General features: G+C 33.9%; 1 protein-coding gene and 2 long non-coding RNA genes across 31 annotated transcripts; 1 reads left to right on the top strand and 2 right to left on the bottom strand.

Moving 5' to 3' along the window:
* Nucleotides 1–13,223: 13,223 nt before the first annotated feature.
* On the top strand, nucleotides 13,224–18,761 carry LOC136225967 (uncharacterized). 2 transcript variants are annotated; one of them, XM_066014197.1, is made up of 2 exons: nucleotides 13,224–14,698; nucleotides 18,625–18,761. In XM_066014197.1, exons 1-2 carry the CDS (start codon nucleotides 13,588–13,590, stop codon nucleotides 18,636–18,638), a joined length of 1,125 nt encoding a protein of 374 aa, XP_065870269.1. In that variant the 5' UTR covers nucleotides 13,224–13,587; the 3' UTR covers nucleotides 18,639–18,761. The 2 variants fall into 2 exon arrangements, with proteins under 2 accessions (XP_065870269.1, XP_065870267.1); XM_066014195.1 differs by lacking the exon at nucleotides 18,625–18,761 and adding an exon at nucleotides 15,013–15,282 and having other exon boundaries at nucleotides 13,225–14,698.
* Nucleotides 18,667–22,270, bottom strand: LOC136225968 (uncharacterized). Of its 3 annotated transcripts, none has more exons than XR_010687404.1 (6): nucleotides 22,063–22,270; nucleotides 19,771–21,592; nucleotides 19,603–19,668; nucleotides 19,450–19,509; nucleotides 19,271–19,328; nucleotides 18,667–18,804 (listed from the first exon to the last, which is right to left on the bottom strand). It is a non-coding gene; the product is annotated as an uncharacterized lncRNA (long non-coding RNA). The 3 variants fall into 3 exon arrangements; XR_010687403.1 differs by having other exon boundaries at nucleotides 19,603–19,831; nucleotides 19,992–21,592; XR_010687402.1 differs by having other exon boundaries at nucleotides 19,603–21,592.
* A 9,551-nt stretch (nucleotides 22,271–31,821) lies between these two features.
* On the bottom strand, nucleotides 31,822–38,034 carry LOC136227845 (uncharacterized). Of its 26 annotated transcripts, none has more exons than XR_010688272.1 (12): nucleotides 36,124–38,034; nucleotides 35,968–36,044; nucleotides 35,783–35,885; nucleotides 35,620–35,662; nucleotides 35,450–35,526; nucleotides 34,640–34,714; nucleotides 33,669–33,745; nucleotides 33,421–33,507; nucleotides 33,219–33,307; nucleotides 32,829–32,961; nucleotides 32,212–32,726; nucleotides 31,822–32,050 (listed from the first exon to the last, which is right to left on the bottom strand). It is a non-coding gene; the product is annotated as an uncharacterized lncRNA (long non-coding RNA). The 26 variants fall into 26 exon arrangements; XR_010688282.1 differs by having other exon boundaries at nucleotides 33,669–34,714; nucleotides 35,476–35,526; nucleotides 35,620–35,885; ... (1 more) ...; nucleotides 37,532–37,572; nucleotides 37,689–38,034; XR_010688289.1 differs by having other exon boundaries at nucleotides 33,669–34,714; nucleotides 35,476–35,526; nucleotides 35,620–35,885; ... (1 more) ...; nucleotides 37,532–37,572; nucleotides 37,689–38,034.
* Nucleotides 38,035–72,089: the final 34,055 nt, after the last annotated feature.

The following is a 72,089-nucleotide window of genomic DNA, read 5'->3' as shown; positions in this document are numbered from 1 at the left end:
AGGAACTAATATAACTTTTTCGCGTTTTAATTAAGCTGACTGGAAGTTATTTTGAGAGTTTATTAACTCAGCTTTTGGTCAGCTTGGTGAGATATGTTTCAAGACAGCTTTAGTCAGATGTTGACTAAAGTTGTTTTCTTGTGAGTTAAGAATTGACACTCTTGGAGGTCGCTTCTAACTCAGCACTACTTATTTACTCAAGGTCAGCTTAGACAATTTATATGCTGAGTAAATATAGCAAACAATACATACAATATAAGAGAGAGTTCAGAGATTACTCAGTATCACTTATCCTGGTTCGGCCTCTCTGCCTATGCCCAGTCCCCAGAGTCCTCCAGGCTTTTTGAATCCAATACTGAGCTCTTTAACGGTAGAGCACAAACCAATTACAAGGCAGTTGAATATGCAAGAGTACCTTCCTCTATTCGTCTACTCAACTCCTACTAAGTGCTACAACCCAGCACCTAGATTTCTCTACCACTGAATGCTTACAACCAAGCACTCAGCTTGACACTCTCAATATTCCTATTGATCACAGACTTGTTCTTTTTATGCTAAAGAACACTTTAGATGATTACACAACAATCAATCTAGCATTTACACAGAGAATAGAAAAATTGGTGTAAGATCTTTTTGTATTTGAGTGCTTTCAAGATTTTCTCTCTTTGTATTTTTCTCTTGATGCTTCAGTAATGATCCAAGGTTCTTCATTGTCCTTTTATAGAAGGAAATTGCAGATTTGGATCTTGAATTGTTGTTACCGTTAACACCAAAACGGCTCTTTTGGGGAACAATTTCTGGTCAGCTTCAGACTGCTCTGCCATTCCCTTTCTCTGTTTTCTTCAGGCGTCAGGTTTGTCTTCTTGCGTCTGGCTTGTCTTTTTATGCCAGTTGTCTTTTACCAATAATCCAACGTCCCATGTTTCTTGGAATTAGTCTTTTGTGTGTCTTCGAGGTTCCAATTATTGGTGCAGAAGTTTGGCAGACTTTGTCCTTTAGTGAACGGATCCTTCATGCTGTCCTGACTGTCACTCAGCTTTCTTCGTTATCTTCGGATGTTCAACTTCTAAGCTGAGTTCATTCTTGGTCAGCTCCGTTCTGTTTATACGCTGCTGAAGAGGTCTTTTGTTTTAGTCAGCTTCGTTCTGGAATCTTGGACTAAAACTTCTGATACGGAGTTCTACTCCATTCGGCTTCCATTCTTTCATACTGAGTTCCGTTCCACTCAGCTTTGCTTTCGTTCTACTCAGCTTTGCTTATGCTGACTTCTGTCCTGTCTTACTTTATATATATTTTTTTGCACTCAATATTGAACAAACACATTAGTACAATTAAATCAAAGCATTTAAATTTAATTGCCTCTTAATCATGGATGATTTTGTCAAATCAAAATCTTGTGGAAAGGTGTTTCAACAAACGCCACTGTTATTATGGAATATACTGCCACAACCTGCTGAGCCGTTCATCACCGAGGCGTCGGTGTTCACCTTTACCCAACCAGTAGGCGGAGGCAGCCAACGGACAGGTAAAATTCTCGGGCATTTGGAAAGGCGAGGGTTAAGGCCCAAGTTGGCAAGGATTTCCAGTTCCGTGGTCGAGTTCCAGGTGTTGCCTGTTTGAAAATGATCCGCCCACCTGGTGTGAAGCCATATGAGATGGACAGCACGGTGTATGTTCAGTGGTTTATCATTGAAAATGCAATCATTCCGAATGAGCCAGATAGACCAAATTGCATGTAGGACTGCGCTATTCCACAGAGCGTAAATTTGCGAACTGAAACGTTGAGAGGCTGCCCAGCAGAGCCGATTTTTAATAGTGTCACTATCCGGTAACCGTCTTCCGAATAGAGAGGAAATACTCGACCAAATCGCTTTAGCAAAACTACAGTGAATCATCAAATGATCTAAGCATTCCGCTTCTTTTTGACACAGGCAGCACCAAGAGACGATGTAGAGGCCACGCTTTCTCAGATTCCAATGAGTTGGAAGTGCATCGCAATAGGTTCTCCAACACACAAAAGAGTGAGCCGGGGGAATGTATTTCTGCCATAAGAACTTATAAATTCTCTCCGGGGGAGCCTTGGATCCCATCCCATGATAAAAGAGGTTAGAGGAGAATTTACCATTGACCGCTGGCATCCATATGCACATGTCCGTAGCATCTTCATCAAATCTGGTCTCAAGAATTGCCTGTAAGATGTCATCCGACAGTGGCGGCAGATTCCACTCGCCCTCCAATCTGAAAGCATTCACCTTCTCAAAACACTGTCTCTGGTCCATCATCGACAAAACCAGCCGATCCGCAACCGTTGGCCTAATCCAATTCGCAGACTAGAAATTCAAGTTAGAAGAGCCACCTAGAAACCAATGACAGTTCCGCCGCAGCAGTAGGTAAGCTGGACGAATCGAGTTCCAGACAGACGAGTTGGAAAGATGCACTCGCGGGAGGCTGGCAGGATCAAGAAAACGAGTTTGCAGCAAGGAGAGCCATATTGATTCCCCGGTCAGAATCCCCTAAGCTAATTTACCACACAGCGCCATATTGAACCTGTTCAAATCTTTAATGCCAAGGCCCCCTCTAGAAACCGGCTTTACACAAATAGTCCAAGCAACCGTTACCAACTTCTTTTCAAACACATTCCCATTCCAAATGAAATTCCGGATATGAGATATCAGGCGATTTAACAAGCTTTGAGGCCATTTATAAACAGAGAGAGAGTGCGTAAGAGAGCTCGTAATTACTGAGTTCACCAGAGCTAGCCAACCCGCCATTAACAAGGACGAACCTTTCCACCTAGCAAATTTTTCTGAAATTCTATCACAAACAGCACACAGATATTGCTTTTTAGGCATACCTTTGAAAAGTGGGACCCCCAGGTAATTAAACGGAATACTTCCAAAACGAACCCCAGTGATGCTAGTGAGGCGAGCTCTTCTGACAATAGAAACCGAGTCCCCAAAGTAAGATTCTGATTTATCCCAATTTATAAACTGTCCCGAGATCAACCCGTATTGAGTGAAGATATTCTTAATAGTTTCTGCATTAGAGATTGAAGCTTTACAAAAGACTATAACATCATCCGCATAAAGAAGGTGTGTCAGAAAATCACTAATACGAGTGTACCCCATAGGTGAGAGCGAACCATTGGAAACCGCTTGAGAGATGAGTCTGCTTAGGAAGTCCTTGGCAATTCCAAACAGAATCGGGGAAAGGGGGTCACCCTATCTAACCCCTCTAGAGTAGGAGAAATAACCAGTAACACCCTGAGGTGTCAAAATAGAAAGTCGAGCCGAGTAGAACATATTCAAAAGGTAGTCCCTAAATTTTAGAGAGAAACCAAACGAATCCAGCACCTGAAACAGAAAGTTCCAATCTAGCGTATCAAAAGCTTTCTTTATATCGATTTTTAGAGGCATGTTTCCCTCAAAACACTTCTTATTAATACAGTTAACCCCCCACCGAGGCAAGTGCAATACAGTGGTGAATATTCTGACCCTTAACAAAACCAAATTGATTCTGCGTAACAATACGGCTGGCCACTGGAGCAAGTCTGTCTGCAATAATCTTGGCAATCAGCTTGTAACAGAAATTACTCATTATAATGGGTTTATACTGATCAATTCGGAGTGCCCCCTCAACCTTTGGAATCAGCGTCATAATGCTAGAATTTAACCCAGTTGTAATCAAGCCATTATCAAAGAACCACCAAATCATGTTACAAATATCTGAACCAACAATCTCCCAACAACATTGAAAAAACTGACCTGTGAATCCATCCGAACCAAGCGCGCTTGAGGGGTCCATTCCCATGACAGTCTGATAAATCTTGATAGTCTCCGGCTTGCGCAGCAACATATCATTCTCCTCTTCCATAATGGTAGGGGGAACAAGGTCAGAGATCCCAGATAGATCCACCGGGCCCAAAGGATTAGTAAAGATGTTTTCAAAATAAGAAGTGACATGAGAAGCAATTATCTCAAGATCAGAAGTCAAGACTCCATCCACATCCATAGTAGAAATCCCCCGCATACTTTTCCTGACGGTAGTCGCACAATGAAAGAAGGAGATGTTTCTATCTCCAACCTCAAGCCAGCGGATCCAGCACTTCTCTTTTAGGTAAACCTCTTTTTGCACTAAATGGTGTTTAAGCTCCGCCCATGCTTGAATCTCCCTATCTCGTAGCTCGTCCGTGTATGTGGATGCAATGGTAACTTGAATTTGATGAAGAGTATGCTCACTCTCCTCAACGTTACGATCCAAATTGCTGAAAACAGATCTGTTCCATTCTCTAAGAATTGGTCTTAGACCTTTCAACTTATGACTTACTAGGTGCATGGGGCTTAGATTAGGATGAGGGCCCGTCCAGAAGTCCCGAATCAGCGATTGAAACTCAGTGTAGAGCGTCCACATTTTCTGAAAGCGAAAACGCGAGGCCCTTGAAGAAAACTGACCAAAAGAGAAAAAAACAGGATGATGATCAAAATGCATCCTGGATAAAATAGTGCTATGACAGTTCCAATTTTCCCCTAAGGATTCTGAAACCAACACCCTGTCAAGCCTAATGCAAACTCTGGCTGCTCCCTGACGGTCGTTGCACCAAGTGAACATCGGGCCGGTGACCTCAACATCGACCCAAAGATCCCTTTCAAGAAAGGAGCAGAACTCCCTACACGGTCTAGTAGCTGGGGGTCTACCTATTTTCTCATGAGCACCAATAATGGCGTTAAAGTCACCAATTGCAACCCAGTGTCCCAACGAAATTTCATCAAACATACTAACCCTTCTGTTCGCCCAGACACTAGCATAAAGGAAGCAGAGGTACTAACTGGTGTCCCGAAGCGAGCTTTGAATCAAGACGAACTGATCATGAGTAATAATAACAGAAGAGGTAATGTTTGAGGATTTAAAAACCCACAAAGTTTCCCGATCCCTTAGATTAGTTGCCACAAAGGTCATTCCAAGACTCCCCCAAAAGGAGCTAAATATTGTATCCCGATCCACCATTGGCTCAGCAATGCATAAAAAATCCGACTTATGTTTCTGACACAAGCTGTATAGGTATCTCTGGGTCTCCAAGTTATGGATTCCCCTATAATTCCAGAAGAGCACGCTCATTTAAAACGGGAGTAAATTACACCAATGGTACCTGAACTTTACCCTAATTCACACTTTGGTACCTAAATTACATTTTGTCTCAAAAATATATCCGAAGTAACGATGACCGGTTAATTAAGTATATTTTACCGGTTAATGGCCGGTCAATGCGATTTTGACAAGTAAATTACACTGATGGTACCTGAACTTTACCTGAATTCACATTTTGGTACCTAGATTTTATTTTGTCCAAAAAATACACTTCAAGTAAAGATGACTCAATATTTTAGTATATTTAACCGATCAGTGATTGATCAACTCGAGTTTGACCATTTTAAATTAAAAATTGAGACCAATCATACACTCAATTAACATAAAATTATAATACTGTCATCTAGTTCATAAATGATAATATTATAATTTTATGTTAATTGAGTGTATGGCGAGTCTCAATGTTTAGTTCATGTTACCTGGCCACTAACCGATCAAATGAACTAAACCTTTCAGTCACCTTTACTTGTGTTATGTTTTTAGGATAAAATAAAATCTAGGTACCGAAGTGTGAATTATGGTAAAGTTCGGGTACCATTAATATAATTAACTCATAAAACTCACGTTGACCGGTCATAACCGGTAAAAATATACTAAATTGTCCGGTCATTGTTACTTCTAGTATATTTTTGGGACAAAATGTAATCTAGGTACCAAAGTGTAAACTATGTAAAGTTCAGGTACCATTGGTGTAGTTTACCCTTTAAAACGGTTAGGGGGTTTGCTTACCCGCTTAGATCGAGTTGTTGGAATCCCTGGGGTGCCATTAGCCGATTTGGTCTTCCTCGGTTGTCGAGTTACCGTTTGCCAAGAATTCTCCTCAAGTTCAGCCTGATCAGCCCATGACAGCTGCTGACCACTTCGACCAGGAGAGGAGGAAGCACTAATAGGTGAAATAATGTTTGCATTACCCGGGGAGTCAGCCCGCGGAACTTCCTCTACATTCAATCCTTCCACTAAAGGCTCATCTGCAGGGGCAGGCCGTTGAACGCCCTCCACATTCAAATCCTCAATGTCGACTGTTACCATAGCTTGATTATCAATCGGTGCAAAGACAGAACCCTCAGAAATATGCGAAACAACCTATGCAGGTTTCTCAGGATCCACTTTCCTCTTAGCAGTTTGTTCCTTAGGACGGTCTGTACCCGGCGGGTTCCTATTTCTTTTACAGTCATATGCCATATGTCCGATACACGAACATACCTTGTAGAAACTTAGAAGTTTCTCACACTGAACATCAATCCATAGCTGTTTTCCATCCCTCTCGATACCTAACTGAACCGGAAGATCTGTAGCTAGGTCCACATCTATTAACATACGTGCAAAGTGTCCAAATTCCCCTTCCAGAGTAGCATTATCAAACCGCATCAGATGTCCAATGCCTTGTGCAATGTCAGACAGTATCTGTGTATCCCACTACTCCCAAGGGAGGGAATACAGACGCACCCAAACCTGTGCTGTTGTTGCTCTCTCCGCATAAGGGTCGAAGTCCGGGACCCAAGCCTGAAGACGGAAAGAACCCGGCCTCACCGCAATAATACCCTTGCTTAAGACCAAATCTTTGGCAGCTTGGGATGTTAAGAACACATGAAAATAGCCTTTACCAATTGAGATCAATCGCCACGGGGTTGTAATACCCCATACCGTAGTGAGTTTCTGTTTCAATTCGTTAACTTTCCAAGGCGAATCGCCCTTTGCTAAAACCAATCTACCAATTAATGAGAACTTGCATAATTCAATTCTTCTATTATAGGCTTCCTGAGATATGTTAATAGAGCGAATACCTCCGAGATTACTAACCTTGGCCGAAGACGGAACCACATCCGGGATCGTTCTTTTCAGAGTCGACGAGTACGACTGCGGGACAGGCGGGGGCGGAGGCGGAGGCGGTGGCTGCGCTACATCTGCAAACCTCAGTTTTGGATTGAAGAGAACTCCAATTCCAATGAAATCCTCCTGAGGAATCGAGGAACCCATCGCAAAGCCGGAGAGAAGGGGGCGGCGCCGGCAGAAAGAGCAGGCGGAGTTTGCGGATTCAGGGGCGGCAGTGCTTATCGCAGCTCATGAGAGCCTTTTATTTCATAGAAATTGACATGCCAATAAATTCTTAAAAATTAAGATCTCAAAACATATATAATCTTAAGCTTACAAAAAAAAAATAAGCACTAAAATTATGCTAAAAAATTATTTGGCATAATATTTTGTAAATTATGATGACAAATGTATTGTACATCATGTAATATTTTTAGATAGTAAGTAGTACTATATTATATTAAGAATAGAATAATACGTGAATCATCAACGAAATCTGATAGTTATTTTCAAATATTACAAACATAATTCAGTGACATCGGAATAGATAACAACCCAAATATTTGAAAATGAAAGCACCAAACCAATCAAGTCTAGCATCTTTTAATTGAGAAGGCTGCAAATCCTCTAATACAGGGGTGAGCAGAACCGAACCGAAAAAACGAATCAAATCGGATCAAATTATATTTTAATTTGGTTCGGTCCTAATTTTTAAGCTAGTTTGGTTTTCGGTTCGGTTTAGTCCAGTCCAAAATCGAACAAAACCAAACCGAAATATAATATGTACTACTCTTAATTTTTAAAGTTTTAAATTAATTAACTAATTATATATAGAAAAGAAAAAACAATTAAACTTCTATTTAATACTTTAAAGTTGAATGTTCTCAATAGTGAAATTGGAACCTTTTTGTCAATTTTTTCCAATTGAACCCTTACAATCCTCACCCTGCTTTCTATTTAGCTGGTTTTATTGTCTTTTGGACATCTTTTTCTAAATTTCCCAATTGAGCCCTTATAATTTTCTCCATCATCAGCTGGTTTTATTGTCTTTTCAGCAAGTTTTCTAATTGATTCCCTATGATGCCCCTGGAGTTTCTGAAAAACTGCTCCTCATCTATCTAAAACGACATCGTTTTTAAAGTCTCTTTCAGTAAATTAGGCCTTGGTAGGGTTGCATTCTCTTTACGCCACTCCTTCCCTATCATTTTCCAGTTGCTTCTCTTATCTTCTTCCCTCCCTAAACTGTCGGTTCTCTCATATCGCTTTTCCCCTTTTTGCAGCGGATACATCATTTTCGGATCGCCCCTTTCCTCTCAACAGTAAGTTTTCTCCTCCGATTACAGTTGCTGTTATTTTTTCCAGTGGTTTCTAGGTTCAAGAGTTATCTTTCCCTCTCTATGTCGGGCTTCGTATATGATTTTAGATGAACCCTTTTATTTAGACCGTTGCTATCATTTAAATCCATATCATTACACTCTTAATCCTTCAAATGCTTATGTATTATGATCCTTCGATTTTCAGATTAGCCCGCCTTCAATCCTTTTCTTCGACTCCAAGAACCTGCGACTCCAAGAATGGGTATCTAAGTACGGTTCAGGTATGGTTTTATGTAGCTCTAATTTTCATTGCTTTTCACTTTTCTTTTTTTTTTCCAGATATGTTTATTTAGTTTTTTGTTTAATGATATTTAGCATGTATTTTCTTATAAATAGTGAAAATAGAACCATTTCAAAGGTTGAAATACACAAATCTATGAGCTCTTTGTTTCTTTTCTTAGAGTCAAATTGAAGCCTTTATGTGTTACATGCTAAATTTGTATTAAAATATGCTTAAATTACAGGGAGGCTACTGGAAAATATGATGAAAGTTTTATTTATATTTGTAAAATCATGTCATGGATAATAGGAGCAACATGTGTTCATGCTTTTGGATTTGGGTGAGATATTTGGGGAATTTAGTCAATCAGGTTATGAATTATGGAAATTTCTCATTTTAGTTAGTAGGGAAGAGAATTGAAGGTTTTGATTTTTTCTTGCAACTTTCAAATCTGGTGCTTTCGTTTTTTATTGTTTTGCACTTTTTGAAGTTCATATGCATCTTAATTTATTTGTTTCAGTATCGATTAACCCTCATGTTTAAGCTATAATGCTGATTCGATGTTAAATAAGTCTAGCTTTCAGATTACTTTCCCATGTCATTTCATAAGATTTTATAAATAAAGAGGTCAAAAAAGCCGCTCTAAATCGATGTTAAATTCGTTGTTGTATCAGGCATCATTTTCGGATCGCCTCTTTCCTCTCAACAGTAAGTTTTTTCCTCAGATTACAGTTGCTGTTATAGGTAAATTTCATAATTTTTCCTGAAGTAAAGCATTCATGGGGGTCATATAATGTTGAATATGCAATTTTTACTCTAAAAGGTTTTAGGATTGTCAATTTGATTGATGAATAAGGTTATAGAGTTATTTAAGACAGTTATGTGTTTTATTAAATCACATGTTTTTTCTGAAATTAAAGAGATTGTTCTTTAATTCTATTATCAAATCATAACATTTATTATTTTTTAGGATAAGGTACCAAAATAGGTCTACGTTTTTTAGTGAGGTATCAATTTAGGCTCCACGTACAAAATAGCACCAATATAGGCTTAACGTTAAAAAAAGGTCCAACTTAGGCCTCCATAATATCCCTTATTTCAAGATAAGAATAAAGAATAAAGAATAAAGAATATTTCAAGCTAGGATCAAGTTAGAAACAATGATTGAAAGTTTTGGAATTTTCGTTTCTTCTCTATTTTCGTTTTTCTGTTTTGTATGAAAAAATATTATTACCAGATTTGCATATGTGCCCCAATTCATTACCTAGGCGTTAGACAACCCAACATTTATTTAGACAACATTCATTTTCAATGAACCTTCTGTTTAGGCAGTTACTAAATTTAGAGGTTTTTATTACTGTCATCGGTTGCTAATCTTCAGATTGCTCATATTCGAAGAACTGGTATTTGTGGTTCATGTATGGTTTTTTTTCCTAATTTCATTTTCGTCTGTTGCAGCTTACTTTCCTGATTTCATTTTCTTCTGTTTAGGCAGTTGCTAAATTTAGAGGTTTTTATTACTGTCATGGGTTGTATGGTTTTTTTTCCTGATTTCATTTTTGTCTGTTGCAGCTTACTTTCCAATAGCTTTCAATCGAAATCTATAAATGAAGAAGAATATGCAGCAGTAACTCTGATTTGATGTTTGTTTTGATTTACTGGGTATCGTTTTCCGATGGCTTCCTTCCTTGCAGCAGGAAATTCTCTTAATTATGAACATCAAATAGAAGTATGGATGTAACCTCTTAATCTTCATTTACAGTCTTAAATATAGTTCACATTATTGTATAGTTTATAAACCTGATGCCTTTTTCTTTTCTTTTCTTTTTATTACAGGATGTTAACCCGATGAATGAAAAAATTCAGCGGGAAATGTATGAGCTGAGAAAAACAATGCAAGCCTGCTTGGAAATGCAGACATAAATGCGCAGCTTCGTTGAGGAAGTAGCTGTACAACCAGAACAATGTGAGCTAGAAAATGAAATTCTGTTAAAAAAGATGCGTTTTTTAGTGAAGTATCAATTTAGCTCCACGTACAAAATAGCATCAATATAGGCTTAACGTAAAAAAAAAGGTCCAATTTAGGCCTCGATAATATCCCTTATTTCCAGATAAGAATAAAGAATAAACAATAAAGAATATTTCACGCTAGGATCAGGTTAGAAACAATGATTGAAAGTTTTGGAATTTTCGTTCCTTCTCTATTTTGGTTTTTCTATTTTATATGAAAAAATATTATTACGAGATTTGCATATGTGCCCCAATTCACTGTACCATTCTTTTTTATAAAATTATTGCCTTTTCATGTTTATATTGCGAAAACCAAATGGTTGGGATTTCTGTTCTAACGTTGATGATGTACTTGGTTTCGTTTGATATTTTACCATTCGCGTTTTAATGGAATTGTTTCATGAAATAATGTAGTTCCTTTCATCAGGCTGTATCACTACTAAGGAACTGGAGACTGTGATGCGATCATTGGGTCAGAACCCAACTGAAGTAGAGTTACGAGACATGATAAATGAGGTTGATGCTAATGGAGATGGTACCATCGATTTCCCCGAGCTCCAAGGAGGTCTTAATATTCTTCCTCAAAAACATTGGAACGTATATAACTTTGATAACCAAGAAGACGATGAAGAAGACGGAGATGATGATGAGGAAGAGTGTGTACAAGATGAACAATATCTGAATGAAGATGAACAAGCAGTAGAAGAATGATTGGAAAATCCCCAAACTGCATACAGTTCATGGTATCAACAAGTTAGTGGTTATGATTTTGAACAAGTTTCACAGCCATCTCTGCGATCTAAGACCTCCATTCTTCATCAGGAGGTGCAAGTGTTTCTCTATCCATCAATCGTGAGTTTGGCTAATTCTTTTCACAAATACTTGAGAAGTTTTCAATCATGTTTTGATAAGTAATTGATAACACACAGTTACAATCTCAGGAAACGGATTTGAGAGGGCAGATGGAGAAACTTCAACGGGAAATGTATGAGCTGGGAAAAAGAAATGCAAGCCTGCTTGGAAATGCAGACACAAATGCGCAGCTCCGTCGAGGAAGTAGTAGTTCAACCTGAACCAGGTGGGCCAGATAATGACATTCTGTTAAAAAAGATAAATTTTTTTACTGCTTTTGGCTGAAATTGTTATTATTTACTGAATGAGCAGCAAACTATTTGATAAAAAAGGAACTTCGATGCTGCATCTACTATGATTAGCAAGTCAACACATTTTTGTATAGGTAAATTTGATAATTTTTTCTGAAGTAAAGCATTCATGGGAGGTCATATAATGTTGAACATGCAATTTCTACTCTAAAAGGTTTTAAGATTGTCAATTTGTTTGATGAATAAGGTTATAGAGTTATTTAGGACAGTTATGTGTTTTATTAAATCACATGTTTTTTTTTTTTGAAATTAAAGATATTGTTCTTCAATTCTATTATCAAATCATAAAAGTTATTATTTTTTAGGATAAGGTATCAAATAGGCCTACGTTTTTTAGTGAAATATCAATTTAGGCTCAATGTACAAAATAGAACCAATATAGGCTTAACGTTAAAAAAATGTCCAATTTAGGCCTCGATAATGGAATGATTCACGGCGTTTATATTATTCCATTAAGTTCTTCCAATTGTACGTGGATGGAGAAATCAAAACTTAACGGAGTAATAGGAATGACGCGTCCACTCTGTTCTCGACGTTAGCCCCATATTAGTGCTATTTTGTACGTGAAGCCTAAATTAATATTTTTCCAAAAGCATAGTCCTATTTTGATATCTTATCCCTTATTTTTTTTTTTGTATAAACAATGTTTATATAAATGGTGCAGAATAGAGAAAAAAACATTTCTTTGTTCCAAATAAGTTTTATTTTGTGCCAATATTATCTTTCTTATTTCAAATTGAATCTCATTTGAACAATCGATCAATTTTTTTTATTAGTTTACAATTATTACATTTGTTTGAGAACTTTTTCTTAAAAGTCTGGATAATGCAATCAAGAGATTGAAGTGCATTTTATCCTTTGCCTTGCTTGCTTACCCAAATAAGTTTTATTTTGTGCCAATATTATCTTTCTTATTTCAAATTGAATCTCATTTGAACAATCAATCAATTTTTTTATTAGTTTACAATTATTACATTTGTTTGAGAACTTTTTCATAAAAGTCTGGATAATGCAATCAAGAGATTGAAGTGCATTTTATCCTTTGCCTTGCTTGCTTACCCTTTGTATTTGGTAAAGCTTTGCCTTTTACGGTTTTTAACGTTAGCCCCATACTGGTGCTCTTTTGTACGTGAAGCCTAAATTAATACTTCCCCAAAACCATAGTCCTATTTTGGTATCTAACCCCCCCTTTTTTTTATAAACAATGTTTTATGTAATTGGTGCAGAATAGGAAAAAAAAACATTTGTTTGTTATAATTGTTAACTTATGTTATTAATTTACTGTTTATGGTTATTACTTTACTATTTTAATTTACTGTTTATGGTTATTACTTTACTGTTTGTAACTATTATTGCCAATTATAATTGTTTATAATATGTTGTAAATACTTTATCTTTAGTTAATTAATGTTGTGACATTTTTGTAATTATGTACACAGTCCAGTTATGTTGTAAGGGCTGCTATTATAAATATAGGTAATTAGGAGTATAGACTATGTAATTTTTCCCCTTTCTTTCCTTTCTTTGTATTGGGATATCAGATGAAGCATCGATGATCTTCATCTTCTCTTTTAAGCACTCTGTAATCTTTGTTCAAGTTTACTAATGATACATGATCTCTTTCTTCAATCATGAGTGTTAAGATGGTATCAGAGCAATCTCTCTTTACTTCCGCACCAATTCTATGGAAATCGGTCACTGATCGGTTCAAGAATCTCATCTTTTTAAGTCCTTTCGATTTCTTCTTCTTTCTCTTCCCCAATCTTTGGGTCTTTTAATCTCTTTCCTTTTCCAGCTTCTAATTCCTTAATTCTTGTTCAATTTCCTCCGATCTTTCGTTTATACTCTTCAAATCTCAACTATGGTGAACAGAATTGACGAATCCAGCCCCTACTTCATTCATTCTAGTGAAAATCCGTCTCTCGTTCTTATTACCCCTCCGCTGTCCGGAACAAACGACTACCATTCATGGAGTCAGAACATGAAGATGGCCTTATTGTCAAAGAACAAATTAGATTTCGTCGACGGCACAATTGAAGCTCCGGCGAGCAGTTTGGCACAATTTGTCACCTGGAAAAGGTGCAATAACCTTGTTCTATCATGGATAGTGAGATCATTGTCGCCCTCAATCGCTCAAAGCGTTTTGTGGATGGGAGATGCAAGAAGAGTTTGGGTCAATCTTAAGGAAAGATTCGCGCAGTCTGATGTTTTCCGTATAGCAGCGCTTCAGGGAGAAATCTATACTCTAAAACAAGGTAACAAATCGGTATCAGATTATTTCACTCGGCTGCAGATGCTTTGGGACGAATATACCTCCATTAGGGATATTCCTGAATGTGTATGTGAAGGTTGCGTTTGTAACGCGTTGAATACTGTCAGGAAAAACAGGGATGCAGATCAAGTGGTTTGTTTCCTAAAAGGGCTGAACGATGCCTTTGCTACTGTTAGATCTCAAATTATGGTCACCGATCCCATTCCAAACATCAACAAGGTTTTCTCATTGATTGTTCAACACGAATGCCAGAGTCAAGCCTCAGATGCTACTAATCTTGGTCAAGACCTGTTAGCATTAGTTCAGAACCCCAAGAACCAGAATAATGATCTTCAAGATCTTATTGCTTTTGTACAAAACACAAGGGGCAACATGAAGTTCGGGTCAAATGGTCAGAAGTGTACTCATTGTGGAATCAAGAACCATACAGTGGATAGTTGCTACAAGAAGCATGGATACCCACCGGGTTACAAATTCAAGAGCAAGGTCAATAGAGCAAATCTTGTTAGTGCTGAAGATGATACGGAGAACAACTCAAGCGGGATTTTGGGAGCAGCTCCAGCCAGCCTCAATCCAGCAATGAATCAACTCTCAAATGATCAGATTCAACAACTGTTGAAGCTTCTTCCATCATCCAGTAATACCTCGCACATCAATTGTGCAACTGCATCCATCTGCCCTGTGACAAATGTCACTGAAGGTATGTCAAACATATCTCTTCTTGCTAAAACTCAGAAAATCTCTTGGATAGTTGATACAGGGGCTAGTTGCCACATATCAAGTATAAAAGAGATGTTTTCAGACTTGAGACCTGTGAACAACTGGAAGGTCCTCTTGCCTAATAAAACTGAAATATATGCGTCTCACATAGGAACCATTAAATTCACAGAGGATTTTATTCTTCATGACACACTCTTAGTTCCTAATTTTGTTTACAATCTCATTTCAGTTTCTAGGCTAACCAATACCTTGAATTGTGAAGTTAAATTCACTAATAGCAACTGCATTATACAGCATATACAGACGAAGAAGATGATTGGTTTAGCTAAATCCAACGATGGACTTTATCAATTGTACAGACCCTGCTTGAATGCTGATGTTTCTTTTAATAAACATGTCGTTAATAATGTGGATGTTGTGAATCATGATGTTGTTAATCAATTTTTTTATGTTTCTTTAAACAATGTTGACAATCATAATGGATATGATGTTGGTTTGATGTGGCATAATCGCCTTGGACATATAGGGCAGTCTAGCTTTGGACATGTGAATAAATATATTGGTAATTTAGACATTGGTAACATTGTGTGTGATATATGTCATCTAGCTAGGCAGAAGAAGCCTACCTTTCCTATTAGCAGGTCCAAGACTAGTAGTTGCTTTAATATTATTCACATGGATATCTGGGGCCCCACTCATACTGGTATTAATGGAAATAGATATTTCCTCACTGTGGTAGATGATTATTCTAGGTACACGTGGATTTTCTTTGTTCAAGTTAAATCTGTTGTGTCTGTTTTGGTTCAACGTTTCATTTCCATGGTTGAAACTCAGTTTAATAAAAACCGTTAAGATCATTAGAACTGATAATGGCCTAGAGTTCAAGTTAGATACCTTTTTTGCTGACAAAGGCATCATTCACCAAACTAGTTGCGTTGAGACTCCTCAATAAAACGGCCTTGTTGAGAGAAAGCATCAACACATTCTGAACATAGCCAAAGCTTCACAATTCTAGAGTAAATTACCTATCACTTATTGGACTTACTTCATATCTCACGCAGTATTTCTAATTAATAGGTTACCTTCCAAAGTAATTAATTTTGCTTCGCCTTATGAGCTTCTTAATGGTAAAGTCCCCAATTATGATGATTTAAGATCATTTGGTTGCCTTTGCTTTTCCTCCACGTTACATAGAGATAGGAAGAAGTTTGATGCCAGGGCTGAAAGGTGCATATTCCTTGGATATCACCCTGGAACTAAAGGCTATAGGGTGCTTAACCTGGACTCTTACAAGGTCTCTGTCACTAGAAATGTCATCTTTTATGAAGCCATTTTTCCTTATCAAGAACTGGTTAGTAAAGATAATGGTGAATATAATGCCCCTATATTGCATGAAACTCTTAACAGGGATATTGATGCCGATACCCCTAATGGGGACATCGCGGTCCTTTCCACTAGCGCCTTGTCTGACCATAGTGTTAGGAGGTCGAACAGAATGACTAAACAACCCGAGTACTTGAAGGACTACCATTGTGCTATCGCTCAAGGTCTTTCTACCACATCTATAGAGAGTACCACCTACCATCCTTTGTCCAAGGTTATTTCATACAATAAACTTTATAATTCCCAAAAGCACTACTCTTTAGCTCTTATGGCCAATCAGGAACCCAGAACTTACAGACAAGCTGTTGTTCACCCTGAATGGCGGCAAGCTATGCAGGAAGAACTGAATGATTTAAATAATAACAAAACCTGGGAAATATGTACCAAACCTGAGGGGAAAGAGGAAGTGGATTGTAAATGGACATTTAGGATAAAGAGGAAAAGTGATGGGACTATAGATAGGTATAAGGCTAGGTTAGTTGCTAAGGGTTTTACCCAACAAGAGAGGGTTGATTTCCTCGATACTTTCTCCCCTGTTGCTAAGTTAACTACTGTGAGAGTTCTTGTTGCCTGTGCCGCAATCAAGGGGTGGCACTTAGAGCAGCTCGACGTTAACAATGCTTTTTTACATGGAGACCTTGAGGAGGAAATTTACATGAAGTTACCTCCTGGCATTAGCAGTGATATCTCTAATCCTAGTTGTAGACTGACCAGGTCTTTATACGGGCTTAAACAGGCCAGCAGACAGTGGAACATAAAACTTGCCACTGATTTGCAATCTATAGGTTTCATCAAATCTTTGGCAGACCCTTCACTCTTTATCAGGAAGAAAAATCATAGTTTTATTGCCATTACTGTGTACGTTGATGATTTAATTCTTGCTAGTGATAACCGTGATGACATAAGAGAGGTTAAAGCTTTCCTAGATAGAGAATTCACCATCAAAGACCTAGGAAAACTTAAATATATTTTAGGTATTGAGGTATCTAGGACTTCTAAAGGTATACATTTATGTCAAAGGAAGTATGTTCTTGACATGCTTGCTGACTTTGGGTTTTTAGAATGTAAGCCCTGCTCTACACCTACATCCATGACTAAAGTAGACTTTTCTGGATCGCCTTTACTAGAAGATACTACTCTATACAGGAGACTTGTAGGGAAGCTTCTCTATTTAACCAATACCTGACCTGACCTTAGTTATGCTGTACAACAGCTTTCACAATATCTGGATAAACCTACTGAATTGCATCTGGTTGCTGCTCACAGGGTACTTAGGTACTTAAAAGGCAATCCTGCCCAAGGTATTATGCTATATGCCGACTCTGATATTCATATAAAGGCTTATACTGACTCTGACTGGGCTAACTGCACGGAATCCAGGAAATCTATTACTGGTTTTTGCACCTTTATAGGAAAGTCCCTCATATCCTGGAAATCTAAAAAAACAACAAACCATTAGCAAGTCATCTTCGGAAGCCGAATATAGAGCCATGTCACTCACTTGTGGTGAGGTTCAATGGCTTCAGTACTTACTTAAAGACTTACATATGATTGAGTTACATTCCCCCACGTTATATTGTGATAACATATCAGCCATTCACATCGCTAAAAATAGTGTTTTTCATGAGAGAACGAAACACATTGAATTGGATTGTCACTATGTTAGACAACACACTACAAGAAATATGACATTTTATGACGCACAATATTTGTCATGAAAACATATTTTTTCGTCACAATAGACAATTGGTGACAAATATTTGTTGTCACATCGATCGTCATGGTAGGAGCGTGGTATTTTGTATATATGACAAATTTTCGTTTTGTAATAACAGATTTACTTTTATATGACGATAAAAACCGTGCGTCATTGTATGATTTTGTTTTAGTGACACTTATTTTGTCATTAATGTTGTGAATATTTTGTCACTTCAAACCATATTTTTGTCATAATTGTGAAAATTTTCATGACGTCTTTCACATTTCGTCATCTAAATATATAATTAAGGTGACGAATTTCAATAAATGATTGAAATTATACAATTTTAGTGACATTGAGATTTACTTAACTATTGTCACTTAAAATATGATGTCGCCATGAATGAAATATTTAAATGACGCAATTCATTTTTTGTCATAAAAAATGGTATTTACAGTGACAAAAGGCTATATAAAATGGAAATTGTAGAATTTGAATGACGATATACTTTTGTCACATTAACATTTAATATGACAATCGTATTGTCATTAAAGGTACATGTTTACTGACGATAAAGATCGTCATGAACGATTATAATATAATAACAAGTTAGTTATTGTCATTTAATTAATATATACAGTGACATTTTAATATGTCATTCAAAACACTTTTGGTGACAAAATGGATCATCACTATAAAATATATTTTATGACAATAATAACTGTTATGAAAAATTACATTTTATAACGATAAAATCAATATTGTCATTTAATAATTATAAATTCTGACACATAAATTTGTCACTAAAAATGAAATATTGACAGTTTATAATATCTGACCGCTCTGGCCTCGGAGAAGCGATCAAGAGCGTCAATTCCAAGCGGCTCAATGAACTTCACATGAAGTATAGAGTAAACAAAAGCTGACATTAGATCGTACATAACTGCTAAGAAGAAGAACAATTGAATCAGGAGACATCGCCCGAGCTAAAGTTTGAACGCCATCTGTGAAGGAACTTGAATTATCTCTTTGTAAAAGAAAAGAATAGCCAAGATGAGACATACATAGTATCAAGAAATAAGTTGAACATATACAAGACCTATTTACACAATCAAAATTCTAATTGGACATTGCCTCCTATACAATAATCATAATCTTACACATCCATTGATAAGTATAAAGCTACCCAATAAAAAAATTCTAATTGGACATTGCCTCCTATATAATAATCATAATCTTACACATCCATTGATAAGTATAAAGCTACCCAATAAAAAAATTCTAATTGGACATTGCCTCCTATACAATAATCATAATCTTACACATCCATTGATAAGTATAAAGCTACCCAATAAGGCATTCACATCTTGTTCCTGTTTTGCATAACGGGAGGAATTTTGGAATGCCAAGGCTAACATGATGGAAAATCAAGTCTATATAAATGTATATCAGCAGACAATTGTTACCTACATGTTCAGTCAAATACTTCTCGTACTCTTCATAATGTATACTTGAAGACATCAACAGACTGCAATCATGTTAACAAGCAGTATAGCCAACTACACTTGATAATAATGAAAGTAAAGAAAAGAAAAGAAAAAACTCACATAGATACTAACGCATGATACACTTGACAAACTTGAGCATACCTTGTTATACTTGGCAAAAGAATAGTCACCAGTCGGTGGAACACCTTTTACAACTCTGACCTGCAAATCATACAAGATAGGTAGTTTTAACATACTATGAATGGCAGAGTAACTATTAAGCTACAAGGCAACTTCAGTAGCTAAAAACTCTACCCAATGGTAAAGCTGTAGATTATCTTTCCGAGCAGAATTTGTAACAGGAAGCCACTGCCATGTGATCTGATGAAAAATTTCAAGTTCATAAGAGGGACATCTTAGTTCATACATTTGAATTATTTGGACAATTAAACACGAGACATCAGGAGTATATAATCAACTTACAGTATAACCAAGTAACAAAGCAACACCAATGAAGCATAACATCACGTTCAATGAACAAGGACTGCATAAGCTAAGGACGAAATTAATTCCATCAAATTATCCTATGTTTTTAACAAACAGCTAAGTTCAAGACTTTATTTAAGACTCTAGCCAACATTTTAGTATTTAAAATAAACGAGAGACTCCACCATAAGTAACACCCACAATGAAAATGACCTAACCAGTAAGTTGTTAGCTCATCTCAACCTTAACTTTTCAGCAAACCTCAACTTTTCGCACAACTGGAAAAGATAACAGCAGAAGCAGAATGAAAACCATTTACCATAGACGAAACTAAAAACACTTCAAACAAAATGAATGTTTCAACGCCAACATCAAACACTTCAAGCGCTAATATAGCTTATTTAAGATACCAGAAACACTAGAAATAAGCAATTAAGAGTCAATGAAAAGGACAAAATAAGAGTAAGACTGAGACTGACCTCACTCGCAGCCTCTACCAAAGAGAATGAGAAGCAAATTACCACAGCACAAGTTTAATCTTAATTAAACCCTATTTAAGCAAATTACCACAGCAAACAAAATACAAATCAATCCCAAAGAAACTCAAAATGCAACGTTGTCGTTTTCTCCTCTCCCTCCTTTTCACAATTTCACTTTTCCATCCCCGGCCGACTTCGGCAGCCGCTTCTCCATCTTAACAAATGTTTACTGTTCTTTTAAACAGGTGGTTTGCATATTCTAGACCTTAAATCATATATATTCATAGATAGTATAACTCATCTCCATAAAATTTAAATGATCTAACACTCAGGATAAAATTCAGTGTTTAGAACCTCATCTTTACATTTTAATCATAAAGAAAGCTAGAAAATAGCATTGTAGTGTTTTAGTGGAACTTAATTGTTAGAGATACTGTTAGTGCTATAATTGTATACCTAATTCTAATATAGTAGTAACTATAGTATATCATCTTATTACAAAGAAATTACGAAGATAATAAGATTTATGAACACCCATCTACATAGGAAAATGGAAAAAATACTAACAACCAATTGAATCAGAAACAATTATTTAAAAACTAATTTCTGTCAAATTTTTCTTTCTGACTAATAACAATTCCATATACATAATTATCCAATATCTGAAAGACAAGTTTGTGGAGGGAATGCGGTAAGCTACATCTATACAGGCACATGAACTTTAGAATTTCAACTCCCAAGTCCAAGGTTTGAAGATGCTACACATATATTTGATCATACTTTTTGAATCACTCTCTTGATCTATCCATATGATATTTTTGCTTCGATGATACATCATACAGGCATAGGATATGAAAATAATAAACAAGGGATAAGATGCAAAAATACCCTTTAACGTTGACGGTCAGGAGCAATTTTACCCCTAACGTTTAAAATGGTACAATTCTACCCTTAATGTTGATAAGTTAGTCCAATTTTAGACATTACTAACTGAATTTTTTTCTCTGTTAAATGTTCTTTCATCTTATGACAAATGTGTTGGAAAAATTGAAAAACTTCAAATCCTATGATCATGATTTTGAAGGATGAAAAGACAATAAAGTCGATTGAATCAAACGCATTACCCATCACAAAAATAATCACGAAAAAGAAATAATTCAATGAAAAAAAAATTGAAGAATCATTTAATCTCATCTGCAATCCCCATCGAATCTCCCCTTAGCACCACTCCAACGGCAACTTGATAGAGCTGCCAGCTTCCGAACCACAGCAACCCGACTGAGCTGTAAATTGGATTCAGTATTTACCACAGGCCTTGTATAGCAAAGATCTGCAAATTGCTACCAAACAGAAAAATACAAAATCATCAATTTCCCATTCTTTCTCAACACAACTAAAAATTAACATGCGAATGGAGAATAATGTAACCAACAAAAACAAGCCAGGAAGAAGATGTTAGGGACTGGCGTTGATGAGATTCATGAGGCCAGATGGACTTGAGAAGCTACAGGTTAGGGATTGCAGATGAGATTCGAGAATTGCAGATGATAGACCATTTAACTGAGAAAAAAATTATGTTCGTAATGCCTAAAATGGAACTAGTTTGTCAATGTTAGGGTAAAATTGTACCATTTTAAAAGTTAGGGGTAAAATTGCTCCAGACCATTAACGTTAAGGTTATTGACAAACAATAAACAATAAACTTCAATTCCAAAATAAGGAACAAGATCAATATAACACAAAGCAGAGAAATCCAAACACAAGCAAGCAATACACCAGCAAATCAAGCAAATAAAATTAATGAGCTTACATGAAAGATAGTGGACTGACGGTGGCTGGCGAACAAAAAGTTTGAAGCTTCAATTCGATTCGGTAGAGACGAATACAACGTTTGGAAGAATTCACAAGCTTCAACTCGATTTAATGAAAGATGATTGGGAAGAAATTGAAAAACTGAAAATTAGGGAACTGGAAATAGAGGGCTTAAGAGGTTTGACGTTTGGAAACAGAGAATTAGGGCGAGCTGTGGACTTTATCGTTAATTGTGAAAATCCCCAAATCCAAATATATACATAAGTTATATCTATTACTTCAGGCTAAAGGGATTTAGTCTAGTGGTATTGTAATTCTCTCCCACATATACAAACACGGTTCGATTCTCTCAGTACTCAACTTTTTGCACTGATTTTTTTTTTCTCAAGCTACAATTTTAAGTAATTATTTATTGCTACAATTCTAGGTAATTTATTACCTATATTATTTGTTTGATGCTGAATGCCAACAAAAAAAAAATATAAATTCCTTTTTAAAAACTATGACTATAAATATCTTATCATAATATGATAATATATTAATATTATATAAATAATAATATAACGTCACTATAATAAATCTTATAATTATTATTTTATATTTATTTTTTGTACGAGGATTACAAATTATCATATAAAATGTAATATTTAATGATGATATATAAAGGTTATAAATTAATATTCAATTATGACAATTTAACTTATTGTTACATAAACATGCAAATAAATAACAATATACTAGTACTGTCATAATATAGTAACAAGATATGATAATATATATTTTGTAGCATTTTTTAAATATTTTTATCACGTATTACAATCGTCATTAAATGATTATATGCAACTACGAAATATTAATTGTCATTTATTATAAATATTTTGTCAATGAATAATTTTTTTTCTAATTTGATATTATTAAAATTTCTCCGAAAATATTATGATGACGATCATTTATATATCGTCATAATAATATCACAATGCATGATGATATTTAAATAATATCATAAATAATAATAATAATAAATGACAAAATTTAATTTGTTACCGTTTGTTCCAATTAAAATATCACAAATACAAAGTGTCATTAAAAATATTTTTTACAATGACGACAGATTGTCACCAATTATTCTCATTTCGTCGCTAAAATTTTTCCCTCCAAATTTACATTACTAAATTTTTCCTCCAAAACTATAGGTTACGATATTTCGCTTATCATCATAAACTATATCTTATAGTGATGAAAGGATAGAACAATGCAGACATTCGAAAAAATTGTCATGAGAAAAATAGAAACTACGACGAAAGATAAAATCGGTCATGTTTAAGTGATTATTAGTGACGAAATTATATTCGTAGCAACGAAAATCATCATAAAATGTCATTTCTTGTAGTGAGCGTTTTTGTTTGTTTGTTTTTTTTTTCTTTCCTTTCCTACCAAAAAAAAATAAACATGAGATTCTATCACTTTCTGGCAATAAACATCTTCTTAATAATGTTGTGGACGCCTGAAGTTTAATTTTGAACAGTGAAGAATTGAAGAAATCTAATGGAAAAGTGAGAAGATTTTTATTTGCTAACTATACTTTTGTATGTTTCTTAACTTTGTAAGTTTGTTTTTTGTTTTCATTTTGTAAATAATTGTTGTGCTAACTGTTGTTTTGACCATTTTGTATAATTTTCTGTTTTCTGAAGTTAGTAGATCAAAAGAACTTGATTTTAAGGAAAGGCTTCAGAGTGAACTTGATTTTGCCAATTTTAAGAACTTGGTTGACGTTGAATTGGTAAGTTTTATTTTAAAATAACTGATAATCTATTAGCAAGTAGGTTTATTTTTAGATGAACCAGTTTTTACGCATGGTCAATTATATGTTGCTCTATCCCGTGTTACAAACAGCTCGAATCTGAAAATAATAATACATGCAAATTCGAACAAATCTGAAGTAATAGAAAATGAAGGGGCTGAACTACATAAAAGTTGTTTGACAAAAAACGTTGTCTACACCTAAAAAAGAAATTCTAAGTCCAGATTCAACACCTTCTACTCATTTGAAGTCACCTATATCTCAATGTTCTTTGCCACATGGAGCAAAAAGGAAGCTTCAGTTCATAGACCGACCATCAAATGTACAACAACCACCGACAGAAAACTCAAACAAAAAAAAGCAAAATGAGTATGTACAAAAATATTATTTTTTTTAATAAATAATTTTAATATTAATGTATTCTTTTAGGGGGGCCTCAACTTCATCCAAGAAGAAGTAATAGTACTTTAAGCATAAACATTAAGATTAGTTTATTTTCTGTCAAATTAAGTAACTTCGTCCAATTATTTGAAACATATGTACTTATTATTAATTTTTTTTATGTAATTGACAAGTCATCTGGAATGTCTCTCTGGACAATTTCCAACTACTATCTATATTTCTATCTTCATCTACATTTGTATTGTATTGAATATTCAAGCATTGTACCTGCACTTACTTAATATGCTACTTTGCTGGAATTATTATCAATCTATTCTGAACAATTTTAACTTAAAAAAATCCAGATTTGAAAATTTAATATGCTAATTTATTGAAAGTAATATCAATCTATTTTTTAACAATATTATTACAGATCGATATTTTCATACACTTATATATGTGCCAAATTAGATGGTAATATAAACGAACCCCAATTCCATACATTATTAAGATTCGCGGACAAAATCAGCATCTCATTTATTCTTGATGGTCTTCAATTGATCAACCACCTACATTTCTGGAAAATACATTTATCATATAAATAATGAAATTAAAAAAAAAGTCTTTTTTCAACTAACAACCAAACGAAATTTGTTTGGGTGAAGATATTACCTTCTCTAGATCAACGAGGACCAAGGACAATTTCAGGAAGGAAATAGGCGAATACTATAAGGAGGATGACAAGAAGAATGATCTCTGAGATAACCAAGAAAGGGATGTCATCCATGGGTTCTCGATTTTTCGGATTCGCCATTGGTTAGTGTGGATAAAGAAAGGCAGAAAGATGGTGAATCTACAAATTGATTAACGGAGGCGTGGAGATGGAGATACATAAATTAGTTTATATAGTGGGTGAATTTTAGGGTTGAGTATTTGATTATTGTCGTACGACGTCGTATTTGATATATATTCGTGTTAGGGAAGATGAGAACAGTATGCTGACATTATAATGACGTATTTTTTATACACGAAAATTATACATTTTATTTTTTTATTTTGTTAGGTATTTTTGATGGAAAAACAATTTATAAAAATTGTATATTTCCTTTAAAAAAAATTGTACATTTTTTGTGTACAATATTATTTAATTATTTTCTGAGTTTTTGTTTACCCGAAGCAAAGCGAGGGTATCTTCTAGTTATATATATAAAAGAAAAACTAATTATATGATTATTTTCTTTATACAATTGTTTAGTTAGTGAAGGTACGAGTAATTGTAGGTCTCTAGTGCTTTGTTTGGTCCAAACATGAACCAAACCGGACCGGACCGAAATAATTTGGTTCGGTCCAAACCAAACCGAATTATAATTTGGTTTGGTTTGATCCTAAAAAATAGAGGTAATTTGGTTCGGTCCAGTTCGGTTTGGTTAGGTTTTTGGACCAAACCGGACTAGGCTCACCCCTACTCTAATATAAGACGTTTATAAGCAATATCGACAATTATTCAGATTGCAACCACATTTGTCGAATAACCTTGGGACTTCAACAGGTTTATACTAAACAATCTTTAGAGTATTTGGTTTCAAGTTAACGTCATCATTTTACAATCTGCTTGATAGAAAAATATGTTTTCATCTTCTTGAGCTAGCCAAATTTGTTTGGGATGTTGAAACTCATAGGACTCATGTGTTTGAAGAGTTTATACCATAAATGAATCGCTTGGAAATTTTCAATTTCTACAAAATTACTACTCCCATTGGACAAATCCAATTTATGATCCAAATTATACCGACAAATATGAATATCTTTATTGAATTTCTAGCTACCCCAACCCAATCGGATAGAGCAGTATCACAAATACATTTGTTCACATGCATTAGTTTTAGGGTAAATTTCAAAAAAAAAAAACCCATATGGTTTTATGGTTTTAAAAAAAAAAGGACCGTGTTATATGCCGTTACATGAATTATGGAAAATGGCTTAACACCGTTTAACTTGATGACGTGGCAAATGGTAAAATTGTCCGAATTTGTTGGGCGATTCTTCTTCTTTTTCTTCTTTTACAGTTACAGTTACAGTTACACTTCTTCTTCTTCTTCTTCTTCTTCTTCTTCTTCTTCTTCTTCTTCTTCTTCTTCTTCTTCTTCTTCTTCTTCTTCTTCTTCTTCTTCTAATTTCATTGTTTTCACTTTCTTTTTAATCTCAATTTCAAGCTTCTTCTTCTTCTAATTTCATTGTTTTCACTTTCTTTTTAATCTCAATTTCAAGTTTTTCTGATCTTTTTCTTCTTTTGAAGATCTTTTATTTAGCAGGATCTTCGAATCAATGACAACAAGCTACAATTCAGCGGACGACGATTCTTGCCGAGACGACTCGACATCACTCATTCTCAAATTCGTGGCCATGGCATCGATTCTCCTGGCCGGATTGGCATCGCAATCCCGCTCGTCGGAAAGCATCGCCGTTTCCTAAGAACGGACAAGAACCTCTTCGTCACAGTAAAACCCTTCGCCGTTGGCGTAATTCTGGCCACTGGTTTCATTCATATGCCTTCGCCGTTGGCGTAATTCTGGCCACTGTAACAGAAGAAGAAGAAAAAATGGTGGCCCCATTTGGGTATTTTTTTTTTTATTATTTTAATTTTCTTTTTGCTTTTTGTTATTTTTATTTTTTTATTTTAATTCGAACCATTTTACCCTTTGCCACGTCATCAAATTAAACGGTGTTAAACCATTTTCTGTAATTCTTGTAACGGCGTATAACACAGTCCTTTTTTTTTTTTGTAAAAACAAACCACATGAGTTTTTTTTTTTAAAACCATGAAACCACAGAGGTTTGTTTTAGAATTTACCCTTAGTTTTATTACCAAATTAAGAAAAATATAATTGATTCATTTATGGGAGGAATTCTTACCATCTAAATTGCATTTTTCCTTTTAATTCTTAAAATAAAATCCTATGGTTCCATGAAGTAAATAACAAAAGACAACATCTATTAGAAAAACTTGCATCATCCGTAAGCATACCTACCATAAAAATAGAAAGAACATAAATTTAAACTATGCAGGTAGAATGATGTTCATAGATAAAGACACAAAAGGAAATTTCTATGTCCAAAGTCATACCTTCTGTGTGACAAATGAGGAAACATTTGAGCATATTAATTTGCCACAATTTCTATCATCTTATATAAATCAGAATGTCTCTTTTTAATGTCTTTTTTTTTCTTTATCCTTTAAAAATCCTCTCTACTTGAAAGCATAACATATCATAATTTTTTATCAAAGCCCATAAATAAAAAACTATATTTTTAACAAACCTACACACAAACAAAACATCAACAGAGGTCAATTTTCTACAAGTATTTGAATAATTTGAATTGCAATGATTTTATATACCACCACATTCAAAATCTGCATAATGTTTTTAAAAGTAAAGATACCAAAATTTCATAAGCAAGATGATGGAGATTAGAAACAATATTTAAAACTCACATCAGAATATTCTGAAACCATTTTTCACAGTTTTTCACTAATTAATTTCTGATTTCAGCAGTGAAAAAGAGCTAAAAGAAATATAATACAAAGACAATCAGAGATGGGAAAGGGAAGAGAGATGAAACGAAAAGGGGAGAGTACATAAAGAGAGAATGGAAACAAACACTAAATTTCAGATTAAAAAACTTAGTTTACATGGAATGAGAATAAGAATGACCAAAGTGGTTTTAATGAGTGGGTAAAATAATTAGTAACTGACACTAAAAACTAAAACACGTTAGGCTAAAAATCCACACTTTTATAAATTAAAAATAATTTGAAAATTTTGAGGTAATTACACATCAGCTAAACTTCTATTAGCTTGACATGTGGTAAATTAGGTTCCAGCTTTTATAATACTAGATTTTAGCCCGTGCAATGCATGGGTAACATGATTTTTTATATTCTATTCTACTAATGAAACTGTAATAGTTTTTATAAATATTACTCACTTCGTTTCATATTACATGTCTTTTTTGGAGAGTTGTACAAAAATTAAAAATATTAAAAGAAAATTTTTGTTATCCCTTAATTATTGATTTCACTATTTATTTATTTTATGATAAGTCCATTATTTTAATTAATTTTCATAAACCTACTTTTTATAGCACACGGAATGTAACTTAATATGTATTAATCATATGTAATATGAAACAAAACAAAATCTCTAGAAAGACATGTAATATGAAACGGAATGAGTATATACTAATCCTAATTAAATAATTAGAAAATTATTTTTATCATTCACATTAACAAAAATATAATGTAAATACTATAGATAAATTATTTAGTTTTTTTTATGATAGTTTTATTGTTATCCTATTATCGACACAAACTATATAGAAGAAAATTTGAACCTATAAATATATAACTGTTTATTCTAAATCTATTACAAATAGTGTAAACATGTTATTTTTATTTTTATTTTGAATCATGTTATTTTTTTAGTCCAAATTCTATAAAAAAAAGTGGATCTTTTTTATTCCAACATTTTTTTTTCATCAATTAATAGAAAATATTTTCCTCATAAATTATAAAATAACTCACGCCCTCCACAATGTACCTTTGCATTAGACTTTTATAACGTACCTTTGCATTAGACTTTTATCTTGTTTCATGACATGAATGTTAAATTTAATTTTAGTGTTAGAAGTGATTTGCACCAATTTGCTGTAACAAATTAAACCCATAACAATTAAGATATTCTGATAGTGGAAGAATTACTATGGAAGCTCAGTGGAAACTGTTTTCCTGAGATAATTTGTTGAATAGTAACAGTGATTTTAAGTAGTACATTTCCTGATAATAATTATATTGCAAGAAGCAAAAAAAAAATGATAAGGATTAGAGAAGAAAGTTAAGTAGTACCAACTCAGAAATTACTCTAGTTTATACATAATTCCTAAATTGATAATTTCACTCTTGTCAATTGCCTTCCAAGCAATTACACATTATATAAATATTCTTTTCAATTTATGGTAGTTTTGATTAAGGGTCTGTTTGGTTGTTTGTTGTTCCTGATTGCTGTTTGCTTAATAGTGTTCGGTAAAATGATGATTATCTTTTGCTGTTACTATGTAAAATTACTAATATGGACACGTCTTAAATTAATAAATAAATATATAAATTTGTTTAAATAATATGTAAAAATATCCCTGATGCTGAAAGTCGAAAAAAAATTATCCATAACATTTAAAATTATGCAATTTTATCTTTAATATTAACAATTAAGAACAATTTTTACACATAACATTAATAAATTGAATCAATTTAAAAAAATAATTCATTAATTATTCCACTTTCTATGATAAAAATGACATGCATAAATAAAATAATGTAATAAATGTATGTGTAAAGCCTAGCAGTGAAGACCCAACACCTTAAGTAGTGGAATACTCATAGTTGGCCATTAATTATGTTTACGGTTGATTTGCATTTTGTGATTTACCCCAAGGTCAGAAAAGCTAAACAGCAGACTCGAAAAGGCAAAAGTAGCATTTTGCTGCTTATTCAAACAGCATCCTATTCCTTCATATTCAGGAGCTATTTCTCAACTCTAACCAAACAGCATTATATCTCCATTTAGAAGAGAATCAGCAAACATGAGTTAAAAAGAGGAGAAACAACGCCCTCTAAATCTAGTCTATCAAATATTCAATTATACAATCAAGCATGAACCTACACACCTCATGTTACAATCTCGGATGACCATAACTCTTCAATGTAATGGCTTTTCAATTAATCACAATAGTAAACTACACTTCAAAGCATACCACAAAAGAAATTCAGTAAAAATACAATACTGAGGCATTAATACATGTAAGCATTTGAAGAAGAATATGTAAACCCAATCAAAGCAGACTATGTAATTAAAAAAAAATAACTGCAGAGATTGACATTCACTACAAGAAAAAAACGCTATCACCGACGGAAAAATCCGTCGGTGATAACCAAAAATGTGTCGGTGATCATCATCACCGACGGAAGACCGACAGAATCAGATGTGTCGGCGTTGACCTCCTAGGTAATCGGTTGCGACATATTTTTGCCTGGGTCGGAGATATCACCGACACATTTAGTGTCGGTGATATGTGTAGGTGTTACCAACCCATTTTAGTTGGTGATTTTTATCGATCTTACCGACACCATCACAGACCTATGTGTGTCGGTGATCTAGTTTTCCATATTTATTTAAATTAATTGCCAATTTATTTTTTGCAATCATTTTTATATTTTCTTTTAGGTACTTTATTTGGATTGAAGGGAACTCATATATTACAATAATTCTATACAAATATCAAAAGAGTTCTAAAAAACATTTATCTCCACAAACAACACTAAACAATCAATCATTTTATAGTTAAAAAAACATAAAAACAATAATTGTGAGAGTTACGCAACAATGAAAAACATAGCATGCCATACCATACCAAATTCAATTCAAATTATATGGTATGAAAAACATTCCCTTCAAAACAATGAGGTATATATGAATACATAAGGATACATACCAAATGCAAATGTTATCTTATAAAAAAAACCCAACAGCCTCATGAACCATCCTGTTTTTATTTCCAGAAAATATTAATAGAACTATTAAATGTCAAAGAAACTGGGTATAACCCCAGTTCTCAAAATTTGAGTATACACATTTAAGCTAAAGTAACTAGTCTTACAATAGCTAATTTCAATCCTAATTCATAGTCATTGAAATTTTTAACACATTCTAATATTTATAGCACGTCATAAGCTCGAATTTTAAGATGTACCTGTCATAAGCATACCAGACAATACCAACTAATATCACTAGCTCAACATATAGCATATATATACTTAATAAATTTGACATACTATTAAGTCATATTATCATGTTATCACCAAAGAAGCTTCTGAGCAAACCATGAAACTAAATTTTTTGTCGAGAATAAAATCATGAAACTTAACATTTTACCCAGAATGAAATCATATATCTAATGTGAATCTAATGATTTACACATTAGGTGCACCATTTGGTTCCTAAATTTGAGAACGGACAGAAAATAAATGCTATATCCCAAAGTGAATCATCTAGTCTAGGCATAAGAGCCACTGAGCCCCAAACTTTAGGTCCTTGTGCCTGCACTTATAGTTATTTAATAATGTCATGTCCCAACAACTAGGCAGTCAACATGTTAGATCAGCTGTCTGAAGCAAAGTCAGAGGTCTTTGACCTCTCATGTTCCCTTTTCTTGCATTGAAAATCATAGCAATCAGAGATGTTCTTCTCTTTTGTTCCCATTTTATTTTGGAGCCATCAAAGGAAACTATCTGTGTTAAAAAAAAACTTGGCCTTGATAGCTTAATAGCTTTAAAGTAAATCCAGTTGTTACAACCAATTCTGGAGTTACATCAACAGCCTAACAGAAGGTTTTCCAAAATCCAAATCTTTTGTCGATCTAGTAATTTATAAATAAATTCACCAACAAAAAGATTTGAATATTTTAATAGTACAAAAGAACTTGGACATAGTAAAATTCAGAGTAAACATCATGTTGCTGGGAAGTCAAACACATAAGGACAAATTACAACATATTACTTATTTAGTAACAAATCCTTTCATGAATGTTAAGGTCTATATACATAAGGACAAAATTTCCAGTCAAATAATACATACAAAAAGATGATTAATAAACTTCAACAACTCACTTTATTATTGACATTTGAAGTTTGGGTTGAGGAAAGAAATTCCGAAGCTATTCCCTTCTCCTTCAATGCCATGACCTGGTTTTCCTGATTCAAAACAGAATATTAAATTCATTAAAAATGAAAAATAAAAAAATCTCATAATCAGTACAATAAAAGACACAAAAAATTCACTGTAAAACCATTGCGATGATCAAACCTGTTCCTAATTAAAAAAAGTATAAACAGTGAGAAAGCTAAAAACCTACATTCATGGCAACCACACTTGGAGAATTCTCAGCATCAATTGGGGTACTCGGGAAGAACTGAACTTCATCATAGCGGAACTCAATAGGTCTCTTCTTCAAGTGTCGAGTTCGTTAGGCTGGGCATTAAATCCATACTGGTCTCAAAATCACTTAAACCAAAATAACAACATACATCAAATAAATCTCATTCCCATCTCAATAAACACCAAGTTGCAGTTAGAATCGGTTGAAGACAGAGCAATGAAAGGTGGGCCTGCAGATTTGGTTGCTGGTGGCCCAACATCGATTGCTGGAACTGCCATGTCATGCTAAGACTTGGAGGAATGTTTTCGTCTGGCTCAAATTATTGTCTTCGCCACAGTACCTTGACGTCTATGATGATGAAAACAGAGATTGAACCGAATTTCTTACTTAAAATCAATTTGAAAGAAACGCTTTACATCAAGAAACTCATCTTCGGTTAAGCTAGATCCATTAAGTTTACCACCTAGAACGTAATAAAAAATATACATCTCCTGCACAAATAGTCACTCGTTATATTCTTGTGTTTTTTTGGAAGAATAAATTCTTCAAATATCCAAAGAAGAAAGCATAAGACATAAAGCTTTAGAACATACCTCTTTCATATCCTTCACAATGATATACTTCTCTGCAAAAGAAGCACTAGCTATAGTTTCCTCGTGAGTATATTTACCATGAATTATTGAAGTGTATTCTCCCTTCTTGTGCTTCTCAACAGTATTCCCCGACCTTCATAGTTTTAAAAGCTCCATATCATCAACATACACAACATGTATAAAAGGTCAAACTTATACAAGCAATAATCAAATAAAATAGCTGATGTTCTATATATAGAATCTATAGATAGCTACCTTAAATACACAAGGGCAAGTGGTATCAATGATTTGCACATTAAAAATTTGCTCAAAATTCAACATCTAATCCACTACAACTCCCAAAGCAGGAGAAATCACAACACCTTTGTTCACAATTCAAATTGTTTGTACCTTCCTCAACCAGAACTTCTTCAACTTTCATCTCTTCCAAACGCTGCCATAAAGAACATTAAATATTTTGGTAACAGTCTTAATCTCACCTGCTAATCCCCAACACAAACAAATAAAAAAATTCAACTTTTGAAGGAACAAAGCAGAATATTGAAATTAAAGTCCAACAAATTAAAGTTAAAAGATAAGAATTAGGAAGTACTTGTAAAATCTTGACTCATAATCTCTAAAGTATCTTCTTTATGGCCAAAGCCTCTGATTATAATTCTTGCTTCGGGTAAAATTATGCCTAAATAAAGACCTTAGCATCAAAATCAGAGTTAACAGACACAGAAAGTGAAGCAGAATCACCAGTGGCAGATATGCATCGAACTGAGATAGTTTAGTAATAATCTAGAACCCTAACTCAATAAACCCAATTAAAACATAAAGCGATGAAATGAATTCTACCTGGTGGTGAGACTGCAAGAATGGAAGGCGCTACAGAAAAGACAATGGAACTGCAATGTGGTCTGTAGTCTCCAAATCTGAACAGAAAATAAAAGGAAGAGGAGAGAAATAATAAGGGGGAGTGGAGGCAGCGGAAAAGGGGAAAAATTTCGCTTGAAGGTGCGAGAGACTTTGAGGGGTTTGTGGATCTACGGGTTTCTAAAGAAAGGGGGAGATATTAGCTTACTAGGGTTTGTAAAGCACAAAAGTGGTTGGGGAGGTGATATTAGAGGCGCAACACCGGGGATGGTGGTTGTCGGCATCAGTGATGGTGGGTTGGGGAGGTGAGATTGGTAGAGAGCAAACCGAGAGAGGAGAGGATGGCGATTCATTTTAGGGTTTTACTTGGGTAGGTTCTCAAACTTGTTAGTTAGTTTAAGCGGATTATTATCTATCCAAAATAAATAAACTAGTATTTTTTATGAAAAAATAAAATAAATTATTTTTAGTGTTATTTTATTTACCGACTCAATTTCGCCGGTGAGTAAAATCAATGTGTAGGTGAAATATGTACACATATAACAGCAAACTATTCACCGATAAGTTTTAGGATTGGGTTGGTAAATGGGTAGGTGATCACCGATGGCAGCAATCGGTCGGTCATTCATCGGTAATCCTTTATATTTCCGACACAAATATTTTTATCGGTAAAATCTGCGGTGATGCTGTGTTTTCTTGTAGTGATTAAAAGTTATAGGAAATTTGAATAAAGCACAAAATTCTTAAGAATATGTGCATAAGGAAATGGTCTTGAAGGCATCAAATCTGATCATTGGCCTTTGCTTCATTTGCTAGATCATTTTTAATAATTACACATACCAGTAAGAGCATGATAGTTTCCGCTAACTGGAAAAGGTCTTTAAGCCATATAGTGTACCAGAGAACAAAAGAGAACAAACTCTAGATCTTCTCAAATCTCATACTACTTTTACCTAGTGGCTTGTTTGTCTCCTTATTTTGATGCTTGAGATATGACCCAAGTGTGGCACTTCCCAAGCCTGTGCAACCTGCAAATTTCAAAGACAAAAGTGTTAATCGGACTGTCCATTACCTCTTTATTTTCCTCATGACCAACCTAAAATGTTCCAAAACTCTCATAGATTATTTGGTGTCATAAACATTGTTAAGATTATTGAAACTCTAGATAGATTTCCTGTTCATGGCTGTTGGGGCAGTATTTGCCAATTGACTTGCTAGATTTGACAGGCCGAAGAAGAGCTTTTTGCTGTTAACAACATCATGGTTTGTTGCTAAGTAATATGCCTTACCATCTACAGATACTGATAGGAAACATTAACCAAGGAAATAATGATGAGCATGTCGTTGCTATTCTAACAGCCGAACTGAAGAGAAACAGTAGGGAGAGAGACAAACAAATGAAGCTTCCTAAAAAGCCAAAACTGTGAAAAAACTAAAACTTTCTACATAGACAAAACCTATAAACAATTCATCATAATTGTATAAAATCATATAGTAAATTATTTCGAGTTATTCTCAGATAACATTAAAAGATTACTTGAACTTCTTTAATTAGACGAACTCCTCAAATTAACATGTTCAGCAACTTAAAGAAGATGCCACAAACAGAGAGGGTCAAACACAAAATATATATCAAAATTAAAAAGAACACATCAGATCTCAACATTTAATTACCTAAAGCTTTGGGTAGATTCAATTGTGAATCCTAATCTTAAATTAGCAGATTCAATTGTGAATAAAGAGAGATGTAAAATAGAGAGTACCAATGAGAGATCGGATGCAAACTCACATTTGTACAGAGACAAATGCTTTGGGACCTTTCCAGGTAGCTATCCCTTAGCTGTATCACAAAATACAATTGTAAATAAGCAAAATAAAAACTTAAGGTTTCATAACCAATCAATTAATTTAAACCTGGCAAACGAAATAAAACCTGGAGAGCCCCTCGGGCTTCCACTCCTATGTGTCTTCTTAGTCTATTGATCAAAGTGAATAAAAAAAATAAAAGGGTTGAAACATAAAAAGATCAAACTTGTCTGAAATACAGAAGAATGACAAATGAAATAGTAAGAAATCAAAAGGAACTTGAGTATTACCTTTAATTTTCATGTGCTCGGACCTAATAGTGCTACCACCACAGCATCCGGATAGAGAGAAGAAGAGAAGCAAAAGGTCATTCGTCCTGAAACAGAATACCCTCTGTAGGGAAATGAGAAAAATATCACCGAGTTAGAAACCGATAGAGGATGAGGGAAAAAAGTAAATCTAGCCATCACATTACCACAATTGATTCTCGATATAGCTGGAGTTTGCCGAGATAAAGAAATCCCAGGCTTGCTCCATGGACATATGCAACACCTTCATAACATTTATGAACAATCAAATTTTAATCAGCAACAGAAACACTAAATAAGCAGCAATAAGATAAAGAAATTACATTTATCTATAAGCAAGGAAATTAGCGATTGAAGGAGGGATTCTCATAAATCTGGTGTCTTTCGCATCTGTAGACTCCTGATGAATAAAATGTTCAATATAATAGCAATCCACATTCATCTGTCATCAATCAGCAAGACAGCAAGTACGCCATCAAATTTCTGCCAGCACAAATTTTGAATTAATTAAGCACAAATATAAATCCTTTAACTCCCAATTTCCATATCTTCGTGACTTTATTTCCCTTTACTCATTGGCTCATTTAACTTCTGATTGTCCTAAAACGGCAAGGCAAGAAACTGTAGAGAAATTAAAATAAGCTTGAGCTCCAGAAATTAAAATGCAAAACCAAATTAGACATGGTTTACTCTCAAACTATACAACCTTTCAACAATATCAACAGGGTCGCTTTAATCAAAAGAGCAAAAAATGGAACAAAAAGTGAATAATCCACAAAATTCATTACAAAATGGACATTAGAAATTTTAGCTCTCCAAGAGTTGCAGATAAATTCCAGGAAGATGATAATTATACAGCAAACCTAAAACTAACTGCAAATGTAGATGATAATTATATAGCAAACAGATCAGCGACATTCACACACAAAAAAAACAGGGGAAAGGGGCGAAATTAGCGTAGGCTGAAAATTTTGAGATAATGTGGTGATAAACGAAATGAATTAAGTGCAGAATAACACTAAAAAAGATTTCAACACTTCAGTAAACTCATTGAATAACAGTAAATATACCAATGACAACTCAAAGTATTTTTAGGTTAATTAAATTGTCTTGTCTTCTCTACCTGCAATAATTAAATAATTTTTCTGACTCCCATTAGCTGATTTGTGTTTATAATCTTTGCAAAATGGAAATCAACAAAATAGCTATAAATAGGAAGATTATTCAACTTATAACGCGAGTACCTAGTTATGCAAACTGACAAATAAAAAATGGATTCTGGTTTAATTAAAGCTTCGGTTCTGGAACTTGCAACATTACGGTTTCATCTGAATAAAAAAATAGTGTTCATGATGCAGAGTTAAGAATCTCATGAAACAATTGCAAAGTAGATCACCTTAATCTTCAAATTACAATCCCAAAGAAACTAAATAAGGTACTAAACATTTTAACTACTGAAAAGGTAGTGAAGTAGACTTCCAAAAAAAAAAATCAGTGTAATTTTGCAACTCGAGAAGACAGAAGATATTCTCATGACTTTCCTTATACTTTATTCTTATCAAGATAATAAAAGAACCTCTAATTTAATTGGCATTCATTATCATAGTTCTCATCAATATGGAAGAAAAAGGTAAATTGCAGTAAAAAAAATGAATGATAATTCTCACTTGTACAATGTGGTATGGAAAACCAAGATGAGATTAAACCAAAGAGTTCAATAGCACTGCCTACCTTATGTCACCTTATGCCGCTGTACAATTTGAAAGTATCACCTAATAACAAAGCATCAAGGATCAAGGATCAAGCATAATAGGAGAAAAGACATATAGGAAACCCCACATCGCAGATAGAAATTTGCAAGGAAGGGCAATTTATATAATCGAATAACCTATAACTAAAGCAAAAGTTGATGAAATGAGGACATCACATTCGAGCACTGGAAATTTGTCAAACCGACTGAGGCAAAAAGTCAAATGCAAAAGCAGTGAAAATTCTTCAGAAATGTGTTTGACAAAGAGATTCTTCAGAAAATTTCCAATCCATGTCGAGTGAGTAAAGAGTAACCATCGCAATCGAAGAGAAAGGCGTCCACGGAGTCGAATAGAGGGGTTATGGAACAGTTAAGTGAATCATGAGAGTGGATTTTTCCTTAAATGTAGTTGGATTTTTGAGAGAGTGGGAGCTCATCAAAAGGCGAGATTCAGAGAGTGGAGAGGGAGCAGTTGAATAACAAATTAGGTATTACGTTGAAACGATTAGATGTAAAATAAAATTGAAGTTTCATGTGAAATTGACACATCCGTTAAGCTTGTATTAGCTTGACACCTGGCAAGTAAGGTTCCTGCTTTAATAGTATATAGATAGATTAATAGATTAAAACAACATTGAAATCCATATATATATATATCATATAGTATTTTTTTATCTCATTAGAATATGTGTATCCCATTAGAGAAACGTGTGAATGAATTTTAGAGATATGATACAATTCCATATTGTTTTTGAAGTTTGTAGGGCAATTTAGAAATTTTGTAATTTAAATTTAAAGAGTTTAGAGGGTTTTAAATTTAAAAAATAAGAGTTTTTAACGTAATAAAAAAAACAAAAGTCCAAAAGGGTCTTTTAACGATAAAAAAAAACCATTCTTATGGTAATTCATTTAGATTCAGTTTCTGTTGACATTGGACACCTAGGTGGAGCAATGTGTAAGCCTCTATTAATTTTAAAGTTTTTTTTTTGTTATTCTATGTTGGAGTTACCTCCTAAACATTAGAAAAATTCTCTTATTTCAAAAACATTGAACATGGATTATATTCTAAATACCGTAACATCAAAATCAAAATCAGGATTTCTAAAATACCTTTTTTCAACATTTCCTAAAATATCGAATACTATATAAACTTTATTAAGTAAATCATTCTTATGTTACTTCCACAACAAAATTTAAGTTCTATAAATATCGTGAAAAAGAAAACCCTTTTCAATCTCGGCCCCTTTTATTCTAAGTGTGTCCTCTATATTTTAATAACAATTTATCTTTTTCAATATGTTTTGATTTTAAGTATAAATATTCGAAACAATTTCAAACAAAAAAATCAATTAAAGAAAGTTTTATTTTTAAATAATTTTTTACTGTTTCCAAGTTATATGTATTTATTAAAAAAATAACATTATAATAAACAAAATATACATTTATTGCAAAATTCGTGTATTGCACGGATTAAAAGCTAGTTAATTTAAAATCCCACAAAAAAGAAAATAAAAATTGAGAAAATTACAAAAACAAATCATGTATTTTGGTCGTATTATTGTGTCCTGGATTGAAAAAGTAACCAGATTGATAAATTAGGAATGAAAATAAAAACTTCCAAATATGGTGATATGTGACGATTCACTCGAGAGTGTATGCAAACAAATAAAATTTCCACAACGTTTTAAAAACCTACAATTTTCATATTATTGAGTCCTGGATTGAAAAAGCAACCAAATGGATAAATTAGGAATGAAAATAAAAACTTGTAATTACGGGGATATGAGACGATTCACTCGAGAGTATATGGAAACAAGTAAGATTTCTGCAACGTTTTAAAAACCTACAATTTTCTTATTATTGAGTCTTGGATTGAAAAAGAAACCAGATGGATAAATTAGGAATGAAAATAAAAACTTGTAATTGCGGAGATATGTGACGATTCACTCGAGAGTGTATGGAAACAAGTATGATTTCCGCAACGCTTTAAAAACCTATAATTGAATCCTGGATTGAAAAAGAAACCAGAAACTTCTCATTGCGGGGAAATGTGACGATTCACTCGAGAGTGTATGGAAACAAGTTAGATTTCCGCAACTTTATATATATATAGGGGAGGGATCAAGTGAGAACTCTCCCTTAGATGAAGACACTTTGATAGGTGAGAACTAGATGAAACGACGTAGTTTTGGTGCTTTTAATTAAAGATTAAATAAGAAAATTAGGGTGGAGGGATTCGAAACTGGGACTAGGGCATAGAAAGAAAGACATGCGCACACCATCTACCATTGGGCCACTTATTTAGTTTGTTCATTGTATAATTCATTTATTTATATTATTAAGTGGCTCTGATACTAAAAAAAATCCAATACTATATTTTTTAAATAAAAATACACTTGCTTTACTTTGTTCATTATACAATTCTTTTATTTATATATTATTAAGTGCTTTTGATGCTAAAAAAAAATCTAATACTATAATTTTTAAATAAAAATACATTTGCTTTAGTTTGTTCGTTATACAATTCTTATTTATATATTATTAAGTGCATCTGATGCTAAAAAAAATCCAATACTATATTTTTTAAATAAAAATATATTATATATTTTAATAAAATTTAATATTAATATTTTATTTATATAAGAAAATATATTTTTTTAAACATACGTTAGAACATATATTTTAACTTTTAAAACATGAACTATGAAGTTTAGAACATACGACATATTTTTTAGAACATACGTTATGTTTTTTAGAACATGCGTTATGTTTTTTCGAACATGAGTTATAAATTATATTATAGAACAAATGCAAAAATGATCCAGATATCTACTAATTTTTTTTAGAACATTATACTTAATTTTTAGAACACAAACTATAAACTTTAGAACATACGCTATGTTATTTAGAATATGAGTTATAAATTATATTATAGAACAAATGCAAAAATGGTCCATATAATATTTTTTAAGTAAAAATATATTATATATTTTAATAAAATTTCATGTTAATATTTTATTTATATAAGAAAATATATTTTTTCAAACATACGTTAGAACATATATTTTAACTTTTAAAACACGAACTATGAAGTTTATAACATACGTTATATTTTTTAGAACATGCGTCATGTTTTTTCGAACATTAGTTATAAATTATATTATAGAACAAATGCAAAAATGATCCAGATATCTACTGATTTTTTTAGAACATTATACTTAATTTTTAGAACACAAACTATAAACTTTAGAACATACGTTATGTTATTTAGAATATGAGTTATATATTATATTATGGAACAAATGTAAAAATGGTCCATATATTTATTGATTTTTTTAAAACATTATACTTAATTTTTAGAACACAAATTATAAAGGTTAGAACGTATGTAACAATATTTAGAACATCGTCCTTAACATTTAAAAACATAAATTACAAAAAATATAGAGGAGTTAAATAAATAAAAAATTGGAGCATGTTTTTGGATTTTTTGTTCTATTAATAATTCATTATTATGCACATTTTTTTTTCTATTCATAATTTATTATTATGCATATTTAATCGATATTAATAAGTGCATGTGTCAAATATTAAACAATAGAAGCTACATGGATAATGGTATATTAATCAGCGCGCTCAATAATAAATAAGGGAAATAATTAGCTCAGTGGTAAGTAGCATGAAGTATGTGTGAAGTGGCTAGTGTTCAAACCCTATCAGCAGCATTCCGTTTTTTTTAATTTTTCTACTCAAAACGACGTAGTTTTGAGTGGTTCTCACCTAAGGAAGTGTCCTCACCTTAAAAAGGGTTCTCCGGAATTCTATATAAACTTTATTAAGTAAATCATTCTTATGTTACTTCCACAACAAAATTTAAGTTCTATAAATATCGTGAAAAAGAAAACCCTTTTTCAATCTCGGCCCTTTTATTCTAAGTGTGTCCTCTATATTTTAATAACAATTTATCTTTTTCAATATGTTTTGATTTTGAGTATAAATATCGAATAAATTTCAAACAAAAAAATCAATTAAAGAAAGTTTTATTTTTAAATAAATTTTTACTGTTTCCAAGCTATATGTATTTATTAAAAAAATAACATTATAATAAACAAAATATACATTTATTGCAAAATTCGTGTATTGTACGGATTAAAAGCTAGTTAATTTAAAATCCCACTAAAAAAATTGAGAAAATTAGAAAAACAAATCATGTATTTTGGTCGTATTATTGAGTCCTGGATTGAAAAAGAATCCAGATGGATAAATTATGAATCAAAATAAGAACTTCCAAATGTGACGATTCACTCGAGAGTGTATGCAAACATGTAAAATTTCCACAACGTTTTAAAAACCTACAATTTTCATATTATTGAGTCCTGGATTGAAAAAGCAACCAGATGGATAAATTAGGAATGAAAATAAAACCTTGTAATTGCGGGGATATGTGACGATTCACTCGAGAGTGTATGGAAACAAGTAAGATTTCCGCAACGTTTTAAAAACCTACAATTTTCTTATTATTGAGTCCTGGATTGAAAAATAAACCAGATGGATAAATTAGAAATGAAAATAAAAACTTGTAATTGCGGAGATATGTTACGATTCACTCGAGAGTGTATGGAAACAAGTATGATTTTCGCAACGCTTTAAAAACCTACAATTGAATCCTGGATTGAAAAAGAAACCAGATGGATAGATTAGGAATGAAAATAAAACCTTCCCATTGCGGGGAAATGTGACGATTCACTCGACAGTATATGGAAACAAGTAAGATTCCGCAACGTTTTAAAACCTGCAATTTTCTTATGTATATATATATATATATATTCAAATGAAAGTTCCATTTCTCATCTCCAACAAGTAAAATACAAAAAAGTTTCCTCCAGGTTATCGATTTGTTCCAAGTGACGAAGAATTGGTCGGTGATTATTTATTAAAGAAATTAATGGGTACAATTTCTCCAGTCGAAGATATGTTAATTCCTTATTGCAATTTGTACGGTGAGGAAGAATGGTGGGAGGTATTTCAAAGGTTTGGCCCCAAACCCTCTTATGGAGGCTACAATGACTTGTATGTTTTTTCTTACTCTACTCAAGAAAAATAGTAGTAGTAGTTCAAAAATTGTGAGGAAAGTGGGCAATGGTGGAACTTGGCACCGTAAAGACAGGGGAAAGGAGATTGTGATGGAGGTTGAGATGGATGGTCAATTGGTTTGTTAAAAAGGAGTGAAGACGAGATTTAGCTACAAAAATATCTACCTTTTTTCAACATTTCCTAAAATATCGAATACTATATAAACTTTATTAAGTAAATCATTCTTATGTTACTTCCACAACAAAATTTAAGTTCTATAAATATCGTGAAAAAGAAAACTCTTTTCAATCTCGGCCCCTTTATTCTAAGTGTATCCTCTATATTTTAATAACAATTTATTTTTTTTAATATGTTTTGATTTTGAGTATAAATATCGAATAAATTTCAAACAAAAAAATCAATTAAAGAAAGTTTTATTTTTAAATAATTTTTTGTTGTTTCCAAGTTATATGTATTTATTAAAAAAAATAACATTATAATAAACAAAATATACATTTATTGCGAAATTCGTGTATTGCATGGATTAAAAGCTAGTTAATTTAAAATCACACAAAAAAGAAAATAAAAATTGTGAAAATTACAAAAACAAATCATGTATTTTGGTCGTATTATTGAGTCTTGGATTGAAAAAGAAACCAGATGGATTAATTAGGAATGAAAATAAAAACTTGTAATTGCAGAGATATGTGATGATTCACTCGAGAGTATATGGAAACAAGTATGATTTCCGCAACGCTTTAAAAACCTACAATTGTATTCTTGATTGAAAAAGAAACCAGATGGATATATTAGGAATGAAAATAAAAACTTTCCATTGTGGGGAAATGTGACGATTCACTCGAGAGTGTATGGAAACAAATATGATTTCTGTAACGCTTTAAAAACCTACAATTGAATCCTGGATTGAATAAGAAACTAGATGGATAGATTATGAATGAAAATAAAAACTTCTCATTGCGGGGAAATGTGACGATTCACTCGAGAGTGTATGGAAACAAGATTTCCGCAACGTTTTAAAACCTGCAATTTTCTTATATATATATATATATATATATATATATATATATATTCAAATAAAAGTTCCATTTCTCATCTCCAACAAGTAAAATACAAAAAAGTTTCCTCCAGGTTATCGATTTGTTCCAAGTGACGAAGAATTGGTCGGTGATTATTTATTAAAGAAATTAATGGGTACAATTTCTCCGGTCGAAGATATGTTAATTCCTTATTGCAATTTGTACGGTGAGGAAGAATGGTGGGAGGTATTTCAAAGGTTTGGTCCCAACCCCTCTTATGGAGGCTACAATGACTTGTATGTGTTTTCTACTCTACTCAAGAAAAATAGTAATAGTGGTTCAAAAATTGTGAGGAAAGTGGGCAATGGTGGAACTTGGCACCGTAAAGACATGGGAAAGGATATTGTGACGGAGGTTGAGATGGATGGTCTATTGGTTTGTTTAAAAGGAGTGAAGAAGAGATTTAGTTATATGTATTTATTAAAAAAAAATAACATTATAGTAAACAAAATATACATTTATTGCAAAATTCGTATATTGCACGGATTAAAAGCTAGTTAATTTAAAATCCCACAATAAAAAGAAAATAAAAATTGAGAAAATTACAAAAACAAATCATGTATTTTGGTCGTATTATAGAGTCCTGGATTGAAAAATAAACTAGATGGATAAATTAGGAATGAAAATAAAAACTTTCAAATGTGACGATTCGCTCGAGAGTGTATGCAAACAAGTAAAATTTCCACAACGTTTTAAAAACATACAATTTTCATATTATTGCGTCCCGGATTGAAAAAGCAACCAGATGGATAAATTATGAATGAAATAAAAACTTGTAATTGCGGGGATATGTGATGATTCACTCGAGAGTGTATGGAAACAAGTAAGATTACCGCAACGTTTTCAAAACCTACAATTTTCTTATTATCGAGTCCTGGATTGAAAAAGAAACCAGATGGATAAATTAGGAATGAAAATAAAAACTTGCAATTGCGGAGATATGTGACGATTCACTCGAGAGTGTATGGAAACAAGTATGATTTCCGCAACGTATTAAAAACCTACAATTGAATCCTGGATTGAAAAAGAAACCAGATGGACAGATTAAGAATGAAAATAAAAACTTCCAATTGCGGGTTAATGTGAAGATTCACTCGAGAGTCTATGGAAACAAGTAAGATTTTCGCAACATTTTAAAACCTGCAATTTTCTTTTATATATATATATATATATATTCAAATGAAAGTTCCATTTCTCATCTCCAACAAGTAAAATATAAAAAAGTTTCCTCTAGGTTATCGATTTGTTCCCGGTGATGAAGAATTGGTCGGTGATTATTTATTAAAGAAATTGATGGGTACAATTTCTCCAGTCAAAGTTATGTTAATTCCTTATTGCAATTTGTATGGTGAGGAAGAATGGTGGGAGGTATTTCAAAGGTTTGGCCCCAACCCCTCTTATGGAGGCTACAATGACTTGTGTGCTTTTTTTACTCTACTCAAGAAAAATAGTAGTAGTGGTTCAAAAATTGTGAGGAAAGTGGGCAATGGTGGAACTTGGCACCGTAAAGACAGTGGAAAAGAGATTGTGATGGAGGTTGAGATGGATTGTCAATTGGTTTGTTTAAAAGGAGTGAAGAAGAGATTTAGCTACAAAAATATATACCTTTTTTCAGCATTTCCTAAAATATTGAATACTATATAAACTTTATTAAGTAAATCATTATTATGTTACTTCCACAACATATAAATATCGTGAAAAAGGAAACCCTTTTCAATCGCGGCCCTATTATTCTAAGTGTGTCCTCTATATTTTAATAACAATCTATCTTTTTTTAAATATGTTTTGATTTTGAGTATAAATATGAAACAATTCCAAACAAAAAAATCAATTAAAGGAAGTTTTATTTTTCAATAATTTTTTACTGTTTCCAATTTATATGTATTTATTAAAAATAATAACTTTATAATAAAAAAAATATACATTTATTGCAAAATTCGTGTATTGCACGGATTAAAAGCTAGTTAATTTAAAATCCCACAAAAAAGAAAATAAAATTTGAAAAAATTATAAAAACAAATCATGTATTTTGGTCGTATTATTGAGTCCTGGATTGAAAAAGAAACCAGATAGATAAATTAGGAATGAAAATAAAAACTTCCAAATGTGGGGATATGTGACGATTCACTCGAGAGTGTATGCAAACAAGTAAATATTCCACAACATTTTAGAAACCTACAATTTTCATATTATTGAGTCCTGGATTGAAAAAGCAACCAAATGGATAAATTAGGAATGAAAATAAAAACTTGTAACTGCGGGGATATGTGACGATTCACTCGAGAGTGTATGGAAACCAGTAAGATTTCCGCAACGTTTTAAAAACCTACAATTTTCTTATTATTGAGTCCTGGATTGAAAAAGAAACCAGATAGATAAATTAGGAATGAAAATAAAAACTTGTAATTACGGAGATATGTGACGATTCACTCGAGAGTGTATGGAAACAAGTATGATTTTCGCAACGCTTTAAAAACCTACAATTGAATCCTGGATTGAAAAAGAAACCAGATGGATAGATTAGGAATGAAAATAAAAACTTCTCATTGCAGGGAAATGTGACGATTCACTCGAGAGTGTATGGAAACAAGTAAGATTTCCGCAACGTTTTAAAACCTGCAATTTTCTTATATATATATTCAAATAAAAGTTTCATTTCTCATCTCCAACAAGTAAAATACAAAAAAGTTTCCTCCAGGTTATCGATTTGTTCCAAGTGACGAAGAATTGGTCGGTGATTATTTATTAAAGAAATTAATGGGTACAATTTCTCCGGTCGAAGATATGTTAATTCCTTATTGCAATTTGTACGGTGAGGAAGAATGGTGGGAGGTATTTCAAAGGTTTGGGCCCAACCCCTTTTATGGAGGCTACAATGACTTGTATGTGTTTTCTACTCTACTCAAGAAAAATAGTAGTAGTGGTTCCAAAATTGTGAGGAAAGTGGGCAATGGTGGAACTTGGCACCGTAAAGACAGGGAAAAGGAGATTGTGATGGAGGTTGAGATGGATGGTCAATTGGTTTGTTTAAAAGGAGCGAAGAAGAGATTTAGCTACAAAAATATATACCTCTTTTCAACATTTCCTAAAATATCGAAAATACTATATAAACTTTATTAAGTAAATCATTCTTATGTTACTTCCACAACAAAATTTAAGTTCTATAAATATCGTGAAAAAGAAAACCCTTTTCAATTTCGGCCCCTTTATTCTAAGTGTGTCCTCTATATTTTAATAACAATTTATCTTTTTCAATATGTTTTGATTTTGAGTATAAATATCGAAACAATTTCAAACAAAAAAATCAATTAAAGAAAGTTTTATTTTTAAATAATTTTTTACTTTTCCAAGTTATATGTATTTATTTAAAAAAAGAACATTATAATAAACAAAATATACATTTATTGCAAAATTCGTGTATTGCACGGATTAAAAGCTAGTTAATTTAAAATCCCACAAAAAAGAAAATAAAAATTGAGAAAATTAAAAAAACAAATCATGTATTTTGGTCGTATTATTGAGTCCTGGATTGAAAAAGAAACCAGATGGATAAATTAGGAATGAAAATAAAGACTTCCAAATGTGACGATTCACTCGAGAGCGTATGCAAATAAGTAAAATTTCCACAACGTTTTAAAAACCTACAATTTTCATATTATTGAGTCCTAGATTGAAAAAGCAACCAGATGGATAAATTATGAATGAAAATAAAAACTTGTAATTGCGGGGATATATGACGATTCACTCGAGAGTGTATGGAAACAAATAAGATTTCCGCAACATTTTAAAAACCTACAATTTTCTTATTATTGAGTCCTGGATTGAAAAAGAAGCCAGATGAATAAATTAGGAATGAAAATAAAAACTTGTAATTGCGGAGATATGTGACGATTCACTCGAGAGTGTATGGAAACAAGTATGATTTCCGCAACGCTTTACAAACCTACAATTGAATCCTGGATTGAAAAAGAAACCAGATGGATAGATTAGGAATGAAAATAAAAACTTCCCATTGCGGGGAAATGTGACGATTCACTCGAGAGTGTATGGAAACAAGTAAGATTTCCGCAATATATTCAAATGAAAGTTCCATTTCTCATCTCCAACAAGCAAAATATAAAAAAGTTTCCTCCAGGTTATCGATTTGTTCCAAGTGACGAAGAATTGGTCGGTGATTATTTATTAAAGAAATTGATGGGTACATGATAACATCGGGATATTATCGCAAGGACCAAAAGAGATAATCGCCTCAAATATGCCACGTGGCATAGGAAACCGCCCGGTGGATCCCCCTGGGTTAGCTCTAAGAGATCCGCTGGCGGATCTCTAAGGCGAATCTCTCCACTTACTTAAGTAACGGCTAACCGTCAACTCGGCCATAATGATCATTAAATGAATCATTAATAGTCTTAACCCGCCAGGTTAAGAGTAACTTGTAACCGCCATTAAATGAGCATTAATGGAGACTCTCTAGTTACCTATAAGTTACAAATCTATCTACTATAAATAGCCTACGTCTAGGCTATCAAGGTACATTCACTCATACTTACTTTTCGCTAAGCTTTGTCCATTCAGTTTATTCACCATATTTGTTATTGACTTTGGCATCGGAGTGTCCCCGGCCGATCCCAACGGCGCCTCACAGGGACGTGATCCGGTCAGAAGTTTCATTTGTGTTATCAATTGGTGCGGTGAACGTGGAATCCTTAACCCAATAAAGGATTTTTCGGTCACATTGAAACATCTTGAATGATGAAATACTAAATCCCTCCTCAGGGATCGAGTCGCCAGTAATCACACCATCCAGTGCTGGGCACACGGGTACGACCGTTCCCACAATGAATATCGATGGAAATATGCCCCCAGCATCCTTCCTTGATATGTGTGTTCTGGATATCGAGGCGCGATATGGGATTGAAATTGGAGACCGCCTTCGAACGTTCACAACTATTCCTTATAGTAGTATGGTTTCTACGTCAGTGGTCTCGTCTCTACCTCCGCTAAACTTTGGTCTAGGACCAGAGGCTCGTAGCTCTTCATTCCTTCAAGCTCATAACGTTGACTCTACGGTAACTACCACGGCGCCAAGTGGATCACGACCAGTTATGAGGGAGCTGTTTCCTGGTGAAGGAAGCCGTAGGAATGACGTGGTTCCCCCTGGCGGATCAGAAGTTCCAAGGTTTAATCTTGATGGGCCGAATGTACCCAGACGACCACGGACGAATTCGTCCCTTGGGGGATTTAAAGAGCCCATTCGTAAAAAGCACAGAAAGAACAAAGATAAGCAGCCAAGATCTCCTTCGCCCCGGCGAACAAAATCTTCACGCCGTGGCAGATCTCCTCCATCTACTGGTCGTAAAAGGAGTAAGAGACCGGAAAAAACGTCTCATTTAGGAGGACCGCCACCCCATCCATCTTCGGGAACTGTTGGACACACTCTGACAGGAGGTCAACAAGGAGAAAACGAGCTGAATCCTCCAAACAAAGGAAGTGGGGGAGGAGGCAATAGAGGAAGAAGGGGAGGCGGACGAGGAGGACATTCGCCATCGGATTCATCGTCCGAATCGAGTTCTTCATCTTCTCCGAGAAGATCGCCACGAAGAGATCATCCCAGGGCGGAGCCGGAGAATTTTGATGATAGAGTCAGAGCCCTAGTGCTTCAAATGAATGAAGAAAATGCTAGGCATAATCCATTCGCCAACAGGGATTCGCCTTTTGCGGCTTGGATTGAAGCAGAGGAAACTAAAAGAGCGTTTAAAATCCCTAATCTGGCAATTTATACAGGTAAAGACAACCCGGAAGCTCATGTTCGAAAATACAGAATCATGGCCAGACTCAATCGAGCCACTGAACCTGTGCTTTGCAAAATGTTTGTCACCACGTTAGGAGGACCGGCTTATTTGTGGTTTCAATCCCTACCTCCAGGCTCAATAAACAGCTTCGATCAATTGAGCAGGGAATTTTGTGCTAAATTCGCCGGTTGCATTCCTGCAGTGGTGAAATCCGGAAAGCTTTTTGAGTTAAACCAAAAGGCGAATGAATCCCTCCGAGACTATGTAGACACTTTTAATCAATTGTGTATACAGATCATTGACGTAGATATCTCCGTAGTTGTGGAATGCTTTGTGAGAAACACTACTTGTAAAAGTTTGCAAGAAGACCTCATCCGCAAGAAACCAACCAGCATGGCGGAATTAATGGAACGTTGCAAAGATTTTATAGAGGTAGATGATATTCGCCGAGGCTCACCACCATCGCCAAAGAAGGATCGAGGCGAATCCCGCTCCCGAGACCGAGATCGGGACAGAGACAAACGTCAAGATTCTCCTCGAAACAAACGAAGAGATTCCAGGAACAAATCAACATTTGTCACCTCCTTCACACCTCTTAATGCTTCTAAAAGTGAGGTTCTTATGTGGATCGAGAACAGCCAGCACAAACGGAGCATTTCATACCCCGAGCCAAAAGGGGGAGAATATACCAATAAAGGCAAGGATCCTAAAAATTATTGCAAATATCACAGGAAAAATGGCCATGATACGGATGCTTGCTGGGAGTTAGCTCGAGAAATTGAACGACTCATTGAAAGAGGTAAATTGGATCGGTTCATCCAAACGGAAGGAAAAGACGATGATAGATCCAAGGAGGATTCAAAGAAGAAAGGAAAGGGCACTATTAATGTCATAACTGGCGGACCTGGTTATCAGCCAGCATCAAAAAAGGCAAAAATGATCAACTTTGATGGGATATCGTTAAATCGCCCTTTTTCAGACGCAGGTCTGGAGATTGCACCCCATGCGGATGCACTGCTCGTCACAATGATGGTTGAAGGCTGGGAAATTAGACGGGTAATGATTGATACGGGAAGTTCATGTAACGTCATCACTCGAGAAGCATTCATCAAACTCAAAGTTGATCCTGTCCAAGTGGAACCAACTATGGTCGATATTCTAGGAGTCACTGGTCATACCATTCAGACGAAAGGCCAAGTTATTTTGGAGTGCGAACTTGCTGTGGATGATCAAGTTTGGAAAGGAGATTTGGAGTTCTCAGTCCTAGATAGACAATTGGCCTACAATATTATTCTCGGACGACCATTTATCTCCGAAGTTGCGGCCCTTATCTCTATTCGCCATCTAACACTTTACATTCCTACGGTCAATGGGGGAGTGATGGTTAGAGGTTGTCAAAAAGTGGCTCAAGAAACTTATTCGGCTTCGTTAATGATTCGCCCTCAATCTAAAAAGGAAACAGAAGAGGAATGCACTACAATAGCAGTGGATAAGGATGATGCGGAGGACAATACATTACCACACATGGCGAATCTCTTGAGCCGACATAAACACTTGGTCAGAGAATGAAATGCACCTATGGTCTTGAGTACTCTTTTTTCTTTAACAAACTTTTTCCCACGAGGTTTTTCTTGTTAAAGGTTTTAATGAGGCTCATTTGCAAAGACCTATTTCCTGTAATAAGGTGTTTCTTCCATTAATAAAGATTGTTGGTTTTATTATCCATTTTCTTTTTTATGATTCACTACTGCAATATCAATATTCCAGTCATAAAAAGGAGGCATCCAACGCTCCTCACAATCACAACAGATCCGCCACTTGGCAGATCATGGTCACCAATAGAGTTAAAACGATCCTTGGACGCAAGGTCTTTACACTCTCTTGTCCTTTCCTAAGAAGGACTTACAAGTCCTACGGGCGGATCGTTTCACCTCAAAGATAGGTGGCAAAACGAACCCCTGGGCAGCTTTACTTCCTCTAAGGAGGAATAGAACAGCTTCAAACCTTCACAAAGGTTCATACGGTGAAGTATGGCTGGCCACCTACTTCAAACAAAAATCCTGAACATATTCACATTCAAAACACTATCGGGCACAAAGTGTAAAAGTGAATTAAATAGCAATGTTTGGAATCATACTGGTTTTTACAAAAACTTATACAAACAAAAACTAAATGATAGCAGGGGCATCCCCTTTTACGCTTCCCTCACCCGCAGGGCACACCGGAGGATCCTTTTTCTCCACAGTTGTAGATTCGCCACCAAGAGATACCTCCTTGTCCCCTTTTGGTTCTGAATCAGCCTTAGACGGTATCTCCTGAGGATCATCCTCCACAGCTATGGTAGAAGGCTTAGCCTCAGGCAAGGTTCCTTTCATCCATCTTCTTACATAATCGCGGAGATACCCCTTGGCATCAGGCATCTTCTTGAACCTCGCCACATCCTCCGGCTCGGGAACGGCGAACTCAGGATCTGTGAAATCGATTCCGGGATGAGCTAAGGAGAAATACGCCATAAGCATCTCTCCATAAAAGAATGCTTGTTCGCCTGCCGTGTATTCCGCCTCCCCGAGAGCATCTTCATGATTTTTAGCATCGGAGGCTATCTTTGCCTTTAACTTCTGTATCTCCTCGTCTCGGAGAATCAAAGCAGCTGTGGCAGAGGCCAAGTTCGCGTTAGCAGAAGAAAGGTTGGCATTGGCAACGGCAAAAGAAGAATTGGCATTTGCCAACTCTTTCTCCAGCTTCTCAACAGTAACCCTATCCTGAAGCAGCCCGTTCTCCAAGGTACGTAGGCGGGCGTACAGCTGAGAAAAGCAAAACAAGTTAGCCAAAAATCAGAAACAAAGAAATCATCACACTCTTCCAAAAAACTTACTGAAAGAAGCTCCGATTTCCCCTTTTGGACGTGGATCGATCTGGGGATTTGGTCATAGCCCCTTTGTACTTCTCCTACTTGTCCTAGAGCTTCGTCCAGGTTATTCAAAAGCGATTCATCCTCGAAAGTTCGTCCAGCCAACTTGGCGGACCAAGATTCGCCAGTACTGGGCTTCGCCGTCTGCATAAGTAAGAAAGACCATACGCCACTTCAAAATCCGACAAGCAGGCAAAAGAATTAAGAGATGCATTACCTGAACCGTTTTTTCAGTAGTCTTGGCAGATTTAATGGCATCCGCCATTATCTTGGTACTCCCAACGGTATTGGGCCGCCTCTTCTTTAGTGGCGGGTCAGCAGTCGTCTCCATAGGGCGTTTGCCCGTATCAGTTTGAGGGATAGCCTCTTGATTTTTCTTGCGGGCTTCCTCTTCTCGAAATTTCCTGCGCGTCTCTGCAAGAGCACGATTTGCCTTAGATGCAGCCCTGCCAAAAGAAGATATCAAAATAAATTAAAGCTCCAAAAATAAATAAGGTACCTTGATCAAATTGAGTTATTTTCGAGTAAACAAGTTGATCCTCCACTCGGAGGATCAAAGGAACGTCGCTCATCATGAAGGCTAAGGCATCCTCATAAGTCCAGGCATCCGCCTTAATTTGCTTCATGAGATCCGCCACAGCCTCATCACCAAGCGTTAAGATTCGCATGTCTCCCGCCATGTGTAGTGGACGAGAGTTCCAGACTAAAGGAAAGTCCAATGGCTCGTCCTCCTTTATCCTCACATAGAAGAAACTCTCATCCTAACTGTGCACGTTAGACATTTTGTGGTAGAAGGGCGAATAAACACCAAATTTGGCGAATGTAAGATAGGACTCTGACTTCCTCTTAGAAGGTTTGTGAAAGGCTCTGAAGATACGGCCATTATACGTTACGCCTAAATTCGATGCCAGATAACAGTCCAAGGCCATATCAAGCCAACCATTAGGATGTAGTTGGCTGACAGCGATGTCAAAATACGAGAGGATATCCGCCAACATCTTGGGAAGAGGAAGGCGAAACCCTCTCTCAACATGACTACAAAAAACAGTAAAAAAGCCTGTCGACGGATTGGAAGGGCGTTGATGTGAAGCAGGGAGTTGGGTTTCGTAGTTTTTAATCCACGGAAAGCGATCTGATAGGTTCGCCAAATCCGCGGCACTCATGCGAGACGAAGTGGATTCTGCTCGAGGTGTCTTCTTCCTAACAGGAACAGAAGAAGAAGCCATCGAACCCAGAAACCGGTTATGGGCACCGGCCGGAGCGAAACTAGAAGGAAAAGAAGGATTTCCAGAGGAACGAGTCCGATAATGGCTCTGCACCGAGTTATTGAACTCAGCTAAACCGGAATTAATTTCTCCGGCGAGAGATTGGGAATCCTCCGACGAAGACGAAGACGAGGACCAACTAAAATCTACTTCAATGCGAGGAGAAGATGGCAAATTAAAAAGTTCTGAAGTTGACCCCGAAGACGAAGATGAACTTCTAAACATTCAAAAAATGATGTAAAGAACACTTACATGGAAATGCAGAAGCTTGAGGTTTCTGAGAAAAAGCTCCGAAAAGCAGAAGAAAATGGAAAGCAAGGGAGAGAGAGAACTCCGGAGAAGGAAGACGGCTTTTTAAAACGCTCCTAGGGCAGTGTGATTACACGTGTCAACCATCAAAGAACCTCGAACAGAGTGCTCATTAATACGGAAGCGTGTGACGGCGTGCAGAAGTCTAAAAGCCCTAAAGGACTTTAAAGGCATTTTGGGGGGGCTTCTGATAACATCAGGATATTATCGCAAGGACCAAAAGAGACAATCGTCTCAAATATGCCACGTGGCATAGGAAACCGCCCGGCGGATCCCCCTGGGTTAGCTCTAAGAGATCCGCTGGCGGATCTCTAAGGCGAATCTCTCCACTTACTTAAGTAACGGCTAACCGTCAACTCGGCCATAATGATCATTAAATGAATCATTAATAGTCTTAACCCGCCAGGTTAAGAGTAACTTAACCGCCATTAAATGAGCATTAATGGAGACTCTCTAGTTACCTAGAAGTTACAAATCTATCTACTATAAATAGCCTACGTCTAGGCTATCAAGGTACATTCACTCATACTTACTTTTCGCTAAGCTTTGTCCATTCAGTTTATTCACCATATTTGTTACTGACTTTGGCATCGGAGTGTCCCCGGCCGATCCCAACGGCGCCTCACAGGGACGTGATCCGGGCAGAAGTTTCATTTGTGTTATCAGTACAATTTCTCTGGTCGAAGATATGTTAATTCCTTATTGCAATTTGTACGGTGAGGAAGAATCGTGGGAGGTATTTCAAAGGTTTGGCCCCAACCCCTCTTATGGAGGCCACAATGACTTGTATGTTTTTTTTACTCTACTCAAGAAAAATAGTAGTAGTGGTTCAAAAATTATGAGGAAAGTGGGCAATGGTGGAACTTGGAACCGTAAAGACAGTGGAAAGGAGATTGTGATGGAGGTTGAGGTGGATGGTCAATTGGTTTGTTTAAAAGGAGTGAAGAAGAGATTTAGCTACAAAAACAAAAACATATCTCATGAGGAGTGTGGTGGTGGTTGGACTATGAACGAGTATTCTTTAACAGAATTGAACAAGGAGATTGTTCTTTACGAGTTAAAGAATAAAAAGCGGAAACTAATGGAATTGAACAATAATCCTGCTGATCCTACTGCAGGAATTAATTTGTTGTACTTATCTTCGATTTTTTGTGGGGACTTTCAACAAATTGCTATAATGTATTTATAGTTTAGTGGGGAACATTAAAATCTCCACAATATATACCATATTTTGTGACGAAATTGGAACTCCCCTCAATATGCTTTATTAACTATGGCGAAATAGAAATTCCCCACACATATTTATCTTTTATGGCGAAAGTAGAAATTCCCATAAATATATTGGATGTAGTGGCGAATTAATTTTCCCCATAAAAAGTTTAATTTCTTGTAGTTTAATGTTTAAAACATGCTATTTGATGTCGAAACTAGGCCAAATAAAGGGTAAAACAATTGATTTGGATTTAAATCTTCCCTTTTAGTTAAAAATATAATTAAATTCAACTATTTATTTTTAATATAAATTTAAAAAGTACAATAAAAAAATAAATTTTGATTTATTAGTGTAAAAGTAAAATTTTTTTGTAATATAAAAGTAAATTTCGCAAAAGAACATTGGATTGCCAGGTAGGCATGCCAAGAAAATTTTCCAATTATAGTAATATTTAAATATCGGCATAATTGGAAATTTTAGATGTTTATATTTTTTCTATATCCATAAAAAAATTGTGTGGTCGACATAGAGAGGTAATGTAATTTTCAGTTAATATTTTATTTATATTTATTATATTATTAATATTATATACCTAATTAGATTAGTAATTTATAATTTATTTTAAACTTGTTTTTATTTTATACTTTGAATCTTTATTTAGTTAATTTTCTATGTTTAGTAGTTTATGACTTTATATGTCTCTAGAATAGGGGTGCAAGCAGTGGCGAATCTAGGATTTGAGGGAGGGGGGCAAAAATACCCCTAACGTTTTGGGTCAGGAGCAATTTTACCCCTAACGTCTAAAATAATGCAATTTTACTCCTAATGTTTGTAGCCAAGAGCAATTTTACCCCTAAAGTACCGAATCGAAATTAGAAGGCATCATTTAAGTTGAACTGAGAATCTGACCATCAAAAGTACATGATATACACACAAACACAAATATTACCCTAGGTGACCACATACAATCAACAAAAGATCTTTGTATATCTACAATTCAAATAACTTCTAAGTTAATAAAACACCCCAATTTTACAATTAATACCACATCAATCAATGATTTTGACAAGCAAGCCAACACTTGAAAAAAAAATCTTAAGTACACATGTATAACCATATTAATTAACCTGCAAGTTAACATATCATCAAAACATGGATGATTTCACAAAAATTGCATTTGAATAGTTCATGGCATTGAAAAACAATTGACAGCTACCATCTAAATTAAATAATATTACAAAATGGAACTAGAAGTTGTTGCATATATTACAACCTGTAAAAATTTAACATGGAGCCAGGGAAAAAGAAATCAAGCAATAAAGTTATAATCACTAGGAAAAGAAATCAAGCAATAAAGTTAGTCACTTAGATTATGCATTTATAATCATTGCACTGGGAAAAGAAATAAAGCAATAAAGTTATAAACATTGATCACATGAGAATGCCATCAGAATGGCAAATTAATTTAGGTTATTTCATTCCCATTGCAGTGAGAACACTGCAGAGGTCAAAGCCCTTGCGCAATTTCCCAAACATCATCTGACATTCCAATTATTAAAAACAAATCAAGCAGGGAAAACATTAAAATCATCATATGAATCAAAATTAGCACATGGATCATCATCAAACTAAGTTGTTACAGATTTACTTTAGCTTAAACATTCCAAGCTATTCAGATCTCTCAATCAGTTCACTATTAACCCAGATTATTAACCTAAAATTAAAATTAAAGGGCAAAAGTCAAACTAACCTAAAATTGATGACGTGTTCTTGGATTGGAGATGGTGGCCGGTCGGAGAAGGAAGACGGTTGACGGAGAAGGAGGGGCGTCGCTTGCTGGCGCCTAGCGGAGAGAAGATCGCTTGCTTTGCTGGAGGAGAGGAAGGGCGTCTACGTGCGTCTCTCAATGGTCGAGGAGAAGAAGTCTGCTGCTTTTGTTAATTAAAAACCCTTAACCAAAACGACGTCGTTTTGAAGGATACCAAAATGACGTCGTTTTGGTAAAAAAAATTCTTTTTTCGGGATGAAGGGGGATGCAAATGCCCCCTTTGACCCCCCTAAATCCGCCCCTGGGTGCAAGCCAGGGTGGTTCGCAAACTGTTCGAGCTCGGCTCGATCAAAGCTCGGTCAAGGCTCGACTCCATAGAGCTCGGTTCGAGTTCGGGATCGGTTTGAGACATTCACGAGCCAAGTCGAGCTTCCTTAGGTTCGGCTCGAAAGCTCGTGAGCAGACTCGTTTAATTTTTTAATTGGGATAAGGTGCAAATTTGCCCCTAACGTTTTTAGGGAGGATCAGATTTACCCCTTAAGTATGAAATAGCAAAATTTTAGGTCTATAGTTTTTCTAAAGGTGCAATTTTAGGCCTGTTGGATGGAAAACCTTAACGCTGTTAAAAATTATATGCCAAATTTATATTCGGGATTGTCACGTGGAATTACACCCATCCTTCCATCTTCTTCCCTGTAATCGTGATTCACCGGATTCGTCTCCTTCTTAATTGCGATTTTGAATATGCTCTCTTTCATCTTCTTCCGTCCAGTCACGATTATGCTCTTCTTCTTCCCTTCAATTGCGATTTTGATTCTGCTCTCATCTCCTTCTCCTTCTTAGCTTCAATGGTGATTTTGCTCTGCTTCTCCTTCTTTCTTCCCTTCAATCACGATCCTTATCGTTTTTTGTTTTCTGGATGGGTATTAAGCAGATGGGTATTAAGCAATGCTTTAGGAAAACAAAAAATTTCTGGATGGGTATTAAGCAATGCTTTAGGAAAACAAAAAACGATAGCTTTAGGAAAAGGAAGGATCGTGATTGAAGGGAAGAAAGAAGGAGAAGCAAAGCAAAATCACCATTGAAGCTAAGAAGAGCAAAATCACCATTGAAGCTAAGAAGGAGAAGGAGATGAGAGCAGAATCAAAATCGCAATTGAAGGGAAGAAAAAGAAGAGCATAATCGTGACTGAACGGAAGAAGATGAAAGAGAGCATATTCAAAATCGCAATTAAAGGAGAAGAATCTGGTGAATCACGATTACGGGGAAGAAGATGGAAGGATGGGTGTAATTCCACGTGACAATCCCAAATATAAATTTCTGACATGGCATACAATTTTTAACAGTGTTAAAGTTTTCCATCCAACAGGCCTAAAATTGCACCTTTAGAAAAACCATAGACCTAAAATTTTGCTATTTCATACTTAAGGGGTAAATCTGATCCTCCCTAAAAACGTTAGGGGCAAATTTGCACCTTATCCCTTTTTAATTTTATATATATATTAATATTTAATTTATAATGTAATAAATAATGATAAAAAAAATTATCTTAAATTGATCTTAAAAAATAGGGTTAATTACATGACTCACATTTGGGATAATTAAATACAAGTATCTAACTATAGATAAACTATTTCTAAATTTGTCATACATTAGTAAAACCATACTATTTTTGTCACTCAGTTATTTTTATCTTTTTAAAAATATTTTCAAACGAATAACTGCATGTGTCCAAGTTTCATATTATTTTTTCCATTTTTTTCCAGCCAGAATCTAATGATTTTCAGAAAAAAATAACATGGATTTTCCATGAAGACCATTCACTTGTTGCTAATTGGTTAATTTTAGAATGGCTTCAACATAGAGATATGTTGTAATTCCTATCTGTTTTGTTTTTTCTTTTCCGATTTTGAAATTCAATTTCTATGAAAGTTGAGTTCTAATATCAGATAACTGTTAATTTGACAAATTTAAAAATATTTGAATAGAATCTGATTTTATCCAATTAAAGTAAATAGTTATGATAATATTAAAAAGGAGATGATAGTTAATGGTAAAATAAAATCTAAAACTGACTTCCTCCTCAAAAAAATATTTAAATTAAAAGTAACAAAAAAAACATTTAAATTTCATTGGGCCTAAGTTTAAGTCCATTCACTTTTACAGAGTCTTGTTGTGTATAGTAAAAAAGAATAAAGAACCTAAACCTAATCTTTCACTCTTCTCCTTCTCTCTCTACAGCATACAGCCACCACCACCACCGTACTGCCCTAATCTTTTCACTATTCTCCTTCTCTCTCTATAGCCTACAGCCACCACCTAACTGAACTGCCCTAAATTTTCTTCTCTCTACCTGGATCGCCCGATTTTATCTTGAGTGAGAGAGGTTTGAAGACGCTCGCTCGACTGTAAGGAGGAGGGTGAACAAACGGGATTTCTATTTCATTCAGAGAAAGGATTCTCCCTCATTCTCTGCCATGACAGGTTTATTTTTTTGTTTGATTTTAATCTAATTATCTGATTGATTTTTTGGGGTTGCTCCTTATTTTTTTGAGTTATGCTCTTGTGTTTTATAACACTGACTGAGTTTAACAGGGACAAAGTTTATAAGAAAATTTTAGTTTTACTTTCCAGGTATATAGACGCAAATTCAAACAGAACATTACTTAATGATAAAAGACAAACTTGTTTTACTTCAATCCAGCCGAGCTTGTTCCATACTTCAGACAAACTGATTCTACAGCTAATGATAAAAGACAGACTCATTGAGAAGGTGTGGCTGATTGCTTAAACTAATTAATTTAACATTACTTAAACTAATTGCTTAAACTAATTAATATCATGCAATGCTTGGTGGATCACATTTATTTAACATTACTTAAACTAATTGCTTAAACTAATTAATATCATGCAATGCTTAAACTAATTAATATCATATGTTACATTTATATAAGTAAAATCATTTTGATGTTACATTTTATATAATATAGAATTGAAGTTCACATGCTAAATTCAGAGATCAAGAATGAAACTTACCCAAAAACGCCATACACCAAACAGTGGGGTAATATACATTGGAGATATCATATTATAATTAGTTTAGGTTCCAACTTTCTTATGTCTGCATTTAAGACTTAATGATTATTTTTTCCACAGATAATAACTCTACTGCTGCACCATTATCCACCCCTGGTTGTTCATCTACACCTACTGTAGAAGAACATTATGTACATCTTGAGGATGAAAATGAGATGCAAGATGAGGAAGAAAACAAACAAACAAAAACTCAAACGGACTCACATAAGGATGTAGATGATGAAGATCCGGCTCATCCTTTTAAGAGACCAAGAAAATCCGAAATGTGGAAAGATTTGGAGGATCCTATACTCATAGGTGGGGATTGGAAAACAAAATGTAAGCATTGCAAAACCTCTTTTAGTGTTTTGAAAACTGGCACTACAAGTCATTTCAAAAGAAATTTGAAGAATTGCATGCAAAAGAAGTTAATAGCAAAGCAGCAAAATATAATTTATTTTATGCCAACTGACTTGGGTGCACCGAATTGTGGGCTTGTTAGTGCTTTACATGATGGTAAGTTTGATAAGTTTGTTTTTAGAGAAGGGATGGCAATTTGGTTGGCTATGACTGAACAACCATTTTCAACTGTGGAACGTCCATCTTTTAACATGATGTTGAAGAGAACAATACCCGAACGGACATCTATTTCATGCACTACTATAAAAAAGATGTTGAAAAAGTTTATGAGGTAGAGAAAAATAAATTGAGAGACATTTTGAAAGATGTGGATAGAATTTTATTAACCATTGATCTGTGGCGTTCGAACTCACAAAAGATTGAGTATATGGTTCTTACGGGTCATTTTGTTGACCGTGATTGGAAGCTACAGAAGCGAGTCTTGAGCTTTGTCCATATACCTCCTCCTCGAAAAGGCAAATACATAGCAAATAGCATTTTCAAATGTTTGAAAGAGTGGGGCATTGAGAACAAAGTAAGTAGTTTTTTTCCTTTGTATAATATATTTTGCCTTACAAGTTAGTTTATTGTTATTTTAATGATAACATTGATCGTTATTTATTTTAGGTTTTCACAGTTTCGGTGGACAATGCTAGTGCAAATGATTCTTGCATAAAAATCATGAAAGATACTTTCTCACATACCAAGAGGTTGCTTTGTGGTGGTGCATTGTTTCATGTTCGTTGTTGTGCACATATTTTGAACATTATGGTGCAATATGGTCTCAAGCAAGTCAAGTCTATCATTAAGAATGTTCATGACACCCTGGATTATCTCAATGGAAGTGAACATAGATTGAATAAGTTTGTCGAGCTTGTCCAACAATTCAATCTTAAAGAGAGGAGATTGGTTCTTGAATGCAAGACTCGATGGAATTCTACTTATGATATGCTAGCTTGTGCAATCAAGTTCAATGAGGTATTTTCTAGACTTGCTTTAAAGGATAGTGATTATGTTTGTTGTCCTACTGTTGATGATTGGAGTAAAATTGAGAAATTGCTTGATATCTCAAAGGTTTTTTATGAAACTACTAACATTATCTCAGGATCAGAATATCCAACTTCTAATTTTTTTCTTAGTGAAGTTTATTATATAAAAGAAATGTTATATAAAAATTCTGATTCTTCTGATGATTTTGTTAGAGGAATGATAAAAAAAAACATGAAAGATAGATTTGACAAGTATTGGGGTGAATGTAATTTGCTTATGGCTATAGGTGGAGTATTAGACCATCGCTTAAAAATGAATGTTGTTGACATTACATTTCCTACTATGTTTCCTCCAAATCTTGTTAGGGAGAATATCAACAAGGTTAGAGATACATTGTATGAATTGTATGATGAGTACAAAAATATGTATCCTCATGTAATGTAGGAATTTTGGGAATCTGGAAATGGAGTTTCAAATGTTGGTAGAAAGGAAAGCCTTCCAGGAATGTCTAGAATTTTACAAGTTGTAAGAAGTGGGGAAATAGCTGAGCCTAAAAAATCAGAACTTGATGTGTAACTTGAGGAAGGAACTTGTATTAATGAAGGACATAAGTTTGATGTTTTAGAATGGTGGAAGGATAAATCTAGCAAATTTCATGTTTTGTCTAAAATGGTGGCTGATGTCTTAGTTATTCCTATTACTACTGTTGCTTCTGAGTCGACTTTTAGTGCCGGAAGTCGGGTTATTGATACTTATCGATCTAAATTGACACCGGACTCAGTTGAAATCTTGACTTGCACGACAGATTGGTGTAAGTCAACTTATAGATTGAAGGACTTCAAGAAAGTAAGTATATTTATTTTATTTTTGATGGTTTTGTATTTCTTTTATGTATTATAGTTAATTATCATATACTAATACAATACAATCATATTTACATGGTGATGATGATAAAGACAGACTAGTTGAAATTATTCTTCCGATTGCGTAGAATTAGATCGTTAGATTATGTTCTATGAAAGACTGTTTTTCTTTCACTTGTTGAATTTATTGCAATTCTGAAACTATATGGTTGTAAACTACATGTTAAATTCGGATTTCTTAGATGCTATATTTGTTTAGTCTTATTACTTTGCTTAAATTTGTTGTGGATTGTATATTTATTTGTTTTTTGGAGTTTAAATTTGGTATTCCTTCATTGGAAGGCTGATTTTAGGTAATGAAATGTTAATCATGTTTAATTAAGTTTTTAAAAAATTGTTAAAAAAAATATATGTCAAACGAGCCGCTCGACGAGCTTCGAGCTCGAGCCGAACCCGAGCTCAAACTTATATCGAGCTCGAGCCGAGCTCTGAAATTTCAGGCTCGGCGAGCTTCGAGCTCGAGCCGAGCCCGAACTCAACACTTCTCGAGCCGAATCGAGCCGAGCCTGCCCCTGTTCGGTCTCGGTTCGGCTCAAGTGCACCCCTACTCTGGAATAGTAGTTTTAGTTTATCATTTTAAAAAAATTATATACTACAAATGAATGTTTTACGGAAAAAATTTAAGGTAAAACAATTAAAAACATAAACAACGATGGGGATTCACCGCGAGTAGGGGATAGTAGCCAATTTTTCTCCATTTGTAATTAGGAACAAAGAATCCCCAGTAAACTAGTGGTCAGGGATGGTAAATGTAATCCTCATCTTACCTCGCTGCGTTTACATCTCTACCTATTACTGAATTCTAAATCCCTCAATTAGGGACCCTATAAAACATTCGTTAAACCTTATATTTTAGCACTGTGCTGAACTTTTTTCTTTTTGTAGTGATGGTGCATATATTCCACCATTTTCTTTTATGAAAATTTACTATATTAAATAAAATAAAACACATTTATGTAAATGTTCATTAAAGATGTCTTTTGAATGTTAGAAATTAGTTTTTATTTTTTACTTTTTATTTTTTGGTAAGAAAGGAAGGAATGCCCAAAACAACACAAACAGACAAACTAAAAATTGATACTCCGTCGTGTGGACTGACCAAGTCGATCCGCATCAAGAATATCCTGAAGGCCTACAGAAGACACATCACACTCGTAACGACCTAAAGAACACAACCTTGTTAAGTTCGTCATCCAAATCAGCGGCTTTATTTCCTTCCCGAAACACATGAACAAAATTAATCTCCCAATTCCTCAATCGCATTTCCTAGCATTTTCAATTAACCAAGCTTGTGGGTGGTGCACCCCACTTTGACCCGACAATACATCGAGGAGAGATTTTGAATCCATTTCCACCATTACCCTTCGGTGACCCTTATTATGAATGATGATTAAATATGTAATATTAATTTTTAATTAATCATGTCGAGTGTATAAAAGCTAAAGCCAAAACCGTTTGTGACAATTTCATGGGATTGGAGTCTTGCTTTTTGCACCCAAACAATACAACACTTTTCTTGAGAAGTGGTCTATTTTCACAAACTTAAGTTAATAAGCTCCTTTTAAGGCAAAACTTTATTGATTTTATTTCAATTAACCAAAATTAAAGATGTTAAGTACTATATTAATTTCGATATTACATCAAAATCATAAAATTCATATTCGAGAATGATTTGTAATAAATTAAAAACATTGTTAAGTGACAATATAGATATAGATAGGAGCAAAAACTCACAAGACGACGTATTAACCCATTATAATTACAATTAAAACAGCGTTAAAATCCATATATATATATATATATATATATATATATATATAGAGAGAGAGAGATCATTACAAAAATAAATCATGTATTTTGGTCGAATTATTGGGTCCTTGATTGAAAAAGAAACCAGATGGATAATTAGGAATGAAAATAAAAACTTCCAATTGCGAGGATATGTGACGATTCACTCGAGAGTGTATAGAAACAAGTAAGATTTCCGCAATATTTTAAAAACCTACAATTTTCTTATATATATATATATATATATATATATATAATGAAGGGTCTGAACTTCGAAACAATGGCGACGAAAGAAACATTAAAGCCTTTCCAGAAGACTTCTATAAGCCCAAGGGATATGTTGGTGAACTCTATGCTACCTTTGTGACTCAGCCCTATCGACAAGCTCACTATCATATAACAAATTATTTGTTTCATAAAAAGAGCTCAGCCAACTTAGTGTCTAAGTTTGAGCAGTGCATTATTTGACACATGACTGAAAACAAGCCTATGAACCTTCCAGTCTTTTTGATTGGTGCACTTCAAAAGTGCTCTGTGCAGTCCGTCCATGGCGCTCTCATCACTGAAATCCTTAAACACTACAAAATCAAATTTTGTGAAAAGGAATCAGTTGCTGGAAGTGAAATAACTGTAGACGGGCTGAAAAGTTTAGCACACAGCAAGGTACAAGAACTTGCTGAAGGAGTTCCAGAAGAAGAAGATTATGTTGTGCAATAACAAAAGGGAAAAGGAAGGAAACGCAAAGCCTCTGAGCAAAAGTCAGCCGGAACCTTCAAATCTCCAAAGCCTTCCAAGAGAACCGGCTTTGAGTTTTCATCTGACGAATTGCTCCTCACCAAGAAACAAACACTAAGGTTCAAGCCCTCTGGCGATGCCCCTCTAAAAATTGCTGAAGCAACTCCAGTAACTTCTAAAAACAAGGGAAAGGGGAAGAAGAATGGTGAAACTCCTACTGAGGAAAATATGCATCTAGAAGAAACTGTTGCCCTTAAAAAGGCGCTCGAATTGAGTAAGGCTAATCTTCCTATTGCTTTTGTTGGTGACCCCTCTAGGCCAAACGACCAGCTCAATTGGTTCAATAGCATGTGCCCTTCACAATTGCATATGGTACCTTCCCAATTGCATAAGGTACCTCCATTTTGCGGTATAAGGCAAGCAACTCCTCCTTCGACTTCACCTACTTACAAAGTCATCGATGTTGAAGAAATCACTTCCGATCAAGACTATGAACTTGATCCTTACTCTATAGAAATTCCTTTCCCCTCACTCCAGGATGATGACAATCTGATTGCTGAGTCATTCAAGGAAAATCAAGCCTCTGTTCCTAACTCAGGGGAACAAGCCAAATCTATTTCCGAACCCAACTTGGGCATAAATCCTCAAAATATCTCCCATTTCTTCGATCAATCTTCTGACAAGAATAAGGCCATTGTGTCTAATTTGGATACCTCTGCTAAAAATTCCTTACCCTCCTCAACCAAACAAACAGAACAGGCTAAGATATCTGCCTCTGAGATGAGCTCTGATGAAATCCAGATCCAACCAACTGTTGCCACCATCCAACAACTAGCCATCTCACCTTCATTTCTAAATGCCACCTCTGAAAGGAACAAGCTATTGGAAGCTTCTTATGCTCTGGTCGCAGATATGGCTAAATCTCACGCTTCTGCCTCCACAAACTTTGATCCTCCTGTTGAATCAAATCCAGTAAGTGAGACAATGCAGTTGTTGAATGAAATGTCCAACATCAAATCTCTTCTTAACACCATAGCTACTTTGATCTCCCAACAAGGCTCTAATAACTTTGCTGAGCGAATGTCAGTCATTCAACTCTTGACGATTTAGCATATGAATCTTCTTGAAGCAAAGATTCAAGCTCTCCCAACAAATGTGCCATCTGTTGAAGACATCTCAGAAAGACTATCTTCTCCATTCCAATAGATGAACTCTGAGCTCATTAAGCTCTAACAAACAATCAGTTCATCCCCAACTATTGTTGTTGATCAACTTACGGAATCCATACAACCCACAACACTACGAAGGATGGGACAGCCGCCAGGAAATCGAGAATCTGCCCAAACATTGTCTTCATCGGCTCCTCACTAGACCCAGCCTGCTGCCAACCACGTCAAATGCAGTTGTGACCCTGCCCTGTTTCCGATGGAAAACCGCAGCAGTACAGGAGCCCTCATTCGATCTTCGTATAGGTCATTCATGGCATGTCGAAATCGCTTATTTCTTCTTATTAATGAAGTACGAATCGTAGAGGCCCTTACTTAAGGGATGCGATTCTTTGGTTAAAGTACGAATTGCAGAGGCCCTTGCCTTAACGGATGCAATTCTTTTGGTTAATTCATTTACATTGTGTTAATGTGTTGTTTGAGACTGGTTCTTTGATTGTGGTTAATAGTGTTAATTCTATCAAGCCTGGTCTATCAGAATATGGATCGATTATATAGGATTGTCATGTACTCTTGAATAGCAAGCACGATTTTAAAGTGTTATGTATCGATACTAGCAAATAGGAGGGCTCATGTCGTTGATTGTCATACCATGTCCAATGCTAGTGATTTTATTGCTTTTTTTGGTCCGGTTTGGTTGCAGAGAACTATTGGTCTGAATTCGTCTTTTTGATGGAATTCTTTCTTTCAAAAAAAAAAACATTTAATCCAAATTTAAATTAATACTAATAATACTAATATTAGTATATCCTAAATAATTTATATATTCTTTGAATAACTTTATATTATTTGGAAAAATTATAAATTGAATTTTATATTAAAAAAAACTAATGACATTAGAATTAGTATTTTATTTTTGTTACTTATAAAAAAAACACATCCAAAAAAACTCTTATCATAATTTATTTTTATTATTTATTAAAAAAATTAAGATGCAAAAAATACCTTAACGTTTTAGGTCATGAGTAATTTTACTCTTAACATCTAAAATGGTACAATTTTATCCTTAACGTTCAAAACCAAAAACAATTTTACTTTAACATTGATAAATTGGGTTAATTTGAGAAATAATTCATCAAATTGTCTTCTCGATCATGAATTTTGTCATGTGCGTCATTTTATGAGTAATGAATCACAAACATATTTTGGAATGTGAAAAAAAAAAAAGAATATACTGTTTTTTTATACGAATTGGAAAAAAAATTCAAAAAATTCATCGAATTTATAAATATTAATCTTCAATTTTATTATTAAATTATAATTATTAAATTATAAAAAAATATAGAATCTTTTTTTAGAAGGAATTGATGTACAATTGGTATGAGGAAAAAAAATTTGTGTTTCATAATAAGGTCTGAAATTGATAAAAAAAAAAATATTCACGTTAGGGATAAATTTTCTCTTAGCTACCAACGCTGAGGATAAAATTGTACCGTTTTAGACGTTAAGAGTAAAATTACTTCTGATCCAAAATGTTAGGATATTTTTACACCTTAACTAAAAAAACTCTTTTATCACGATTTATTTTAGTATATATGACATTCAAAATATATAATTTTAAAAAAATTCATCATTATTCAATTCAGTATTTCTGATATACAAAATATAAAATTTAGTAATTTTATTATTTATAATAATAAAAACTTAAAATTTAATACTTATTTCAGCATTATGATGATAAAAAAAAAACAACTTAAATAATTTGAAATAAAAAAAAATCCATAATTAATTAGAAAGAAAGTGAAGTAGAAGAAATTGTACCCAGGTTCCAGTTCAAATGGAACCAGATAAATATAAAATTAGCCCACAACATATTAATCGGGTCCAGATGAGCCCATAACATATTAATATGGTCCAGTTCTAATTAAGAATCTGAACAGATCCAAGTTCGACTCGGTTTGACTCGACTCGAGTAGAGCTCTCTAATAGACTGTATGACTCGTGTCAATTTATAAGTGTAAATTACAATTTGGATACAATAATTTATTTATTTTCACAGTATTACTATTAAATTTTAAAAAATAATATGAAATCACAATTTTATATTTTGTAACATTATGCTAATTAAAGGATCAAATACATGAATATCATAATTAAGTACAAAATTACAACTAAGTCATATCATCAAACTTAATTTTTTTTTTTATGGAAATCAAACTTAATTTTTAATATGTCATTATTCTCTATATATATTATGATTTTGCACTATAATTTAAAAAATCTAGACTCTAATTCATAAATTATAAACATTAGAAAATATATTTTGAACTTCTAATTTATAAATTCTAATCCTTAAAATATATTAAAAGTACTGATTTTACTAATTTGACATAATCCAAAATTATAACTTGACATAGTTGTAAATAGTTTTTAGAAAATGAATTTCTGTGTAATTTTTCCATTAAACTTCTATCAAAATAGGTCTCAAAATGGGAAGGGTCAAATACATGAATATCATAATTAAATACATAATTACAACTAAGTCATACCACCAAACTTAATTCTTAATATGTCATTATTCTCTACATATTATGATTTTAAACCATAATTTAAAAAATCTAGACTTCAATTCATAAATCATAAACCCTAGATCTAATTTATAAATTCTAATCCTTAAAATATATTAAAAGTACTGATTTTTCTAGTTTGACATAATTCAAAATTATAACTTGACATAGTTATAAATAGTTTTTAGAAGATGAATTTCTGTGTAATTTTCCCAAATGGAAGTCATTATATAAACCCCTTAAGAATAGGCTTCTTTTTTTTTCGTTTGAAGGCTGTAAGAATATAAAGGGTTAAGGTGCAAAAATACCCCTAACGTTTTGGGTCAGGAGCAATTTTACCCCTAACGTCTAAAATGGTGCAATTTTACCCCTAACGTTGGTAATTTGGGTCAATTTCAGACACTATTATAAAACATAAATATCGTTGTTCATTATTTTACACCAATTGTATATCAATTCATTTTAAAAAAAGGATTTCATGTTTTTTGTAATTTAATAATAGAATTGGAGATTAATATTTATAAATTCGGTGAATTTTTTGAATTTTTCTGTCTAATTCGTACAAAAGACAGTATATTTTTTTTTATTTTTTTATTTTTTTCACATCCCAACATATGTTTATGATTTGTTACTGATAAAATGACGCACATGGAAGTGTAGATGATAAGATTCATGACCGAAAAGACAGTTTGATGAATTATTTCTAAAATTGACCCAAATTACCAACGTTAGGGGTAAAATTGCTCTTGGCTACAAACGTTAGGGGCAAAATTGCACCATTTTAGACGTTAGGGGTAAAATTGCTCCTAACCCAAAACGTTAGGGGTATTTTTGCACCTTAACCCGAATATAAACTAATGGCCTATTGTGACAATGCAAAATGAAATCTATTTTGTTCTTGACAACTAGGTACAATTAAAACTAAACCGAAAATATACAATAATATATATATATATATATATATATATATATAATAACTGAAATTTAGACCTGGCAATTATCGTGTTCGTGTCGTGTCATTTCGGGTTCGTGTCAAAAAAGAGTAAACCCAAACCCAACCCAAAAACTTTCGTGTCAAAGTCGTGTTAACTTGTTCGGGTTAGTGTCGATTTCGTGTCGTGTTTTCGGGTTACATGTAATTTTGTTATGCATATATATTAATAATAACTCTTAAAAATATAAGAAGATATGGTACTGTTTTTAAACATTTTATATCATTTTTAGATTAGTATGTTAACAATAATTATCGAAAAGTTCGATAATATCATGTTAGAGGGTCATGTAATGTGTTTATAACAATTTAGGAAATTCAAATCAATATTTGCAATTAATAATTATAATTTTATTATCTGTATTAATAAAGTGATATAAAAAACACGAGAGAATATAACAATAATTTTCAATATCCGTGTCAGTTTCGTGTATTCGGGTTGACACGAAAATGACACGAAAATTAACGTGTCATTTCGTGTCGTGTCATAAAACCCTAAACACTAACACTAAAAAAGCATGTCGTGTTCGTGTCATGTCATCGGGTCGTGTGTTGCGTTGCCGGGTCTACTGAAATTAAAAGTATTTCAAAATATAGATAAAATCGAAATGAAAATATGTAAAATAAAACTAAAATCTTATTTCAATTAGTAGTTTCAATATATTTTGAGGATCTAATTAGCGAATTTTGAAGATTAAAGGATTCAGTTATTTTCAAATCATAAATTAAAGATCTAATTAAGGATCTTAGAAAATTAGGACCTAATCAACTTTTAAGGTATAGGTTAGGTACATGAACGTAGAAGAGAGAGTACAAATAGTTTTTCTACAGAAATGTTCAAATTTAAAAGAGTCTAATTTTTTATTTATTCTATAATGTTTATTTAAATTATTTTTATTATATCTAGAAAATATCTAAAATCTAATAGTCTAAAAGTTTTAAGGTACTCTAATTTTTTATTATTATTATATAATTTCTAATTAAATTATTTTTATTATATTTATTATATCAAAAATTAAATTAAAATATTTTGTTTTTCTATTTTATAAAATATTATTGTTAACTTATATGAAAGTGCTTTTTAATAAACAGACCCAAAATTTAGCAGAAGCCAAAAAAAAAAATGTTTAAGATGGCCAAAAAAACTAACTATGAATCATACAAAGAATACAAGTCAAATGTTAGCAAAAAAGTAAAGCAAGCCCATATGCTACAAACGGTATAAATAAGTTAGTTATACAATCAGCAGTTTGATTATCTTCTAAGTATGCACTAAGTTATTTTCTAAAAAAAAAAAAAAACACAGTACACACTAACTTCAGCTACTAATTAAAATTAACTCTAATTACAATCAAGTGTTGAATATGTTTAAAAAATTACAATTAATATGAATAAATCTGAAAATGGGTCTTTAACGTGAATTGAGATTCCCTTAATGCCTGGGATAATATTTAAAAAAATCAAAAGAGGGGCCGGTGACTAGCAACTCACTTTAATGCTAAAACTAATAGAGTTTAGAAAAGATAAACACCGAGTAATTAAATCTAAATTTTAGAGAATGTTTGTATACCTTAATTATGCAACATCTTATTCTATTTGTTGGGTGTCAGATGCAGATAATCTGTCACGTCCGTGTCTAAATTTTTAGAATTTATACCTTGGTATTAATATATATTATATTTATTGGGTGTGTGATTTTTATTTGGTGCTATAGAAAAAAATTTGGAGTTAATTTAGAGTTATATTTAAATGATTGTTACAAAGATGTCGATATTGATACATCATGGAGTTAATGGAAGGAAACATTAGAATTTGTGGTCTTATGATGATTATGAGGAATCATGGTTTCGGAAGGAAATTAAGATAGATTAGAGAATATGAATTTCGAGGACGAAATTTCTTAAGGTGGGGAGAATTGTCACGTCCGTGTCTAAATTTTTAGAATTTATACCTTGGTATTAATATATATTATATTTATTGGGTGTGTGATTTTTATTTGGTGCTATAGAAAAAATTTGGAGTTAATTTGATGGTTTTATGTGTAAATTAAAAGTTTAGGGTAATTTTTAAAAGATTATATAAAGATGGAGGATCAAACTGGATATTTTCTAAATTTGAGATATATATCACAAAGTTCTAGAACCTATACGGATCATCATCATCTTTCATTTCTTTTCTGTTTCTTTTTCTTTCATCTTTATCAAATCGTTCTTCGACCGTTTCTCCATCGTTTCTTTGATTTACGGATATTCGACCGTCTGAATCATTCGAAATTGAAACCATAGCATCCTTATGCATAGATCTAAGTCCTAACCAAAAAGTTTTTGAGTTTCGGCAGTGTTTGGAGGGAAAACGTCTTAGAAAGAATTTAGAGAAAAATCGATCGGGTGTATTTTCTTCAATTAGTAGCCAAGGTAAGTAACTATCAACTATATTTTGAGTTTTATGTATATAAATATATATATATATATATATAT

The sequence above is a fragment of the Euphorbia lathyris genome, chromosome 4, assembly GCF_963576675.1.
Source record: "Euphorbia lathyris chromosome 4, ddEupLath1.1, whole genome shotgun sequence".
NCBI classification, from domain to species: Eukaryota; Viridiplantae; Streptophyta; class Magnoliopsida; order Malpighiales; family Euphorbiaceae; genus Euphorbia; species Euphorbia lathyris.
Note: the sequence above shows the minus strand (reverse complement) of the source record. Positions and strands in the feature narration are given on the sequence as shown.

Bases quoted from the DNA above. Each gene is read 5' to 3' on its own strand.
- LOC136225967 (XM_066014195.1), top strand. From the start codon at position 13,588: ATGGTGAACAGAATTGACGAATCCAGCCCCTACTTCATTCATTCTAGT. The intron at 14,699-15,012 runs GTATGTCAAACA...TGCATTATACAG, and splicing joins TGTGACAAATGTCACTGAAG to CATATACAGACGAAGAAGAT.